Source organism: Anoplophora glabripennis, unplaced genomic scaffold (assembly GCF_000390285.2).
Source record: "Anoplophora glabripennis isolate ALB-LARVAE unplaced genomic scaffold, Agla_2.0 scaffold757, whole genome shotgun sequence".
In the NCBI taxonomy this organism is placed as follows: domain Eukaryota; kingdom Metazoa; phylum Arthropoda; class Insecta; order Coleoptera; family Cerambycidae; genus Anoplophora; species Anoplophora glabripennis.
This window is the reverse complement of record NW_019416851.1, coordinates 119,711-191,799: the sequence shown is the minus strand read 5'-3', so window position 1 is coordinate 191,799 and position 72,089 is coordinate 119,711. Positions and strand designations below refer to the sequence as shown.

Here is a 72,089-nt window from a genome sequence, read left to right as displayed (position 1 = left end):
CCCCTGAATTTACGGGAGGTCTTTCTGAAACACCCTGTATAAGGTTGTCATTGGAAATACAATATCAGTTTTCTTCTTGTAAGGCTATTTATTAATAACTTGTTTTTATCTAATTAAAACTAACGTGTTTAAGACATCCAGTTGCACTTACGTACTTGTTTACTACTATTTTATACCGAATACTTTTAGATAATTAAAATTTTATGTATTTGATAATAAAGTTATGGTACATAGTAGGTACATAAAATTTATTAAATTAAATCATTACATATCTAAATCAACGTATGCAAGGTTCTCCATCAATTTTTTATTTATAACACCAACAATACACGAATAACTAATGCATACGCTGAGATAAGATCTAAACATAAACTTATTTTTTTATATTTTTAACGATTATGTACTCCACATTCATGCACCCATTATGCTTTGTATGTTGCAATTTGTTAAAAATGTCTTAATATTTTGGAACACATGCCGTACCGAAAAAAAGTAACGAAAACGTACCAAAATGGCAAAATGTCATTTCACCAGACCTTGCTCCAAAATATGCACTGAAGCATTATTATACAATCACCATAACAATAAGAATATCTACTTAAAATGGCATTTAACTGTCTGAAATTAAGCAAGCGACCCAATTTGGCCAAATTTGTTTCACGACGAAAAAAATCATCAAAAATTGATGGACAAAACTGATAAGAACATTGTGAAGGTTGCATATAATTAGCTTCGCTTGCACAATAGGCATCTGAGCAGATCAACGGAAATCAGTGACCTGAAACGAAAATGCTGAAAGTGTAACAAGTAAACAATCGTAAATGAAATATTTTTGAACGCCGGCAAGGTGGTACGTAATAATTACTTTCATTTAAGATATTTAATGGCAACGAACTAGATAAACATTTGGCTGGAAACTGCACAGTTCAAATTAATAAGTGGTAGCAACAGGAAATATCAAGTTTAATATTAATTGTTGTCAGATACCACAATCAATGCTAATTGTTTCATAAAGACAGATAATAATAAAGTTTCATTACACTTTGAGACAAATGTACATAAGTGACTATTCTTATGAATAATCCAAACAATAACACAAACGCACAAAAAAAGAAAAACGATCTGTTCCAAAGACTAGAATGAGGCCCAAAATTGCGCCATTTATCCACCCACCATTTTTTTTAATAATCGCGAAAAACCGCTCTTAAATACAGAAAATATGGAAGATTCTATTTTTTTTCAAAACCAGAAGGAGTCCAACTTGATCTTTCACCCCTATCTCTTATATCTACGAGATTGTAGAAAGAATTATTATGAACACCAGGTATGGCCAAAAAGAACAAACTTCCATCCAGAGTTGAAAAACGTCGTCCGTAAACCCTTAGCTGATCAGCTGATCACAAACACACAAAAAAAGAAAAGTGGTCTGTTCCAAAGACTAGACCTGAGTATAAAGAAAATGTAAATTACTGTAGGACCATATCTATAGGTACATATTTTAACGTGCTGATACGTAATCCGTAGTAATAATCACTCTGCTACCTTCCAGTATTTGTATACAGTGCAAAATAACCCTAAAGTCTGAAAAATTCCTAACCAAAAATATATATAACTTCAGTCATTTGCTGTCCACAGAGATATGAGGGCATTCGAATTTGTGAACATCGTTTCCAGATAAGAAATGACGTTCCTTTTACTCTTTTCTCCTTTTGTAACAAACTCTGTTATCTTCAAAGGACCTATGCATTTTAAGCATCTGCCATCATCTTAACATCCCACATTCCTTGCTACCGACGCTCCATTTCCTCGATATCTTCGTGAAACCGTCCACTCTGTTATTTACTGTAGTCTCCAAGGTTCCCTGGAATGCAATCAAGATGAGAGTCTAGGAAATGCAATTTCAAGTTCATCAGGCAACCCAACTGTTTCAATTCCTCAACTAAATTCTGGTAATCCTCACTTTTCTAGTTCCCCAAGAAATTTAGAGTGACTTTCTTAAAACTCATATTGCTCTTTAAGTATCATTCATTTTTGTGATAAATTTTTCGTCTCTTAACACGATACGGATTTGAGGACTTCTTTCAGTTAAGCATCACATATTTCCGGAAACAGTCACCATCCTTGTCAAAAGCTTTAACGAACTGTTTTATGAAACCAAGTTTGATATGGAGAGGTAGAAGCAGAATATTGTCTCTACAATTCCATAGATATGAAAAATAGGGGTGAAAGATGAAGTTAGACTCCCTCTAGTTTTGAAAAATAGAATTTTCCATATTTAAAGGCGGTTCTTCGCGATTTAAAAAAAAATAGTGGGTGATGGAGCAATTTTACCATACTTTTTATTCCAGTGTAGGTCTAGTCTTTGAAACAGACCACTTTTCTTTTATTGTGGGTCTGTGTAATTACTTTTCTCTGACTACATACTACAACTTTTGGAAAACTACAAAGCCCTTATTTAAAATATATATTTCTTGTTTATTTATACATGACAGATTCATGTTTTAGACATTCAAATAATTATTTATTTCTTAACTATTGATGGTCTCATTGAATCAAAAATGCGAACTATTGTTATAATTCTCTATTACGGCATTATGTAACTGATTAGTTAGAAACGATTTGGAATATAGTTGCCTTTATCAAGCCTCCCATATTATACTTAAATAATATAAACTGGTTGTTTCCGTAGTAAATGAAATGGGCAAGTAACAGCTGCTTAAACAGCCAAATTAATGTTTTCAACTTCAAGTATCTATTATAACGAAATGTGTAAGAAATAGAATTCATAGCATTATAGAAAAATACCTATATGTATTTATATCGAAGACGGTTTATTTTATCGAAAGCAAGCATACCTTTTTTACGTAGAAAAATCTGAAAATCTTAAAAACCGCGATAAAAATTAAAAAGTAACTCAATGATTTTGTTGACTTGACACCGTTTTGATGACTTGACACTAATTTTGTTGACTTGACACTGCAAGTACTCTGATTTCATTAAACAAAAAACCGAAATATAACAAAACCTATACATTCAAAAAATGTGATGACAATTTAGATTGGTAAAATATGTACAGTTTCACACCGAAAATGATCAGCCGGGAAACTTTTTTAGTTTTGACTGAAATTACATAGTCTTTCAAGACTTAAAAAATTCATTTTTAGAAAAAAAAAAACAGTTATTGAATGTCGTATGTTTGTCGACCTCTAAACATGTGATTATGTATTTTTTAATGAAACACCCTCTTTTTTTAATTGTATTGAAGTTTTTCTGAAATCAAAAATATGAAAATAAGTTATATGCCTTCTAAGAACACTTTTTAGTTCATATCGACTCAGAAAATTTTTATCTGCAGTAGTAAAAATTTCTTAATTAGGAACTAATAATATAATTAGGCTTACCGCCATAAAATAAAGAAACGATAAAGGTGTTACAACCTTGAATGAAACATTCTATACCTAAAATAATTTTTTAACATATTTTCTTGAATTTAACTATTATCTTTATTATCTGACTTTTATTGCTATTTAGTTCAACATTTATAACGAGATGTCAAAAAAAACTACTGGAACAAACATACTTCATTATCGTCTTTTCGTACTTAAAAAACTTACAGATTTAAAAAATTATAAAAATATAGGGTGTTCTATTAAAAAATAAATATAACATAGATCTACAAATCGCGTATACGACGTTTAATTATTTTTTCTAGAAATAAATGGTTGAAGTCCTGGAACAAACATACAAATTTCATAGAATGATTCATTTTTCTCTGCTGTCAAAAATAATAAAGTTTACACAATTTCTACGCCGCTGACGCCAAGGAAGTATTTGGCACAGCATGAGCAAAATTTTGGCCACTGCGAAGGTCGGCCGCGAGCTCGAATCCGTCTGTCAAACGGGCAGAGCCGACTCGTCCCTTTCTGAACGCCCATGATTTCGAAGTAAGCCATGGTCCGTCGGCCTTGATATTTCGATCTGTGCGACTGCCCGCTTAGAATGTGACATAACTGAAATTCATCACCGCAAACGCCGCCGTGCGGTGCCGCTAGGTCAGAACGGGAAACCAGAAATCACGTTACCGTGCACATAATTTGCGCGATACAAGTAGAGCATATCTGCGAAAGTAAAAGTATCTCGCGGGATATAAACAATGCTTGCTGGGGCTGGTGCAACCGCGGCATTGGATCCGACGAAGGTACAGAGTGAAGCGTTTTGATATCAGTTACACCAAATGATCAATGAATAACTTTGTAATATCATTGCAACAACACATTGCGATGTCGTGGAAACAACAAGTCTCTTTTAAATCAAGTATTTCAATCAGCAGCAAATCTAAACGCTAAAAATATTCCAAAAAGTAAGAGAAAAACTTCATATCAACTTGTGTCTGGAAACACTTCATTTCCGAGACGTATGGTGTTAAAATTTTTGTAGATAAAGGGTGTCCCGTGACTCGATAGTCATAGCTTAAGGTCGTATTCCTTGAACAATTTCGAGGTCGAAGTCAAAAGTGCCTTTTACACTTTGTCCAAAACTCAATAGTTAAGGAGTTACGGGCAATATTAAATTAAACAGTAAATAAATCAGGTAGGTCAAGTAATTGATCTGTCATATTGTTATGGTGACATTGTTTATTCTTTGACGTTGTAATTTTAACAATAATTTGACATTGCTATGTTTTCAAATCAATCCGATATCGGAGGTTTCCTCATTGAGGAATACCTAATAAGCAAGTGTTCATAAATATGCATCGTCAGTTGACAGAAACAGGTATATTTCCTAAAGCAACTGCAGAACGTCCCGTGTAGGAAAAACTTGCCGAAGAAAAAGTTATCCTTAACATGACCGAAAAAGAATATCTAATCGTGTTCATGTTAGTCGAATGAAAGTCTCACATACAATCTGTTCAACATTTACAACCAGCAGACTATGCAGCGCGTGTTGACTTTTGTCCTTGGTTTTATTGCATACCCACAGCTTTGTGGACAAATTATGTTTACAGATGAAGCCACGTCTAATAGAGATGGAATTACGAATACCAGAAATTCACATTCATAGGTATACGACCTTAAGCTATGACCATCGAGTCACGGGACACCCTGTATATTTTTTTTGTATCTCCTAAATGGATGAACAAATCAATTCAAATTTGGTATGGAGTACTAATAAGTTTGTACCATTTATATATGGACATGATCACTGAGACCTCATTGTATCGTATCGTCATTTGTCGACCAATACTCCTACGCCACTGAAATTTTTTCAAAAGTAGTAGCATTCTGTAAAAAGTGAGGTAAATTACATAGAAAATATACTTTTGTCTCTTAAAACTCTTCCTGACTGTATACAGCACAAACTGTCAATAAATTATTATTTTTGAATGTTGTTCACGTCGAGGTGGAGAAGTTCCTACGAATTCATTTCATACAGAGGTTTAACATTCTTCATGAAAAAAACATTGTTAGAGAAAGAGTACAAACTGTCTTCCTTGCATGTCAACGTAGGCTTTACATCTTTCTAAAAATTAATTATCAAATAGCCGAGATTGGGATCTAACTGCATACTCCAAACTTTTAAAATAACTCAAAATATTCCAAAATAACTCGTATTCAAGGTTGGCGATCTAGATGGCCATTAAACCAACCCATCACATCAAATTCATTCGTAAGTTTCATTCCCGTATTTACGAAAGGTGAGAAGGAGCGCCATCGTGTAACACCACAAACCACGCCCATTTAGTGGGACGTCTTCACGGAGTATTAAGAAAATTAGAAATTTCGTCCCTCGTATACTCCATCCGTGAAAAGAAAGAAAACCATTAAATTAAAATTGTTAGTATGTTCTCTCAGAACCCATCTATAAAATATTAATATGGCATCACAGTCTGGTGGATCAAGTGTTTGTACACGTTGCATGGGAAAGAGATAGAGTTAGTAGCTGTTCCCTATGGGTTCTCAAACAAGATGGTAACCAATAACTACTTCAGTCGCAATCTGCTTAATGGTAGTTCCTAGATATTCTCCTACTTCCTTCAAAACTTCCTCTTCTACTCTAAGTCTTTCAGCGTTTTACCAAATTGTCTGCTGTCCCGGAGTAGTTGATGAAGTCTGCTAAATATTCGTGCAGAAGGAACTGGAAGATTAGGATAAGCCTCAGTGTACAGATGATAAGTCTTAAGTCCATTACCACTAACGCATCCATACACAAAACGCATGACTGCCATATCTGCATTGGCATACAATAGCATCATTTATGTATATGGATTATTATACATGATGATTCAGTCATAATATCATTAATTTTAACCACGTATTCGGAAGGCCTAATAAAGAGAGAAAATCGGACAAAAATTTTCTCGACCTTTTATTAAAAAATAAGCAAATTACCCCTTAACTCCTGTTAACTCGACGCTCCACTTCTTAATAGAGAACGCGCCGCGCAGGTCGGCGGAGTACACAGCGATCGAACGTTGAAGCGAAACAGCTGATTTCCTAGTCATCGTCTCGTCCAGTTTCGCAATTGCTTTCAAAATCAAAGTACAATGGAACTCAACTTTATTAAGACTTTATGGACGAAAGAGTGAGTGTTTTTTAGCCGTATATGTCATTTTAAATAAGTAGGTACCACACAACTCTGGAAAGTAATAAGTCACACAATAAGGATACAAACTGAATAATTGCTTAACATATGTAATACTAAAAACTGACCAAACAGTACGGTAGGTTAAGATTTACTCTCGATGTAGGTCAACGATCAGGAACGGTCTGAAGAGAGGTTTAAATAATGATTTGAAAATATATTATTTTACCGTAAATATGTATTTTAAAATTTTAATCGCGTATTCGTATTCTACTCAAGAAACAATAAAATTCAAAATGCACTTATAATTTAACACTAATAGTACATTTACTTGAACAAGAAAACAGTATTTTTGTTCATAAAAACATTGTTTGTTAAGATTACAATGAAGAATTTATTCTCGTATTTCTGTAAAATTTAAAGAATAAAATTACTTTTCCAGATCCTAATAAACCACCAATTTTTTTATGTCATGTGCAATATGCGTACCCCCAAAAGAGGTTTTAGAATCAAATTTTGTAACTTCCTCGAAAATAGCGTGTTCATTTGAAAAAATTTACCTTACTCCTTCAGAAAATGCTACTTTACCTACTGCTAAAAAAGATGACGATACCCCTAAATCTTTGACCGTAATTATCTCATTTATGTTATCATCTTCAAATTATTCAAACTTATTAGATAATGTCCTGTACCAAATTTGATTTGATTTGGTCAACCCGTAAACTTTAATACTCTGTACTTCGCCAACGAAGTGTTTCCAGGTAATATGTTCCATGAACTTTTTTCTTATTTTTCGAATACTCTTTTCCTGCACTTTTTCAACAGCCTGTATAGCATTTCCACCAAAAACAGCTTCCTCTTTTGTTTTAGAAGAAGAGGAAAGTAATAAATATAAGTTCAACTGAGCCTCAAAAAAAAAAATACCAAGCCTTCAACTAAATACATAAACATACCTAATGGATTATTAGAAAAAAGATGACTAAATAGTAGAAGTCGTTGTTGCCATTGAAGGACAACTTTCAATTTTATTCTCTATACAGGATGTAAAAGCGACGTTGCGGCAAATTCTCTGGACCAAGAGTAACGATTTTTTCTGAAACAAATCTTCAAAGATTAGATGTGGAACACAGTTTTTAATCAGTGGTCAGAACTATTGAAGATACCCTAAAGACTTCAAATGCAATACAATATAGTTCCCAATATGTAGTATCTTATTAGTAACTAATAAGTGGCATCTGAGTTAAAAGTCTATGCCGAAATCAGAATTAATTATAAAATTTTTCTCAAAATTTGAACAAGTGTCCTATACGTTTGTCGCAGCATCGCTGTTACACCCTTTATAGAATAAAACTGAAATAATTATTGCATATTATAAGCCAAAAATTTAAAAACGTCAACTCATCGGTCACTTCTCACAGCGGCAATATTACCAATTAGGCTGATTACGAAATATACCTATACTGCTTTATATAAAAAATCAATTCTTATTTTTTTTAACTGGAAGAAATGTTATCATAAGAACATTAAAAAGTCTAACGGAGTAAAATTGGTTAAATGAATACGTTCTTTTACTATTTAAAAGTATTTATTTAAGAAACTTAAATAGTTTTTCCTTTCCTTTGGTATTTTGAAACATTGTAAATTAAAAGGTGTAAATAATTAGTAAATAAGCCCTGGCACCAGAGTGAAAGCTTGCCTTTTATAAACCTATTTTGGTAGCAACTGTTAATGTTTTTATTGGTTATTGCACATATAACAAAATATTTATTTTTTAGTATTTCGAAAATATTAACTAATCGTAGGTATTAGAACTCAACCACAGAAATAGAAATTTGTTGGTACCCATGACAGAGAATAAATGTATAGTTTAATTTTAATTTACATGTATTGACTATTGACTTGATTTTATAAGTTTTTATATTTTAGCTAACTAGCTTAACTAGCTAACTTGGCAGACGTTGTTCTGTCCAAATTTCAATAAATTTGTGTGATTTTTGTATTTTTTCCGAATAAAACAAAAAAGATTTTCGCATATCCATGGCGAGTTATGGTCTTGAGTTCATACATAAATTCCATAGAAAAAAACACTTTCAGTTTTTCCCGATTTTTCCAATTTTCTAGTCAACTTTTCCAATTTTTCTTTCCCTAAAAACCTGATTCGGACTATTACGAACATTTTGGAAAAAAATTAGACATATCGGTCCAGCGGTTCTCATGTGATGCGCTTACCAAGGAACAGCTTTTTATTATCATTTATATATATAGATTATTATCATTGTGTATTCACATAATTTACTTTTAAAAGCCAAAATAATGATGTTTTAATATTTTGACATTTGAAGTCATTCTAGCTATTCTATTCGAATAACATTTAATGTGGAATATCAATAATTACGTCGATCCCTATTAAAACACATAGCCGTGGATTTTTCTTCCTTCTTACAGTCAAAGCATGCCATCATTATATAAAAAATAAAATTTCATATTAACTTTTTTCTATGTAACTAAACTTTGTGTATATTTATTAATTTTGTCAGAGTTTTTAGTTCAAAAAAGATTGATTTGCGTAAAATGAATCGAAATTTGCAAAATAAGTAGGTACTTCATAATCACCCATAAAAATATGGAATATAATAACTTCATATTTATATGGAATGTCTAAACTTGGTCAAAATACCCAAAATTTCGATAACTTTTTCTAAAAAATTTACCCCGTTCGTAATTTACTTTTGGATGATATAAAAGATGCTCTACTTTCTTTTAACAAAAATTAGATAGGTACTTTGTATCTTTGTAACCAAGGACTTGAAAACCCATCTTAAAATGAACTTTTCATCTTATTCCTACGAGAAAATCACTCTATATATTTACATTTCTACATGTGGAAGAAAATAATTTTAATTCTAATTCGTTCCGATTGAACCATAGTGTACGAGTCGACCATGTCGATTAAATTGTATCACTTTATTAATGGACCAGTTTAGTCGACTTACATCAATATCCTTTTAATTGACTACTCCTATCTATAAATCACTATAATCGAATGCGAGAGATAAATTTTAAACGAACACCCATAGGTTTAGCTTTAGCACAGGCACCTACCTACTCGTACTGCTTAATTATCATTTTATGGTTTGATAGCTCTCTAGAATCCCTTCAACTATTTTAGGTGATAAATCATACTTAACGATTTGTTATTCCACACACGTCGTAGTTGTTGTTTAATAAATACTACCGAAAGAAAATAAGATTATTGTATATTAAACAATACTTGGTGGTGAATAGGACTTACTTTACTATTGTACAGGGTGTTTCTGAAATAAACGCGTTCCTTGAAAAGGCACGAAAATGAGCAACTTTTATTAAGCAACTGATGGTCTAAAATATTACGATTTAAATTGAAAATAAATGTTTCACTTGAAGGTTTAAACAAATTTCGCCCCAGTGCGAAAGCGCTGATGGCGTTTTTGACGGTTTAAATTTTGTGTTCGAAATTATTGAAATTTATTCAAATCTCGCTTAAAAGTAACACAAAAATTAAACGAATAATCGAATTATTTATAAATGGTTCAAAGTTGTTTCCATGTGCTAATAAACGTGCTTTCAAACGACGGTCAAAATTAGTCCGCATACGCGAAAATACACCCGGCATTTGTCGAATTTCATTAGCTGTAGCAAAAATACGCTGTTGAAGATCTGCTGCATCGATATTAGGCGTTCGGTATACATTTTGTTTCATACACTGGCAAACAAAAAAGTCCATAGGTTTCATATAGGGACCTTGTGCTGGCCAACATACAGTGCCATTTCGTCCTATCCACCTTACCGAAGACTGACAACCTGCACGAGAAACATGGAGAGGGGCACCTTCATCAAAGCGCGAATTTATAAAGGGACGTCTTCCAACAAATCCGGTAAGACGTTTGTCAAAAACTCTAAATAAGCAACACCATTTAAACGTGCAGGTAAGACTATCAAGCCGAGTAATTTGTCACCAAAAACACCACAATCACTAAAAACCGCTGTTCGAACCGAAATCTCTGTACAACGTGAGGATTTGCATCACGCAAATAGTGATTGTTGTAAAAATTTAGCAAGCCGTCTCTAGTAAAATAACGTCATCCGTAAACAGTTCCTTGCTTGTAAAATCTGGATCTTGTGCTATTTGTTGTCGAAACCACTGGCAAAATTCCACAAGGGGCTGAAAATCATTGTTATTTAATGCCTGAACCCGTTGTCCATGATAGGGGTGTAATAATAACTGCGCCTCCGATCTGCCTCAACGAGGTTTATTATGGTTTCTTCGTAGTCGAAAACATGTTGCCGTCCACGACCTTCACATGTCAGGTGGACATTTCCGGTATCCCGGTTCACACATATAGCGAGTCCGAAGCATTCTGGCTACGCACGTGCACAAGATGCACAGGGTCCGCTTACATTTTATTGTTAATTTCTTAATTAATTATCTCGAAAACAGAAGCATTTAGACCATCATTTGTTTAATAAAGGTTACTCATTTTCATGCCCTCCATCACCCTTTTCAAGGAACGCACTTATTTCAGAAACACCCTGTATATCGTTTGTGGTTTTATTTGCGCCACATTTTTAGTTATTTCTTAATTAAATAAGCCCAAACCCTTGCTCCAAAGGAATCAGTCAATTGTTTTATCGAACTACTTTTACCTATAACAAGAATTTTGTACTGAAACATTAGAATTATTGTAAAGACAAAGGGATTTAAAATTTGTGGGAAATAATTTCTTCTTTTAATGATATTTTAAAAAGCGTAAAACTGAAACGAATTTCGCTGTGTGCTGGACTATGTGCTTCCTCCATATAGTATATGCTCTAAGTTAACAATGGTGCTTGTTTGTTTTCCACATATTCAAAATAAGGTCTCATTCCTTGGCTAACTTATTTTCAAAATTTGGCAGGATCTTTTATTATTTCATCTAGTTTTTCACAAAATTACAATAAACATAAAACAAAAAATAGTGTAATATTGTATATCAAATTTTCTTCCACGAAAGAAAAACACAATTCGATAATTTCTAGGAAATAATAAACCATTGATTTAATTTCAGGAGTTTTAAAAAATTATTATTAACGACCTAATGACCATTATAGCAATATTAAATTCAGTAATGATGCTTATACAAATATTGTTTTATTATATAGGTTAGCAGATGTTAATTAACATTTCTGGGAGGAGAGTTGACAGTAAAATATGTTTATAGTTAAAATAATATATATTACTATAAAATTAATAGAATTATTAATGTCAATGTGTTGTTGATATAGTTATTATAAACGATGTTGATATGTAGTGTACCTACGCCTCGTTACAAATTTAGATCTTAATTTTAACTTTATTTTAAGTAAATGTTAAGTACATGCAAGGTTATAAAGGGCTGCACAATATAAAAAGTGTGTCTTTTAATCTGCATAAAACTATAATAACATATTTTCCACATGTAGCAGCCAAAATTTATAAAAACAAATCATTCCACTAAAAATATCGTATATAAAATAAATAATAATTTTATTAAACTTAGTAGCGAAAAGTTAATAATACTTATTTCTTGGCTTTATTTAAATCTAGAAGTAAGTATTTAGGCAAGCAATAAGTTCGATTTTATTTCCTCTATAAGAACTTGAAATGTATTTTAAACAAACAAGAACTGACAAGTATCAATTAACTATAATTAGACGAAGAGAAATATAGCGATCATCAGAAATAGATTAATCATTTGGAGTTATACATTCCAGTTTTATTTCGATCCAGTTAGATTTTTTTTCTATGTGCAATTCGAGAAGTTGAATAAAATTTTGTATAAAAAGAAGACGTATGTACCTACCTCATGTTTCTATAATGTTTGAGTCTAAAATTACATGGTTTTCTTCATTGATTATTATTGAATACTTTCATATCTCAAAATTTAAGAGCAATATTCTGCTGTCCGATCAAAACAAAGCATTAACCTCAATGCAATACATCCATCCTTAAAAATATACTGTACTTCAGACATTTTTTAAATTTTTTACGTGACCTTTTAAAATATTTAATTAAAATTTGGCATAAGAAAGTTTTTGGGATAGTCAAACATGAATAAGCTTATTTTTGCCTAAAGTATAGAGGTCACTAAGAACGTCTTATACAATCTTTTGTTTTTTGCTACACCTTTTTTTTTGTTGGAAAATATTTTTTGAAAATAGATAGGTATATTTATTGCATATCGCTAAAATACACAATTCGTGGAAAAAAATGAATTTGAATTTTTTACTACAGTTATCAGCACAGTTAAGTAGTTCTGAATATTTTAGTTTAACTAAACTTAACCTTTTGTCACATTTCTTATAAGTTAAGAAATTTCATTAAGTAACTAACTTATCATCCCCATTCAAAAGTCCGACACATTCGTTTCGAATGACGTTTTCTAATGAAGAGATGACCGACATAGTCAAAGTCTTAGGGTTTTGCGAAGACAACTTGACACTCCCAGTACGCGTCCAACCAACGTCAAAAGTTTGACAATTCGTTTATTATAAAACGACATCATGGCTTACTACGATAGTAGTGATTGTAGTGGGTAGTTGTTGTACTTGGATAGTAGTGATAATGATTGTCCGTTTCACTCGATCAGGTCTAGTTTAAGTTCAGTGCAAGGTCAAATGTAGAGAATCAATTGCCAACAAAGTAAATCTACATATCTATAAGTTTTTGGAGTCGCCGAATCCGAATCTGATGTCTGTTTGACTCAATCAGATCTGGGTTGAGGTCAGTTCAAGGTCAAATGTGGAGAATCAATTGAAAACAAAGTAAACTTACATATCTATACGTTTTGGGGGTCGTTGAATCTGAATCTGATGTTCGTTTGAAGCAATAAGGTCTATTAAATACTTTCTAATAGAAAAAGATCAATCAACATACGAAAGATACTTATACAAATATTTTGGTTTTAAACCTAAGTGAAAAATTTAATTGGGCTTGAGCAGAGAGAAAGGTTTCACCAAGATATTAAAGAAGGGAGAAATTTGGGAATAAAATGAAACTATCACTGATATTGCTAGTGATACTAGTGATGACAAATATATTCCATACCACGTTGTGAAAAAGACAGGAACAATATAATAAAAAAAAGTAAATTATGTTCGAGGTTTGGGCCTGGCAGAGAATGGAGCAGAGTTCCTAATATCATGTTTAAAAAAAATACTAAGCAAGCCGGAAAAGTGAAGGCTTTTTACTATCAGTACAGAAATAAGGAATATTTTTCTAACGATGAAGAATTTTCCTTAGGTTTCTACAATGATATCATTGGATGAATCCCTTCAAACATGGATGTTATAAACCTAACGCACATTGAAACAAGAGTGCCATAATTTGAGGATAGTCATAGGATCAAATACAAACAATATAATTGGCTTTACATTTGACCTTGAACTGAACTTAAAGCAGATCTGATCGTTTCAAACGGACACCGGATTCGGATTCGGCGACCCCAAAAACGTATAGATACATAGGTTTAATTTGTTGACAATTGATTTTCTACATTTGACCTTGAACTGACCTTAAACCAGAGCTAATCGCGTCAAAAGGACACCGGATTCGGATTCAGCGACCCCAATATGGATACCATGGTCTTGTCTTTCGGACCTGCCACTTTTTTTTTGTGGGGCTATGTAATTCTTGTAGCAAGACACTCAAGAATTTACCACCTTGCCCAAGGCGGTTGCTTCATCAAAACATAAATCTTACTTAGGAACAAGTCCACAGCAAGTTTCATTATAATCCATTGTAACATTCTCCAGATATTACCAAAAACATATTTTTTTTCAAGAACTTTGACAATTAATAGCAGATGAGCCAGACATTTTTTCTTAATGCAAGTTAGGTCAGATCATCTTCTTTTGAGCTAAAGAATGTCGCAGTACCTTTTTGATCATGTGCTTATGGGACACCTGTAGTAATGCGTATTTTTTACTTATTTACTATTTTCCGTGTGCGATAGTTTAATAAAAATAACCCTTAACTGATTCTTTTGGCTCAAAGGTTCCTTTAATTATTTTTTATTTCACAGGTGGAAAAATATGAATAAATATGGAAAGAACTTATGCTACACTACAAAACTTCAGACAACAGCTAGTAGCGCATAGAACCGTGAGGTCGATTTTATCCAATGGTGTGTCTTCACAAATGTTCTGGGAACGGCTTATCGTAGTAAGTATTCTGTTCTACAGCACCAATGTCTCGCAATACGAAGAAAAATACCTAGAGCAAAGTTGAACTAAACGCCTTACAGGCCAATGCTGTAGTTGCTCAAGCGATATACTAGGAAATTATCTACTCTCTAGGGACCTATTCATGGGTGCATTAGTTTTTAGAACACGATTCGCAATTTTAAACCTTTAAACTTACGATTACACCTTTCTCTTGGTAATAGTTAATCGTTCTCTCGAGAGGATACGCCCGTCTTTCGATCGCTATACAGAATGCATAGCCAGTCTTCCTCGATATTTGCATGAACGAATGTTCATTTAAATTGAAGTTACAAAATTAGGTTACATTTTTTTTTTAGCTTACGTAGTATTAAGTAATGACTGAACAACAAATAATTTTTAAATAATTAATAATAATAACATTAGATTTTGCTAGATTTTGTAAGAAATGCATTAGAAAATTTCAAACATTCACAGATTTTTAGATTAGAATAACTTAATAAGTTGAAAATAAAACATTTTTATTCGCTTTCACAGGATGTTTCCTAAGTCCACGTCATAACTTCAGGAAATTGTTCTTGGGATAATTTTAAATGAAAAAATAATCTTAATGAACCGAAGATCTAAAACCAATGGTATTTCGAATATAGGTAAAAAAAAATTTGACATTTAATCAAAAAGCTCTGAAGATATTAATGGAATCTGGACTAATAATTTACCTAATAATAAACAAAAATTTGATTCTACCAATTTACTAAACCTTCGACTTGAAAATATGTGATATCTTCAGGATTTGAATAAGTTTTACAAAGGAAAAACATTTAGCAAATATTTACAAATTCTTTATTTAACTTATACAGGGTGTTTGGAAAAGTTGGTACAAAATTTAAGGAGGTGAAAGTAGAGCCAAAAATAGTAAAAAAAAGTTCCTATAAACATTAGTCCTCCGGAGCACCGTTACTGACATATAACCCTCCAAAGGGGTCTCATCATTTGAATAGTTTTTGCAATAACTTTCTTTCTGATTAAGATAATGGAATGAAAATTGTAGGTAATAATCATACCATAAGGGTCTTTAACTATCATAAGTTTCATCAAAATCGGTTTCAAATAAGAATAGTTTTCTAACAGAAATGTTTCAAATTTTTTTTATTCGTTTGAATTGTCAAGCAAATAATATTATTTTTTAATAAATTAGAATTTTTTGAAGAAAATATGTCACCACTTTTCTTTCGAATTCTGTGTAGTTTATTCAGAAATAATTATTTTGTAAATAATATATGGCTCAGAACAGTAACTTTCTTTTAACATTTTCATATAGTAGACATCTTTCATGGTGACAGTTTCATTATAATGATACAAATGATTGTCACTTTCGCGTGCTATCGTTTAAATTCTTACGTTTCTTTATCTTCTTACTATTAGTTGTGATCTTTGTGCTTGACTTTGCATTTCATTCGATTTTTTTACAACTATGAACCATCATGAGCAGACGCTCTTACACTTCGTCTAATCATGGCTACGCCTCCTTGGACGACCAAATTCACGGTATCTTGGCACCTGATTCCATCATTCTGGCATGAATTTTCCCAAATAATCTTGCAGAAGGTTGCCTCCTATCAGAGAAACGTTACCGATACTTTTTGAGCCGCCAGACTATTTCCGTTACAGAAACTATAAATAAAATGCATATCGGCATATTCACGGTCAGTAAAAGCATGATGGTTCATGGTTGTAAAAAAATCGAATGAAATGCAAAGTCAAGCACAAAGAACACAACTAAGAAACGTAAGAATTTAAATGATATCACAAGTGACAATCATTAGTATCATTACAACGAAACTGTCACCACGAAAGATGCCTACTACGTGAAAATGTTAAAACAAAAGTTACTGTTCTGAGCCACACATTATTTACAAAATATTTATTTCTGACTAAACTACGCAGAATTCGAAAAAGAAGTAGACATTTTTTCTTCCAAAAAGTCTAAATCATTGAAAAATAATATTTGCTTGAAAATTCAAAGAAATAAAAAAAAAGTCGAAAAATTTCTGTAAAGGGTAGTTAGAAAATTATCCTTATTAATAACCGATTTTGATTAAACTTATGATAGTTAAAGACCCTTATGGTATGATTATTACCTACAATTTTCATTCCATTATCTTAATTAGAAAGAAAGTTATTTTAAAAAACATCCAAATGATGAGACCCCTTTGGAGGGTCATATATCAGTAACGGTGCTCCGGAGGACCAATGTTTATAGCAACTTTTTTTACTATTTTTGGCTCTACTTTCACCATAAATTTTGTACCAACTTTTCCAGACACCCTGTATAATAATAATAATAATATCTCCACCCCCTCAGTATGATAAATTCTTCAGATATTTATCTTTCCTCTGAATAATTATCTTGTACTACTTTTCAAAATATTCATATATGCTTCGAACATAATAAATTTCTATCTACATCTATCACTCGCATTTTAATAGCTCGGAATGCCTTTTTATCCTTCCTAGACATTAATTTGCTGCGGAAGGAGTGTTATCTCGTCCTTGATACGATAATCTGATTATTAAAACGTCGACGAAGAATGTAAATTTCCTTAAGTATTCACCACTAATTGATCAGAAAATGCAAACTTGACATTTGCCTTTGATTTCAATACAAGCTGATTAATCAAACCCACATGCCTGTGAAAAGAAATGAAGCTGCTCTACAATTGAACCGTAGAATTGTTGTTCATTTTCCAAATACGAATTTGAATATGACACAAGCCATAAGAAAAATACCTAACTTCAACAACATTAGGAAGTTTATCGAAAATTAATTATTCCTGATCTTTGTCGAGCGCGATGTTTAAGTACGTGTTCCGTTAGATAATTTTAAAGAAAATAGTTCATATGAAGTTATACTCTATGCAGCCTAGTTAGATATAGAATGTTAAAGATTTTGTCGTGTTCCATGGCCCAAGTGACTTCCAAAATTCACTCCACTTTCCAATTGGGACACCAAGCCACCAAAAACCGCTCCATCCAACAGAAGCCCTAAATCACCGCATCCGCAACAGACGAACCGCCGGAGGACGCTGTTGGCAGACCAGTTGCTAACGACGCACTGTTAAGACAGAAAAACCTTCCAAGTTTGGATTTCGGGGACAGAGACTTTCTCGAATTCTACGAAATCCGAACTGGGACGAAACAAATATGCAAAAATTCCTATGGAAACACTTTCAGAGCTATGGTTAGTTCCGGGAAGCCAGAAACGAAAGAAAGGCGAAATCCAGAAACGGGTATGATGCCCGATCTAGGGCAAATTTCTCACCAGGACAGCCTGCGGAGCTATCATAACCTGCGAACGAACGTCCACTCAACCAGCCTGAGGTTCACTAACCGACATTAGGAACTTTCCCAGAGTTTGTACTCGATCCACATTATTTCCATCTTTGAATTGTATAGAGCCTTGCAATCAATAATCCAATACATTTATTGTTATCAATTCCAATATTAATCAATACATCACAATATTTATATTTTCAAATTTCATAAATTTACACGAGCTCAAAGTTACAAAGCTCCTAAAGTTCCCCACCCACATTACAAGAACAGTTGCTTCTCGTTTCTCCTGAAGTCAGATACATGTTCATCAGAAATTAGCACCATTTTTTGCAATTTCCACCTATTTGTTGAGTTTACAAAAAAAATTCCTGACCTGACGGCTGAAGCCTCATGTCAAATTTGTATTCAGAGGATACATATGAGGGTGGGGAAGGTCTGATATATTGAACATAAAACTTATTTATTTTTTATTTAACTTATATGTGCATCTATAATTAGGCACGGATTTATAAGGCAAATTTACAACATTTGTTATGTTCTATCTCTGTCTATTTTTTTACACACACTGTGAGTTACCCTGTATATCAAATTCTTAACAATTAATTTGAGATTGAGAGATTTTAAAGTAGCTATAAACCACAGAATGCAAAGACATCAATCTAGATACCTATATTTTTCAATTAGCCTTCGAATTGTCGAGCAGCTTAATGATCCTTTGACCAAACAGAGAGGATTACTTATTCCTCAACATTCTTCGTTTTATTACACCCTGACGTTCTTGAGATGAAGGCGGAGAATGTAGAGCCCAGCCTTAAACTCATTTTTAAATAAATTGTTCCATTTTATCTGACCGCTGTTACTCGGAAAGGTTAATGTTGCAATTGTTGTATTTTTGTACGATTTATGATGATTAGCGTAACCGCCCAAATATAACTTATGAATAACGTTTATGTTTAATAATATTTAAACCGTTCGAATGGACCAGAAAACATTTTCTCCTGGAATTCTTTGATTTTCCTAGGTTTTCCACGATGATTTTAAGATAGCTTTTTAATTATGAAGAGAGATAGGAAAGTTCAAATTACAAAAAACTGTGATTTAGACTGGTTTTAATTTTATTTGTAAGTATGCCATATTGATATGTGTGAAATTGAGTAAAAAAATATATCTAACTACACAGGGTATTTACAGGTTTACAGAGGATTCTTGAAGAGTAAATAAATCGAGAAGCGAAAACTCGAGTGGCAAAAATAGTTTTTGAAAAAGAATATTTTTTTAATACAACTGAAACTACAATGATACGAGAAACATTTTTGGAACCACTGGTTCTATCGATAGCTCGGCCAGCTCTATTTATAGATGTTACCATTCATTGTTACTGTTTTGCTGAGCAATTTTAGTATGTTTGTTCGCACTGCCTCAGACAAATTTTCTTTTTACAAAAAGAAAACACAGTTAAAACAAAAGTACATGATAAAACTGACTACTTAAATGTATGTTCACTGATTCGCTTGAAACTTAAACAATAAAAGACACACGTTTCCGTAATGTACTAAAGTAGAGCTGATAACCTAAAACTGTACTAGCAATTATTGTTCTGTTTACTGCTATCTACAAGTGTTAACAATTTTACCATTTAGTAAATAAATAAAAAAAAAACAAAAATAAAAGTTATGTTTAACGGTGTTGCGAATTAAATTAGAAATAATTTTCAAATAAGAAAAAGTATAGTTTCTTTAAGAAAAATTTGTAATCTGAGCTCTTTGCATAAAATTTTTCTTAATTAATATAACGAACCGCATTGTTACTTTATTAATACATATGATTAAAATTATTGGAAGGATGACGAGGTCAGTGTAGAAATTTTTATTACACGCTATCAATATAATTTTAAGAGTGGGCGCAGTCACAAAAAAAACTATTGATAACGTATGTAATTCCAACTGACGTATGAAAAAATTCCGAAGACAGTGCAGCAAGGTCGAAATTATTCAGAGTTTCCTTGTCGTTTATTTGCAGTGCATAAATAATTACTTTTACTTTGTGGCATCTATACATGAAAATGCGGGTACATGTAAAAAATGGACGTACACGAAAAGAAACAGTCCATATAATTTTGAGAAAACGTACATAATATTAAATTGAATAACATTCCAGAATTTATACATTTGATTTTGGAAAACAGATTATATTTCAGAAAGTGAAAGTATACAGGTATTAATTCATTGATCTCCAAATGAATACTTTTTGTAATAGCATCGAGAGAAGGTATTATATGATACAGTGTATCCCCAGATGGGGTAGGTACTGCACTCGTGTAACTTTTCTTATTGTTGATTTTTCGAGAGAAAGTTATTCTTGATAAAAAATTTTGCTTATCTTGGGGAGCCATGGACAGTAATCAATTATGTAATAAAACATACAGAGCGTCCAAAAAATTTCAAAATGTGAAATTTTCCTTAAGTAAAGTGGCTTTAATTTTTGCTTTCGTTAACTGTATTTAACAAAGTTGTACGAGAACTCAAAAAATGCTTAAATACAGGGTTTGATCAAAAAAGAAGAATGAACACATTTAAGAAGACGCGATTTTTAACTATATTACTTAAACCAGTCAGAAATTGTAAAAAAATAAGTAAACATTTATTTTAAGTTTAATAATAATATAAAAATAGCTTGGTAGAACAATTTCCAGGTTAGATGCCACGTCGTCGGTTTAGGTTTCTTGACGTTTCGAGAGACATATCGCTCTCTTCCTCTGAAGTAACCTTGAAAGTTTTCGAGTTTTTGAAAGAAACCAAAATCGATGACGTGGCAACTGGGGACACACTATATAATCCAAAAATATTTTATATAACTCAATTGAAAAACTACATACATTTTTTGTTAGGGTAGTATAGGAATTTAAATAAAAAAATACCTAACACCATATTTATTGAAAAAAATTACAGATTTATGCTTGAATATTTTACAATGACAGAAAAGTATCAAAAGACATAGAAATCTCGTGTCGAACCTTCTTAATAATAGTAGCAGTAGTCACTCAACGTAGCTGTCTCAATGTCCTTGAAACAGTATTTCCATTGTCCTAATATCCTGATTGAACCTTTCTCCTTGTTCGCCCCTATCTATAGCTAAGTTTTCGGGAAAAACCACAAATATGAAAGCAAAAAATGTGTTTTTATAGATATATGACATTGGCAATTATATGGTATCGGCAACTTTTGACCATTAGCAGAAGGCAAAGTATATTCAATTTTATCCCTTTGCTTCTTGAGTAACGCTTGGTAATGAAGAGGTAAAAAATAACAGTGTTAAAGTGATTAGCATACTTTTTCCACACTATACGAACAGCAAACGGCATATACATATGTTTTTTTTCTTGCCCTTGATCCATGAAGTAGATTTACTTTACAACTTACGCAGCATACGTAAGGGGTGCAACTTTTGTCTTTCAATGTGACAGATACACACACACACACACTCTCTCTCTCTCTCTCTTTCATGTGCTAGGGAATTAATATATTTGTAACCAGAGAGTTGAAATACTTCAGCAAGACAGATTCTTTGAGGAATCACCCCTTTCCCTAAAGCCAAAGTTGTAATTATTTTTTAAATTAATTTATAAATTTTGTATTTGTGGACCCTCATAACAATAATGCATCCATCGCGTTACACCATAATACATGGTTGTTAAAAATTGCCGACATAGTTAACTAATAATGTTCCCTCTAAACTAATAACAAATATCCTTTGTTTGCTTTCGTTCAAATTATCTCATTAAAAGTCAACATCCAACACCCAAGATCATGATCTACATATTTATTTATATAGCTAGCTGGTATCTCCATATAACTGATGTGTTCAAATCAAAGTAACGGCCTTTTGAAGGTCACTATTCGCAAGGGTGTGTTCGACATGTACGTTTACATCTAGCCATAAAAACTTACTTGTACGGCAAAAGTGTGAATCAGGTCTATTTTAATACCTTGGGAAATTCCATTCAGCAACAATTAAGAACAGACGAAAGTGTATCGTAAGTCGATTGTTTAATGTATAACATAGAGGTTACAACGCTAACTTGATTTTGACTACGACTACATAGTACGTAGACTACGATAGTACTACTATGCAACAGAGGTTACTGCAATTTTATTCTGGTTTACGTAGTGATTTTATTATGCACTGATTTAAAATTCGTATTAAAAATACAATTTTTCTAGTGTAGTTTCTACTTACTATATGTATATACTATATACTTTTAATAATCTAACATTTGTACGTCATAAATTGTTTAAGAAAAATGTAACTTAGAACATTATAAGATTTAAAATAGGAAAATGCGAATGTATACAGTGTGGTCCACTAAGAAAACAAGGACATGACTGTAATTTTTTTAACTCACGATATGAATCAAATGAATTTTTTGATATACTGTATTTTTAACCCCCATTAACTTTTTTGTTTTTAGAGTTATAAAAAATTGTAAAATACAAAAGTTGCACGATTTTCTATGAAGTTTTCAAAAATGATAATAGAAAAACAAATGAAGTCCAAACAAAATGGCCGTGGATATTAACTTTGTTAATTAAAATCGAACGCCCTGTATATTTTTACACATTTGAATAGAACGTTCTCTGTCGAGCATAGTCATATAGGATTTGTTGGGTCCATCTCTAACAATAAGTGAGGTACTATTAAAAAACGAAAAATAAGATATCTTGCAATTGTTAGACCCCTTTCAGGCATTTCAATATTTTTTTCTAATTATGTAAGGATTTATAGATTTAGTTGTAGTATGTATATTTTGTCATATCGGACAAATAGGTCAATACAGTCCAAAATGCGTTAGGTATTTTAACTAAATCTTACTAATTAGGCCGTGTGAGGCCTAATTACTCATGAACAATGTTATATGGTAGGCCGTGACAGTGACAGGTAATGCCATGACAACATCGTTATTGTTTGAAATTTCATATTGTTATTTCATAAAAATGAGTAACACAGAAGTAGAAAATCGAAATATTATAGGAATTAAAATAGAGTAAAGTTCTTCTCCATACTCTAATTCCTATAATAATATTTCAATTTTCTGCTTCTGTGTAAACCATTTTTACTAAATAATAATACAAACTGTCAGTCAATAACAATGTTGTCTTGACATTACTAACTGTCACTGTCACGGCCTACCATATTCATGAGTAATTAGGCCTCTTACGGCGTAATTAGTGAAATTTATTTAAAATACCTATATGCGTTTTGGATCGTATCAATGTCCCATATATGTCAAAATATATTACAACTAAATCTGTAAATCTTTACGTAATTGGAAAAAAGGCAGAAATGTCTGAAAGAGATCTAACAATTACAAGATATTTTATTTTCTTAATAAAAAACATTATTTTCGTTTTTTAATAGTATCTCATTTATTGTTAGAGATGGACCCAACAAACCCTATACAACTATGCTAGACAGGGAAGTAGGTAAAAATATACAGTGTATTCCATTTAAATTAATAAGTTAACATCCGCCCATTTTGTTTGGACTTCATTTGTCTTTCTATCATTGTCGAAAACTTCATAATAAAATGTGCAACTTTTGTATTTCACATTTTTTTATAACTATAAAAGACAAAAAAGTTAATGGGGAGGGTCAAAATATATTGAGTCACCATGTACAATAGATTCATTTCAAATGGAAACACCCCTATAAAAATAGCATTTATTCACCGATTTAACCCGGGTTTTCCTTCTGAAAAATAGAGCTTAAAAAATTCTATTACATCACATAACATTATAATTTATTATTATTAGAATTCGACAAATATGGGTTGGTTTATTTATGAATCCATAGGTTGCTTACTCCGTTGAATAACAAAAGAAATAGTAAAATATCTTTCTAATCAGCAGTGAGTATATATATTTTTTAAAATTTGATATAAACCATATTGAAACAATAGAAATCAGTGACGTAATCAGGTTTTAAATAAAAATCTCGCTAACAATTTTTTGTTAAATTTGACACCAAAAAAAAATATAAAAAAATAGGCTTTGATAAATGAATATTTTATGCTTTACAAAAATTAAGTTAGCAATGCTTTTCTAAAAGCATTTTTTGGAAAAATCACGTTAGAAACTTTCATTAAAAATTTGGTACATAAGCTTACTCAGTATCACTTAAAGCACCTACGAGTATATCTCAAATTTCATCAATTTATAATGTAGAATATCTATGTACAGACTTGAAATCTCAACTTATTTGTTTACTTCAGTTTAAAAATTTAGAAGGCATTGGAAATGCCTGAAGATGAAAATTAAGCCAATTACTGACGCGTGTTTACAACTGGAAAATGCTAGTCTGCTTATGAGTATTGTACGTCCCCAAAAAAAATAGGTTCTTAGTGAGCCACACTGAATTTAGATTTTTTATATATTTTCATTAATACATATACCTATTCATAATATTTCATTAATATATATATAATAGTATCTACTATCCATACACAATTATTTTTATCTGTAGGAACAAAGTAAGTTAAAGAAGTACTAAAAATGTAGGATTGATTCATGTATTCATAGTTTACATCTATATGTAAAGGCTAAAAAATTTTTTTATACCTAATTACTATAAGGCTTATTGTAGACCATTTAAAAAAATGGCGAAGTCGCTGGGATAGCTAATTATAGTATAGTAAAGTACAAGTAAGTATTTAAAGATATCGTCCGTGTTGCTGCAGAATATATTCTATTTTATTATATTCTGTAACATATTATTCCAAGCTGGTTTCACTTCAATATTGCCATCGGCATGTCCTGAGTGCATGATCTCATTCATATTGTCAAGGTAATAATAAGTAACAGTTAATATGGTTTCAGAACTACATTATGGGAGTATTTCAAAAATCTAAAAATGCTTTTTCTATTTCAAATTTTAAAGCAGAAAATAATAAATCTGACGCTAATATAAATATGCGGTTCCTACAATGTTATTACATACTTTCGTCCGCTTTTTTTGGAGACAAAATATAAGAATTACAATTGACTGCGTGAATTTACGTCAATTAAACTATAACTAAACATTTTTTATAGCACAATGTCTCGAGACAGGCAGTATTGTGCAGACAATAGATTGATTATAGTATTAGTCATGGTAAAAAAAATTAATACCTAACTTTTCATTAAAAAAAAAAAATTCTCTAAAGCCGGATTTTATTAAGCACGCGTATACTTGTATACCTAAAACTATAAGATATAAAGGTGCGAATAAATATTCAACCGACACAAAGCTTACCATATTCGAATATTAATTAAATTCGTTATCATTTTATATCAGAGCAAATTGGAATTAAATAAAAAACAAGTAAATATAAAATACATACAAAACGAGCTCTTATTTCACTGCTTGTTCTACAAATTCTCATCAATTGTTGTCTTTTAGATCCTGGATATGTACTCTCGTTCTAAACTCACAGCGTGAATGACATTAACTAATAGCGACCTTAAACATAGATGCTAATATGCGAACATTTACATATGTACATATGTAATTGCTCTTATCGGTTGGTATAAATTTCACAGTGTGTCAAAATTAAAAACAACTTTTTTGATTTATCTAGGATACAAGGAGGAGATCGGAACCAAAAATTAAAAAGCTTGTCTATATTTGTATAATGTTAATGAAATTACCACATTTATGTATATAAATTTTGATACGGAAAAAATAGTGGCAAAAAAATAAAAGTAAAACAGGTAAAAAATTGATATACTTACTTTAACTATGTGAGATTTGTTCTTGGACTTGTTTTTTTATTGATACATCTGTGTGAATGACGTGTAATAAAAAATTATACTTTTTGTGTTAATAATATTCTTCAGAAGACTCCAGACTGATAAATTTTGAAATATTCATTACATAGTGTAATGTATATGTGTTGCAATTGATTTTTGGTTCTTTAGGTGATTAAAAAGGTTATTACCTTATTTGGATAGCGGTACCAATAATATATATAATTCCAAATTTTTTTGTATTGAGATTTCGAAAAGGTAGAAATGGTTATGTTTTAGACCATTCCATTAACACTTAATGAGACTCGTAAATCGACTCCAGCTGTTTGATATTTTGAAAAAAAAAAGAAAATTTATTTACTATTTCTAATTTTTGAAAGCATATTTTGTTTCAACGTTTTGGTTCCAAATAAACCAGCATCATGGTTTCTAAAATGATTAAAGATTTGAAAGATTCATGAAATAAAAAATAAGATTTTTTTCTCAAAAACGAGCAGCTAAAACCGATCTAAAGGTTCCTCCATACTATCTCAATAAATACTATATGTATATGATCACAACTTATCCAAAAAAAAATGGAAATAGATGCGACATGAAAAATGGAGTCAATATCGTAAAAACAAATTTGTAAAATCCTCATAGTTTCCGAGAAAAAAATTATTGAAGTTGTAGTACTTTCACCCACTACATAGCTGGACAACTGTAGTCTGTAGCGTCATTCGCAATACGCGTGGAGAGCCACGTGGCCTCAGCGATTCCGAATACTGAAATCCGATTTTACAATCGTCATTGCGATAGTGTTTACAATAGTTTTTTAGTAGTTAGTGTAAAAAATGGTTTGCGCAACTCGGATTTGATGGATATCATTTTAATTTATGGTGAAGCAAGACAACATTTGTGTTAGTTCGTAGAAACTGAGTAAGACGGACCCAAATGTGTTCACACGTCGGTGAACATAATTTTGAACAGTTGTTGTTACATCAGTTATGCCAAATTATTTTATTANTAATGAGACTCGTAAATCGACTCCAGCTGTTTGATATTTTGAAAAAAAAAGAAAATTTATTTACTATTTCTAATTTTTGAAAGCATATTTTGTTTCAACGTTTTGGTTCCAAATAAACCAGCATCATGGTTTCTAAAATGATTAAAGATTTGAAAGATTCTTGAAATAAAAAATAATTGTTTTTCTCAAAAACGATCAGCTAAAACCGATCTAAAGCTTCCTCCATACTATCTCAATAAATACTATATGTATATGATCACAACTTATCCAAAAAAAATTGGAAATAGATGCGACAAGAAAAATGGAGTCAATATCGTAAAAAAAATTTGTAAAATCCTCATAGTTTCCGAGAAAAAAATTATTGAAGTTGCAGTACTTTCACCCACTACATAGCTGGACAACTGTAGTCTGTAACGTCATTCGCAATACGCGTGGAGAGCCACGTGGCCTCAGCGACTCCGAATACTAAAATCCGATTTTACAATCGTCGTTGCGATAGTGTTTACAATAGTTTTTTAGTAGTTAGTGTAAAAAATGGTTTGCGCAACTCGAATTTGATGGATATCATTTTAATTTATGATGAATCAAGACAAGACAACATTTGTGTTAGTTCGTAGAAACTGAGTAAGACGGACCCAAATGTGTTTACACGTCGGTGAACATAATTTTGAACAGTTGTTACATCAGTTATGCCAAATTATTTTATTATTTAAAACCACAAATTAATTTTATTAATTAATAATAACAATAATGGCAAAAGCAGTTGAATTTGCTGATAAGACGGACCCAAATGTGTTCACACGTCGGTGAACATAATTTTGAACAGTTGTTGTTACATCAGTTATGCCAAATTATTTTATTATTTAAAACCACAAATTAATTTTATTAATTAATAATAACAATAATGGCAAAAGCAGTTGAACTTGCTGATATAAAATAGGTGCTATTAAATTCTGTTTATTTCTTTCCTTGTGAAATTCTTTCAAGTTTTTGTCCGTTTTTATCACATTTTGCCGCCATATCGGTCGCATTGTGCGAGGTCAGGTTTTATAGTGGACCAGTTTCCAGTGCCATGCAGAAGTATATTTTTAAATTATTTTCGAACTGCCCCTAATTTTTTTTTTTTTGGATAAGTTCTGGAACACCCTGTATAATATGTTAAAACTCAAAATTAATGAGTAAAATATAAACTAAGGTCGGTGACCATCCGACAAGTTAACAATTAGGTATAGAGTTTTTACAGAATCAAAAAAAAATATTTGTTCAATAAAGTAATTTGTAAAGTAAAAGAATTGAATTGTAGTATCCAGTATTTTAGTGTAAGAATAGTTCAGTTTCGGTTTTTATAACAATGTAATTTTTGCTATCAAAACCTTAATAAAAATTTCGACAGTAGATAATTGTACAACCGTATTTGGCATTTGAAACTGTCGTTCAGGTACAATTTGTTGTTAAAGTAAACGGAAATGATGTTCGATTAATACCTTTTTAACTAATGGCACTGCGGGAAAAAACTACTCTGCTGACGATATGCCCCGTCCAGCATTGAATTACATTTCCAGTACCTATAAATAGATAGCTCATATCTATCATTCAGCAAAAATCACCAAACAGACGAGTAATTATTCCTCATCTTTAGTAAAAAAATATATATATTTCGCCTAGTGCGACACTAATCATGCTTTCATAATACCTATAGTTCGGTAGGTCGCTCTGTGCCAGTTTATACAAAGCGCTGCTTTGTGCTAGTAGGCATTGAGTAACAATGACGTTTAAGTAATGGACATATACTTTGTAGGTTATATTTTATCCAAGCCATATTGCAAAAGATATGCATAGAGAACAGGGAATAAAATATGTTATGTTCGAAGGGTGGTATTTGGTGGTAGTACCTACTTGCAACTACTTATTTTTTATGATTATTGAATGTGTGTCTAAAATTTAAATAAGCAACTTACATTTACCTACAGCTCTTGGAAGAGATCGGTTTTTATCATTCTCATCTATATTTATATTTCAAAGTGCTATTCCTTTCACCGTGACTTTCAGTCACTATTTTCTCTAATACATATACAATTAAAAAAATAAAATAGTATCTGACAAACTTACACCTAATATTTTCGCCAGATTGGTAAAAAAAAAATTCAGTTAGGTTGACTAAAATTTGCATTATCATATATGATAGTATGCACTTATAGCCTCGCTAGTGTTGGCCTGAAAACTGAGGAAATGTCTAAACAATTACATCAGGTTCAACTCGTGCTTCATGAATACAAAATTATTACATCAAAATCAGAAAAAAATCACATCTATAGTTTCGCAATCGACTTTCTCTTCCATCGAACCTTTGTGCACACAATACAACATTTCCCGAGCGGTATTGCCCAACTTCAACATACCGATCTAAAGGTAAGCCGATATGGCCGATTCAGTTCCGTGAACGTACTCGTGAATCAGATTTTCCAAAAACTTTCAGCGGTTAGATGACACAGACGTAACTAGTAGGCGGTAACGAAACGGCAGTTTCGAAGGAAAAGGACGATATGTGTGAAGTCCGCGGGATCGCCCTCGATCTCCTCCGCGTTTGCTTCCTATGCCGCCGTGGCCCATTCCACCATGGAAATACGGCATATTTCGTAGAAGTTCACGGCTATATGGGGCGTGGTGTGCATATAAATGTGGCACAATTTTGGCGGACCGTCAATGTGAACTTGAACAGCAAAATAACAACATGTTTGTAAAACTGGTAAGTACGTTGAGGGTGCATATTTTTGAAAAAGTGTCATCAGTGCAAGTGAACCATTGAATTGTTCGAGGAGGTACCGCTGTGATCAAACTTAAATTATTTAATATATTTTGTGGCATCTTCAAAGTGTAATCTACCGTCGTTAAAGCATTTAGAGCATTATATTTTCATAAATTAATAAAAAAAAATTTTTAGTTAAGAGCTAAAAATACAAAATCAGATCATTTATTATGCTAGTGCTACCTAGATTTAATAAAAATTATTTGACGTAACAAACTACATCTACGTTTAAAATTGCATTAACAAACTTATACGATCTTGTTCAATGAAAACAATACTTATTTTTTACTAATTTTTAGAAACATTTTTCAATAAACAAAAATTAAATCATTATTGGAAATCATTATTACAAAAACAGTTTGAATAGATGACTGCAACTGATTTTTCTTATATTTTTAATAGAACTTAATTATTAGATGTGTTGGTATAATATATTATGTCGTTTTTATTTTCATTACACATGAAAAGTATGTAACAGAAATTTGTTGTTATGGCAATTCATTCTTTTGTTATTATACAGTGAGCGGCAAAAGTATGGAATATATTTATTTAAAAATCAGATGTTCGTTCGAATTATATTTTTAGTTGCGCATTTTCTGAAGCAATTTTCATTTATACAGGGTGGCCCAAAAAAAAGTTATGAAATCAAGGCCAACTTTTTTAAATGGAAATCCCACTTTTTTGTATTTTTTATTTTTTTGTATTCTCCTTGGAATTCTGATCATTTTTTATGTAACATAATCTATACCTATCTTTAACCGTTTTCGAGATAATGGCATGTGAATATAGAATATGGAAAGTTTTCAAAAATTACCCTGCTGGTTTTAAAATAAAACCAGTTTAATTTTCCATCTTAGATTTGTATGGTTCACAAAAAGTTGCTTCAAATCAGAAAAAATCCATAAGAAATAAGTGGTTCAGCGATTTATTTTGATCATTAGGACACAATGACTTGAATGTAAAAAATATAAGTGAGGTATTTAGGTATAATTTAATTAAAAATGCATAATTTTATTGTATAAAATATAATTCTGTTAAATGTCACTATTTAAATTACGAGCCAGGTTATTTTGCAAATTTTTAGCACCGTTTCATGTTTTTTTGTAAACACAAAATACAAAAACACAAAATGTTTGTAGCAGAAAGTACACCCGTTTCCACTGACTTTGACGTTACAGTCCTTACGTATCGAGAGTAATTTTTAAAAATTTTCCATATTCTATATTCAGACGCCATTATCTCGAAAACGGTAAAAGATAGGTATAGGTTACTTTAAATAAAAAATGATCAGAATTCCATGGAGAACTGAATAAAAATATCAAAAAGTGGGGTTTCCATTTAAAAAAGTTGGCCTTGATTTCATAACTTTTTTTTGGACCACATAAATGAAAATTGCTTCAGAAAATTCGCAACTAAAAATATAATTCGGCGGGTCCGAGAGATTTTTCAAATAACCAACATCTGATTTTTAAATAAATATATTCCATACTTTTGCCGCTCACTGTATAAATACACTCACCAAATTTTGTGTCACAATAATTTCAAGAAAATGCTCTAAGATGCTCCATAATAATATATAAAAATATACAGGACACAAGAAAAAACAATGCTGATATTTTAATATTAATAGAATACGACGCTCCACAATGTTTTTTTAAGAAATGTATTCTTTGTGAAAAATTTATGAACAACTTACATGTACGTATTCTTTTTTTATCTGTAAATTTATCTCGACATTGGGCTTTGTACAATGATATTTTATCATTATTAGTAGAAAAATAAATAAATAATCTTTTCCAATAACTTTAAAGATTAAGAGGTTACAGTTGAATTTAACTTGAAAACTCTACTCTTTCGTATGTGTGCACGTTTCAAACAGCACCATTGGATTCTCCGTTATCTCGAGAGCTGCAAGGTCAGACAAATTAACGCAAAGTTACGTAATTCGATGACGAATAAATTGCTGGTCAAAGCATACCCCGCTCTTGTTAAATATCATATCCATTTCAATTTTTTTTTTATTTTTAATCCTCGATATTGAGATTTAATCAAATAAAAAATAAATAAAGATTACACTTTCGATTATATCAGGAAAACTAAAAACTCAAAAAAAAAAAATTCTTAAAAAAGCTACAGCCTCTCATAATATTATATGCAAGAAAATGACATGCCACTATGATATATATACGATAAATATGTAAAAATTGTATAGACATTTACCGTCAAATTATTTCGTATGTTTTTAAATAAATTCAGCAATTCTTAAGTATATAACAGTCTGTGCATATAAAAAAATTCAGCTTCATATCTAGTAGTTTCAAACTTTCGTTCGATTGTGCGATAACACACTTAGCAACATTGTAAAAAATTGATAAATAATATAAAAATGATATTGGTAAGGTTTAAAGGTCGCTAAACACGCCAATGTTATTAGATTTTGACTATCTGCTAGAGATCAGTAGGTACGACTTTTTCTAATGACATTTGATAACAACTTTCTGAGTTAATTTTTAAAAATTTATTTTCTGTATTAATATACAAGTAAAATTTCATTTTACGTAACAAGGACAGTCTTGTGGCATTCGCTGAAAATGCTTTTCAGAAAAACGCAATTAACTGTCCCAAAGTTATCAAGCTTCTACTCCTTTCTACTCCGTAATATACGAATGAATCGATTCAGATCAAATAACCTTAATTCAATTTTGCTTCCTTAAAAATTTATGTTGTTAAGTATTAGTTAACAAGGGATATTTTTTTGAAGATAGATAATGTTTTAAGGAAGTAAAATTATACTGGGTTAACTTAATCTAAACCTGTTTATATTCAATCACCCTTTGCACAGTCTATATATTAAAGATTAGAAGAATAATAGTGTTTTCCCAAAAACGATCGATTTCAACAAGGTTTTTTTTTGGTAAAATGTAATTTTATAATATAATATATGACATATATTTTAAAAAACTTAACATCAATAAAATAATAATATGTTATAAAATGACACAGGATAAGGTCAAATCCAGCAACTTCTAGCAGATGATCAAAAACTAACAATTATTGGCCAAATATATTTGGCACGCTCAAAACCTTACCTTTACCAAATTTCAATGCATTCCATTATTTTTTGGAAAAGATATAACCAAATTTGGAATTAAAAAATCATTTTTGACCCTCTGTACCTGAAAACAAAAGACGATAGGCCCATAGTGCATAAGAAAAAACCTTTTTATTTTTTGATTTTCTGAATGTATGGTATTTTTCCAATACACTCTGTATGTGGCATTCAATAGCTCCTATTTGCATTTTATTTCTTTAAATAATTATAATTCTTGCACTGTACAATTTCGTTAACATCTGATCTGATATTTCAGGCAGTAATCGCTTGCACCCTGGCTTTTGCCTCCGCCGCCTACAACGGCCCCCTTGCCGGCGGCCAACCCGCCTCCCTCTACCCCGCCGGCGTTGATCCCAAGGCCTGTCCCAACTACCCCAACTGCGCCAACCCTGCTGTAGCCGTTAACCAGATAGCAGAGACCTACCAAGCTAGGCAATACCAACCCGCCCCACAGTACCAGTCCGCCCCTCAATACCAACCCGCCCCACAGTACCAACCCCAACAGTACACCGCCCCCGTCAACCAGTACAACCCCGCCTATCCCCAACAGTACGCTCCTGCTACCCAGCAGCAGTACAGCTCTGATATCCAGGGCCGTTTGGACAGAGGCGAGTATATTGGAGATGGTGACTATCGCGGCGAGGGTCTCGCTGAAGCTCTAGCCCCGGGATACGCAGGTAATTATTACAAAATAAATGGCCCTTAACTTTATTTTAGAGAATGGTTATACAGTGTGACCCATTTAAAATGGAAACACCCTTATTGACCAATGTAATTCGTTTTTTTTTTAAGATAAAGCTTAAAAAAAGTAGGTATATTACATAACATAGTACCTGAATTATTTTCTGTTATTAAAGCTTGATTTTAATTTTTTTTTTTATGTCAAGTTTCAAGTGTCACAAATTGGTTAGCAAATGTTTTGTCTAAAATTTGACTCCGCCACTGAATTCTATTATAAATACTTTGTTGAAATATTCTAAATATTAATCGCTTATTGTAAAATTAATATAAAAGTTTTATCATTTACGTTCTCCTTAAATGCAATGTTAGCAACCTATGGGTTCACAAATAAATTAAATACCTAAACAAATAAAATGTTCACTGATATGTTTTCCTTAAATGTACATACAGTTGAAACATTTTTTAATTTTAATGGATGAACTAATTATAATTATGAATATCAAAAAATATCAAAAAACATGACATTGATACATAAATAACATTGATTGGAAACATAAACAATATTGATACAAGCTATGAACACATTGAGAAAAATTGAGCCATAATCGACAAATTTTAAATTAAAAAAATTACCTTTTTATAGAAGGATGTTCCTATTTCAAAACTTTATCAACACCTGAAAACTGAAAATTATATTTTTTTGGAGAAATGTTTACTGAACAATTGAAATTATCACTAACATATACCTAAGTTTATTGGAAGTTGTAGAGATTTAGAATAACAATTTATTTATTTAGAACTGAAGAGTTTTGGCTCAAATACTACAAATATATGAGTAATCTGCATTCAAAGCGTCTCATGTACATAATATATTTAATAAATAATTAGTCTCCAATAGACGTGAAATCGTTACGTTTAATGGAAAATGTCCAGATACGGAAATACAGCGCACGGATGCTGTATCTAGTGTGTCAAGCACACGCACATGACCACAACATACTCTTATACGCAACTTGCAGATCTATAGGACACTGCTGACTAAATTTTAATAATTTGTATATCTGAGAACTCGATTTGTTAGATCTTTTACACTTACTTTTGCTTTACTTTAGATATAAATGATGCTAATGTATTTAAATATTAAAGGACAATAAGTTATACTTTTAAGTCTTAATTCAGAATATTGATAATACTTGATTTATATTTGTATAACAATAAAATATCTACTACGTTTTGATATAATACAACAGCTGTTTTGCTAAAAGATACACACTTAAAAAATTATTGCAAATGTCGGATTTTATGAAATTTTTCATATATTTTAATGATAAGTTTGTCACATTTAAAACCGAAAATGAGAAATATTATTATATTATCATTATTAAGCGAGATGTAAGAATGCTACATACATCTATGAATGCTCCGTGATACTCAATATATAAAATTTTAATATGGCCAAACTGCTATTCTGCAGGTACTATGAAAGTAAGACTTGCGTGTCGCCACTATAGTAGGATCATATTCGACGCAAAGTAATAAATCATTGCCTGTCAAGGGATCCAATGCAGTACTCCTTTAAGGGTTTTAGAAATTGAATAATTTCTTTATACATTATGAAGGGACGAGGGAATTAGTTCACGTCTGGCACCCTTGTTCCTACAAAAATTCCTTTATTCTCATAAACTATTTATTTTAAATGTAATTTATTATAAATCCAATTTGTTTTTTAAATTCCACATATGTACTACATTTTACCTCTGTACGCGCCACTTTTGTTTACTTGTTTTTTGGAGGCGCTCTCTAATTTACGGCAAAGCTCGCCAGATTAGTATTTGACGTATAACCGACCACTTCGTACACTCGATGCACCTGGGCTACTACAGCTACTACCAGAACACAGTGTGTATGCAGCGGTATTTCAGGTTTTACATTCAATTTCATTTTAAATTTGAAATGGTTCATCTTCGCCTCCTAAAAATGATGACACGATTTTACGTTGATAAAAAACCGACAACTTTTTGCTCTACTTTGCATCGAATACGATCCTACTATAGGCTAAACAATGTTGAACCTACTACTAGATGAATCGGACATAATTCAATGCTGTCGGGATATTAGTCGGCAGAGTAGTTATTTCTGGCAATATCATCAATTTATAAATAAGCTACTAAATGTTTAAAATATTTTCTCGTTGGGGAAAACGCACATCATGAGAATGGCTCTCTTAAAAAGTCATGCAATTAAAAGATTTCAGTAACACTTAACAACCATGTAAATATTACATTTCTTCTTTCTAGGCCAACAAGCTTACGCTTCCCCAGCCTACAATCAGGTGTCGCAATACAACGCGGCTGCATACACCCCGGCGGCGCCCCAATACGCCCCCCAACAGCCCGCCCAATTACCCGCAGGACTCGCCCCCGGGGCATGCCCCAACTACCCCTTCTGTCACTAAAATGCGACAAAACCAAAAATGCGAGAAAAGAAATCGTAAAGCCAGACTGCCAGCTGACAACATGTTGTCCGATTATTATTGTTGTTGTAAATTTGTCCTATAATTTTGTAGATAATTTTTGTATATTTATTTTATGCGAATTTATTTAAATAAAAAAATTATTTAGTCGTTTTTTTCGCATGAATTCCACGATCTAATCAGTATTTGGTTATCAAAGAATAGATACTTTAGGATGTTCTGTTTTCTGACAGTAATAATACGGTATTTGTATATGTACATACAACAAAATTGATAGATAGTCATATCAATATTTATAGTCCTCTAAAGATTTGTTCCATCCAATTGATGCCTAATAAGAAAGACCAGGAAACTAAAACAAAAGTTATTACAATACATGTATACTTCTATAGTGAAACCTAGGTTTTTGTGGTAAGATGTTCTGGTAGCTTAAGGTCAAACAAACTACTGCAAGGAAAAACTAAATACATCTTAGGTCCCTAAGGTCTAGCCTGCATCAATATAACATTAGTTATAGCGTCGACTCCAACAATTGCCTTGGAAAAATGTGATAAATTTGTGACCATTTCATATCGTGATACAAAGAAAAGGTTCAGGAACAAATGGAATATCGCGCCTCGTGACAATGAATACTTCAAGATCATGAATGCGATATATACTATTTTGGATATCTGACCATAAACATTTCAAGATTAGAATAAAGAATCAAAGAGAATGGGAGGATATAAAATTCACATGAAATACGAAACTAGTATGATTTAAGAATGGTTCCAAAACAGATAGAAGTACAAGAGCTGTAGTAGTAGAATTAGCTGGCAAAGAAATTACAGCCTACAGCATTCCAAGCTGAAGCCTTCCATATAAATGAATGCTAGTAGGAAGCGGTAAAGGGAATAAAAAAGTAGATCCACTTACAGAAATGGAATCTCAAATAGTTTTCCTAAGACCAGGACGTAAAAGTATTATAGAAATTGAGAAATCAGATCAACTTACAAAAATGAGATCTGAAGAAGCTTTCCTAGGACCAGAGCCAGCATTTGACATTTATTGCAGTGCTCTAGACTTTGGGGAGATGAGCTCCATAAAACACATAAGACAAGTTGTGAACAGACACAATACCAGAACAAACTCATGTCAAAGAAATATTGGATGTTTCCTCGAGGAAGAAAATAAATAATACGTATGAGTTAGTTCAATGAAATCGCAATGCTTTCAATAAGAACCATAATTGAGGAAGCATCTTTACAACATGAAATTAGTAAACAATTAAATTTACCGAGGTTGCAGTTGAGAAGATGAGTCCGCATGCGTAATCACTGGATAAATGATTTGTACGTCTGAGATTCAGTTGATTGGGAAGCCTTTCTTATAATTCGGTGGAACGAACGAAAGTATCGGCTATATTGGGCTTTGTAGATCCTATATACTTTTACATATTCTGTCATAATTCTGATTTCAAGACCAAAAGAATCTAAGATTTAGAGGATCATATAACTAATGTTAAGGGTGATATGGCTATAAGAACATGCAAAAGCGAGATGTGTTAGACCGCTGTTCTTGGTTGTGAAAATTCGAAATATTTAGAATTATCCAAATTTCGTGGCTGAAAACGTACATAAGTATTGTATTTTTGAAACCGAGAGAGTTGCACGAAACTAAATTTGTACAGGACATAGCTAAAACAATGCGAAACATCGCCTTAATGTTAAAAATGTTGTCACCGCCGTTCTTGGTTGTGAAATATTTGAAATTATTCAAATTTCGTGGCTGAAAACGTACATAAGTATTGTATTTTTGAAACCGAGAGAGTTGCAGAAACTAAATTTGTACAGGACATAGCTAAAACAATGCGAAACATCGCCTTAATGTTAAAAATGTTGTCACCGCGCGCCGTTCTTAGATGTGAAAATTCGAAATATTTGGAATTGTTAGTTGCTAAACAACGAGCAAAAACAGTCTAATATTTGTTTAAAATCTTTACGTTTATGGACCTATTACACCTTATATGTCAGCGGGTAAAGTTGAAATAGATAAAATTTTGTATTTTTCATTTAATGGAATTTTCCGACATTTAATACGTACAAGGTTGAAAAATGATTTTGTATCATTAAATACATATATGCAATTTCAATATTTTCATTTCTCAAAAAATATGTAGGACTTATCGCGAGTTGTGCCTTTTTCATCAAAATATAAAATATTTATTTTTATTAAAAATTTAGATAATCGGCTAATTATGATTAGTATGATTTGATGAATAATTGATTTGTAAAATCATAATCTATTGCCACCGAATTTGGACATCGGCATTTTAATTTTTCTCAAATATAATTTTTCCCGATCTCTCACAAAAAAAAAAAATCGTATTAGCTAAAACCAAAAATAAGTAAAATATTGTTCAGGATTGTCATCATTTTTAACATCCTTAAGTTATGATGGCACGGTGTTTATTAACAGAACTGTAACAAGAATTTACAGTTTCTAATGGCTGATTGATTATTATTTAACATGTTACATTAAGTTCATTCAGATTCAATTAACAAATTAAAGCCATTAATTGAATTCCAGGAAAACTATTATAATTAGCTTAACTTCTGAGAAATATCCTGTATGTAATCATAGTGGCATGACTTTAAGGAAAAAATATCTGCACATAAACGGTTACAAATCCATGTAAATGAAACCACGTAGTGTCCTATTTTGCGAAATATTCGCTTGTCGGTAAATCAGGTTGATTTTTATTGGCGGAGGTTAGAGCGCCTGCTAAAAACGCAGGGCACCTACACGTCGACGGCGGGTTTCCAGTGGAGTGGATGACCTTCCGCGTGAATTAATTGCACGTCGAAATAGAAATTTCTGCAGTACGCATTGATAATAATGCAATCGCTAGAAATAAATTACAACTTGTCAGTTCCTTGTTTAATAAAATCATGAGATCATGGACCGAAGAACAAAAAGATCATAGAATAGGCGTTTCTCTTTTTAAAAATCATATGTTCCGTTATTATCTCTCATATTTTTTCTCTTTTGTAAAGGTATTAAGATAATTCAAACAAATTCAAAACTTCCTTCTTGTTTGGATTAGTTTAATACATATACAATGAGTAAAGAAAAGGTGATGATACTCTAAAGTGCATTTGTCTCGCTTCTTATAAGAACCAAGAGTTACTGGTTTTTGAACTGAATGACAATGTAACCATTTTGGAAATATTTAAGTCTTGAGGTAAGGTAGGAGTTGTAAGAAATTCGTCATCTAATTTGTACATTTCTGGTCTGTAGTGTCAATATGATATGCCAAAGACATACCGAAGATTTATTACTTTATACTTTTATTTTTATTTATGTTGCAAGTCCAAACATATTTGTAGTGATATTTACAAAATATACGTTTCAGAAATTTATGAATAATGCCTAGTCCAGATCTACAAATAACGTTCACATACAAATATCTTCAAGCAAATGACATTGAAAATGAATAATTTTCCTGGATTCCAAAATTCTTTGAGAACGACTATCATTGATTTCAAAACTTTTATTGAAAAGATTGGCCCATCTAAGGGCAGATAAACAAAATTTAAATTGCAATATTCTGCTTCTGAACAAACATGTCTTCACTAGTTGTTTGTGGGCATATTTTTGTGTTAAAACTTTTATTGCTCATCTTTAAATGCCTTTATGCGATATGCCCAAAAAAGTGTTATTGCCTATACCAACTACTTAATACTTAATAGTTAATGCATAGGTATGTCCATTCTTTAAACTGCATCTCCCCTACTGTAAAGCTCCCAGATAATCACACATAAACGTGTGAAATATTTGCAGATTATTTAGCCAAACTTTTTTACGAATGTAGAAAAAATACAAATTCCAGACTGTTGAAATTAATCCTATTGATGTACTCGTAACTGCAGTACAGTACAATTTTATTGGTGTGCCGTTTGTATATATTTGGAAAATAAATGTTGACAAATGTCAAATGTATCGATATGCATCATCCACACGATACGGTATTTGTTTACGTTTTGATAAGTATGTGTATTGCAGCAAAGATTTACCGAAATAGGTATGCACATATGTCGGAATACACATGTGAATAGATTACACATGTTGGTATTCTCGACCATTCAGTCGCTCACACCATAACGCATTTGTTTTCATTTGGCAAGTGATCGCATCGTATGCAGACGACTTAAGACATGAGCCTATCAAACTTTATATCACTGAAATTATAGGAGAGTGATCTCTCCAAATTTGTAAAATTATATCCTACTTTATCTACAAAAATAACAGCTGTTGATGGGGGTGTAATATATAGGGTAGCACACTATATAGTTTACAACACATATCAATATAAAAAACAAGGACGCAGAGGAGGGGTCCGGGGGACTGTAGAGATAAAGTTAAATGTTTATTTAAAAAAAAGGACAGAACAAACTTTGTAAATAACTAGTCATTTTTTGTGTAAAAAAAAATAAATAAAAGCCTAATAACGCATTTTACTTGACAAAAAAATGCCTTAATACGTTCTTTTTTCTAACTAAACAAAATATCGATAAAAAATTACGTTCATACACATATCTAAACATAACAACCACAACTTATAAGTGGTAGCAACAACTATCATGAGCCAAATACCTAACAAATTGTGAATGAAAACCAGAACCTTTAATTTATTCACACAGCGCTTTAAGTATCTGTAAGGCTATGATTCTCTTAGCTTAATTATTATTTCAGGTGTTCATAGAAAAATAACTTGAACTTCCACCTCCACTATATGAACAATACAGGAATTACTTAATTTAATGATAACGATCGGTGCACTTAGTTGTCCGCCATGCGCTACATAAATTCAAATATATGCTGTAAACAACTAACATTTTTGTATATCAAGTGAACTGTGAAGCAAACAGATAACTGCTTTCATTAATTGCAGGTATGCCTATGTATGTAACAGGAGCGTGAATAAAACTTACTTTATATGTATTATGAAATTAATTTCATAACTAATTTTATTTGTATATATAAATATCTGACAGACTAGAGTTAAATATGAAAAAATGTTAATTTATTGTGATAAGTAGGTAGCTTTCTGGAAGAGTATAAAGAGTAATAAATAATCGAGAGTCACAGAGACAATATAACTCATACTGATTACAACATTCTACTATTGTACTAATATAAATATCCGCTGTTTTACAGTTCTGCACATGTCGACAGCTTTATGTGTAAATTTAAATAGTTTAAAGGTGTTACTATTGTGCTGCAATAGAACAATATAATCGCGACACAATCTGAGATAAGTTTTTAAAATGTCCTTATCTATTTAAATCGAAATTGTGGAGGAATTGGCCTCCAAAAAAATATCTGACATCATGAAGTAAAAGGTATGGTTGATTACGTTCAGAAATGATAATCCAGGGAAAAATTTTCGCTTGAATTATTTTGAGGACTGCAGATTACTAAGCAGTCTGCTTGATTTTGCTCTAAGTTCCACACTCAGTATTTACCGCAACAGATTAATAGTGGATATAACGAAATTTTAGATTAGGTTTTTTTAATAAAGAATAGTGAAAGAACTATTTACAAAAGGATAAGTTTTATTAATGAAGTAATTCATTGAAAATACCTGCCTACATTTATCAACATTATTACAGTTTAAACTACTAACCTGATTTACGATAATTGCGAGTTATTATTCTTCTAACTTGTAAAATTTTATTATATTAAAAAGTAATAACAAAGTGTCAGAGCCCGTTTATATTAAAATGGCCTCTACTTTGAATGCAGTGAAATTACAATCTGAAATATGTTGATATGTGTAAGAAATAAACCGTATTATTATATTTATTTTATGATGGGCGTAACTTTCTACACTGAGTTTATGCCTTGTGTTTGCCTTGAAATTTTAATGATCCCACTTATTTCGATGGAAATGTGAGTAAAATTCTAAATGAGTTATACTGCAAAAATGCAAACCTCATTTAATTGTAAGTAGATAAAAGGGTAAATGTAAAAGATTTCGTCTTTTAGTAAATCACTGGGAAATGTCGAAAACATCTCTTATTCAAATTTCTTTATTGCCCTCTTTGAAATTTATTTTACTATACATTTATTTACTACTTTGCCATCCTAACATTTTATGTTTTTTTTTACATATTTAGGTACAATGTTATTTGATTTTAGTAAGTTAAGACCTAAAAATTGTGCGTAACCAGATCAAATATGTTTATAGCTCCTGTTTTGTACAAAATGTTATAACAATTGTAATATTTTCGTGTAATTCCACAAAAAAGTAATACTTTTATTGCAATGAAATTTAATAATATTGTGTTTATAGTAGAAAGCAGTATCCATTACGAAAATATCTACTAAAATATATTTTACAACAATGTTGGGTTTTTATTTAAAATTGAGGTAGATGACCTTGACGCGCAAGGCAAGATTTATTTGTTGCAAATTTTATGCCATTACTATTTCAGACTAGTTAGTTTTAGTTCTGTCACCTATCTGTCACTTGTTAAATGTATGTTGTTCTTGGTAACCATATTAGTTGTGAATAATTGTAGAAAACAAATTTAATTAATATAATCACTGTTTAATTAAGATGTATATAAGAAATGATTTGTGGTATATATTTCCATCAGCAACTCGATACAATTTTTATAAAATTGAGAATTAGAAATGGCAAATATTTTGAGATTTTTTTTAAATAGAAAGTGAACATATTTAAGCATAGATATTTTCTACAAAATTGTAGCCAACGGTGCTACAATTATTTAAATTTAGAAAAAATAAACAATGACTTGTACATCTAATTATTTGTTGTAGACAAAAATTCATTAAACTTTATTGTAACCAAAATTTTAATGAAGAAAATGCGAAGCGAAACTGTTTTTATCACAAAATCAGTTGATATGGAAACTAATTTATATTCACTAGACAAAATTTGACAAAATCATTGACCAGGTTCGTAAATCAGACAGGACAGGGCAATATACTTTTTACACTAAACTTCATTATAGTTTCATTTAGGAATGTTTTGAATTAAAAAAAAACTTTAATATAACCATCATAATATCATGCCCCTTTAATACGGATTCAGTAAAATTAAATAATGATCGGCAGGATAACGAAACGGAACCATAACACGAGCCATAACATATTGACATGTTTGCAAGTTGATACTGCAGTCACGTTTATTTTCTCCGTCGTCAGGAACATATACAATTCTAGAATAAAAGCAAGATAGAATTAATGGATACAAAAATTATATCCTGTTCGATGTTAAAGGCTGCCTCGTCATCATTTTATTAATGAATTAAACTGAGTGGGGTATTTTCAATTATAAAAATGCAGGAAGTAACACAGATAATATTTGTGATTTACACATCAAATTTAAAATTTAAACACGCACCAAAAATGTTTTTAAAACACTTCTCTGAGCTATATTATTAAAAACATATTTATTCATAATATTTTTAAAAGATTATGAAGGAAATTATGAGCAAAAAAATAATTACTTTTAAAAATAATGGTATAAGTTCCAATGACACTTTTTTTATTATAATTTAGTTTATGTATTTTTATTATAATTTACCATTTGTGCACCCACAGTAATTAGGAAGTTCCGACGCCTATGATATTGGATAATCTTGCATAGATAATTTGATTTCTTTCTATAGCACTTGTCCGTCTCGAATATCCGCGAAAGTCGCCAAAGAGAACTATCAAAAAAAGTAATTCAACGTTGGATTTAAAGTACTTTTAGTATCACATGAAAAGTTTCTTGAAATTAAATTTAAAAAGCAGTTTTGACTGAAGGCTTTCATATTTTTCGAGAAGTTGGTTTCTCTGAAACTCATTTTACATTTATCGGTTTTTGATTCAATAAAATGATCGAGAAATTGGCACGTGTTATATATACAATAACTGATAATATATTTTCATTAAGTTACAAAGAAATTGAAGACAATAGAACTACACTTTTAATTAATTTTTTGGAGAGGAAAACTAATGTAACGATATTTTCGAACGAGATTTCGAATTTCTATAATTAGCCTGATGCTCCAACGACAGTATAAAATTTCGAAAAAAAAAAAATTTTTCCTTATCTCCAAAGCTCAGCAAAAAAAACTAACTTTGGAAATGAATTTATGAGGATGAAATATTCTAGGAGGATTAATTTAGGACAATCTTTTTAGACTTTCCTTAGATAAAAAAAAATCAAATATTGTTTTATAAAAAATTTCCAAGAAAAACCTTCAATTATGAGTGTTCGAAATCTAGATAAAAATTTACAGAAAATTCGGATTTCTGTTTGGAATATTTGGATCCGACTTTGGAACGGACAGCTTTCGGGCAACGAGAAAAAAATTTTGAAAACACATGTAAAACTAGATTATACAAATGTACAAACTTTATAGTTGTGCTCGTCACAAATTTTCAAATACACGAAAGAGATATTTTATAAAAATCAACTCCAAATACATGGTATTACAAAAAAGTAGGTCAAATTATTAACTACAGACTCTGGATAAAAATGATGAGACTTACTTTATGCCATTTTTCATCTAGGATCTTCCTTTTCAAGTTAAGGTACTTAACTTGAAAAGTTAAGTACTTTCTATAATAAATAAAGTACTTCTATAATAAACCACTTGAAGAAAAAAAAAATTTGATAAACACATTGACACAGCACATCACCAAAAAAAAATACTTATTAGAACTAGAAAATGCCAAGATTAAGCAAAAGAATTAGAAAATAAGCTAATGATGGCAGCAATGACATATCAACAAGATCTCACCTTTAGACGTATGAGGCTATTCTTTCCGAGTATGAGCATTAGGAATAACACGGCTAATGTTAAATTTTTACTTTATTTAAATTTAGGAATATTCTTTTATTAAGCACATTCGTGAATGTATTTTACGAAACATATGTTGGTTGTTCTTAAATACTTCTAAATCTTTGTAAAAATAAATTAATTTAAAGTTGTTCATTTTTATAGCATCTATGTAAATAGTACTCAAAGGTCACATTCGGTCTGTACAATTTCAACTATGACAATTTGTTGCGATTTGCATAAATATGTGACGTCTCACTAAAAGAGTATGTTGAGAATGTTTCACCTTATACTACCTACATATCTGTGGTACGATTTTGAAAAAAAAAAGGACTAATGGAGAACCCCTTAGTTCTCCCCCCTCCACGCTTCTGATTTATGAATATCGATTTTTTAGATCAAATATTTCATTCATTTATTTGGTTTACGAGATACTCTCATTTCTTTGGATAGGTATATTTTTAGTGACAATTTCTATTTGACTTAGAACACGTTTGGGGCTTGTTATTTTAGTATAAACATATTTTCATCCAGGAAAATGATTTTAAATGGCAGAAATAACTTACGTGTCACGTTGCTAATCCCCTAAAGCTATAATGATAATTACAGATCGAACACTAGAATTACCATTTTAAATAATAAATACGAGCGACAAACCCAAAATCATAAAAACATTGAAAATTCCGATGCAAACAAGGAAAACAAAAATTATAATTTTAAAATGGAGTTACGTAAATCAGTCAATGTTTAAAGCATCAATTCAAGAATGTTGAAAGTTCCGAATCATGTATCTGTGTTTCAATTTACAAATAGAAGCAACAAAGATCTCCCATACATCTAATTAGGTAGAATTTGGTATAATATAAAAATAGAGCAAATACACGAAAAATATCAATAAACTACGTACACTTTTACAGGGTGGGCCAACATTTTATTATACTCATTCCGACAAGCCACTTTATTGTTTTGTGTACCTGTGTAATTAAAGTCATAATTTTATATTTAGAATATAAAAGTATTTTTTTCTTTAAATTTTTTCTCTTAATGCAAAATATTATTTAACAGTGTAAATTAAACAATCTACAGATGGAAAACAAGTTTGTTACCACTGTTAAGGAATGTTTCAAATTGTAATTTTTACCTCTCTCTTTATAATTAACTTTATACCATTTGTTAATAACCTTTTAACTAGCACATAAAATTATTTGCAGCAATTAAGTGAAAATGGTATTGAATTGCAAATACACCATGCACTATTTTTTTTATTTTTCGTTAGCAAATAAACTTCACACTATTCAGTGCACACATAATTGACACAGACACAGGACCGTAATTTGTCAAATTATACACAAAACATATTTCTACTACTGTTTATGAAGTGGAAGATATTAATTATTGTCAGTTTCTCTTGAAACCTTTAATTTTTGATTAAATTTTTGAATCCGCTTTGTTATGTTGTTTAATAATTCGCAATATTAGCACATTCGCATATTAACAATATTTCGTTAAAGAATTATCACAAGTATTTTAAAATCAAGGACGTACCTAAAATAATCTGTTCAGTTTTGACAACACTGTTAATAAATTCGTTTAATTTATCATACTATTTTTTGATACGAACAAATCTACTAATCAAAAATAAACGCAACAATGAATTCGGACAAGTGGTCAAAATAGACGACAACATTTATCATAAACATTATTTTCCTTCCAGAAAACACATGAAATCCTGCACTATTTATTTGAAATTTTATTGAAATTTTAATTTTGAAGTGAATGCGATAGTGTCAGTAAGCAGTTATTAAGTTACAGATTTGAACTCATTGTCAGTATGGAAATCTGTCCATCGGGAACTCCTAAGAAAGAGATAGTGTGGAGTGGTGGTAGATGTAGGAGTTGTAGGTAGATGATGAAAAGAGATTCATGATGACCAAAGATGACGATCTTTCTCCTTACCTCTCCAATCTCTGGTTATTGCTGTAACCTCCATCGTGGATCTCTTCTTCACTATCGCCCTCTGATCATTGCGGACAGCACCATTCCTTCGGGCATTTCTTCAGCTATTATCCTTTACATCTACGAGCACCATCTCTATTTGTTTGGAGTTTCTAACGGGTAGGTTATCACAGTGAATTCAAATCTCTGCAACTAACTACTTTAATAGAAACAGTTTCTCTTTTCGTCCCTCTTAAATTTATCAACAGAACAGAAAAATCTTATTAAATCAAACTTGACTGATATGTTAACTACGGTAATGATAAATTTTACTAAATTTATTTTATTTAATTTACTAAATTTTACTATATAAAAAAACTTCGGTGGACATACCCAATACCAATTGATTTGTTAATGTCAAAGCTACGAACCATCAAAGTGAAAATAATACCAGCACATTTTAACAACCACATACATACCTACGTATGTAATAATTTCCAGTCAAGGATTATTTTCATTGTCACAAAATAATTACAAGTATGATTAAAGACTGAATTATGAGATAAACAGAGGAATGTTTACGCCGGTCGTTATAATAAGAGTACCACAAAGTATATTAGGTTTTTTGTATCATATTTCGAAACGAAGGGAAATGGGTTCTGTGACATAACCGTAGAAGGTCTTTCGTTACCTAGTCCGTGCCAAAGTTAAACGCGTTCAATTCTCGCATTGACGCGTGTCCGTGGCTACCAACGAATTTCTCATATAAAAAGAAAATTTAGATTGGCTGGCTTTTATTCGTTATTTTACAAGCAAATTAACCATGTTTAAGAGAGTGGTAAGTGCAACTATAATTAGATATCTAACTGAAGTGTAAAAAAAGTGATTTCGCAATTTTTTTCAATGGTGAGGTGAGATCAAATGTATGCAGCTGATGAGACCGACAGGTTTTTTTTAATGTTTGGCTATAAACGTCACAATGTCACCAAAGTTACTTCCGGAGGAAGTGGCATTATTTTGTACTATTGAACGGGTCACCCTGTATGTAAACAAAGAATTAACAAAATCAAGATAATTCATCCATTTAATTCGAATAACTTTAATACTTCCGATGAAAATTATGTTTGTTTAAAACAGCATATTATATCCGAGAGATTAAAAACCATTCTAGCCCTGAGCTACCGGGTGTATGGTAAAAAACGTAGAAATTTGTAACTTCGTCATGTCTGGTGCGAAAAACAAATTGGCATGTATATTTTTTTCAAGGTCTACTTTAATGATAGATGATCGTGAATTGTTTTTTTTTATGAAACGGTATTATTATTGTACTTAATATAATAAAGATTTTTCTCTTGAATCCAACTACATATTATAACTTGACTTGCCATTGCACTGAATAATAATATTGTTTTTATTAATATACCTACTAAATTTAATGTAGAAGCTTCAAGGCAGAAATATACAAATATTGTCATGTATGATAATACATGTTTCTACCTTAAGCGACATTTATCTCTATAATTATTTGATTTTTTATGGCACATCTGACAATTTAATAGCACTCAAATTAATGTTAATAAGTATTTCATATAGGTACCTACTTTTTTCGTATATTTTGGCAAAAGTTGAGGCAAATATTAAGTTGTCCTATATCAGAGTCACCTGTCATTAAATAGACATTATAAAAGTGATAATTAACGTTAATCTTTTGTTTTTTAAAATCGGACAAAAAATGGTGGAATTAGGAGCTTGTGACGTTTATTACGAAATACCCAGTACATATATTCGATATTTTTTGCACGAGTGCCCGAGTCAACCAAAGTTAATCGTTAATTTAAATAAAATGCTGATTTGACATCACTGTTAGATTAAATTAGCAACCATTTATTTGAATTGCTTTATAAAAGTTCGTTTATTATTGTAAAATACGACCTTTTTGAAATGTTTATTAAAAAATTAAGAGAATTTTGCACGTATACATGGTCTTGTAATAACGTTTCTATATTTTTCCTTTGTTTACATCTACAAATCTTCTTTTGCATGTCAACTGACAGTGATTTGTATCAAAGTTTACCTAGTTTAAAAGTTGTTGATATAGCATCCTAATCAAAGGACAATTTGTTGACGTTTATAAAAAGAAGAACATTCTTCAAATTGACTGACAGACAAATACAATATTTTCTGCCATTCTATTTTGGTATATCAACAAATTTAATACCCAGCACTGGTACACAGTTATTTTATAAGATTTAATTTCGTTTTATGCTAACCATCTATTTTGCAGATGTCGTACTAAATATTTTAACACAAGCATATTTCTGATTTCCTGATTTCAACTAAACTATGTAATGTGTTTCGAAAGATATATCTACAGTTCTATACATTTTAAGTATCATTAAGTACATTATTAAGTATCAGTAAATACTTTCAATTGTATTGTGTAAAATTTCATAAAAAACTGTACCTATAAGAAAACGTATAGCAATATTAGAAAGTACTAATTTAAAAAAGTGAACATAATTTATCAAATCAAATCTTGCATATATTGAAAGTCGAGTAATTATTACTAATAATGGCCATATACTCCACGTTTGATATAAAGAAAATCGTTTGAGTTTGAAAGTAAATTTGAATATAGTCGTCAAATTCCAAAAGTTACATTATGTGTTTGTGTAGACTATATTCGTCAAGTTCTTTTGATGATATGAAAACAAAACGAAAACAGCTCCGTCGCTATCTCTGAGACTTTTTACTTTTTGGATAATGTTTATGGAATTTCTTCCCTAATTTGATTGATCACATTCATTTTTAATGTATGGTTTCCGTGTATTTTTTCCACAGTTCCTATTCCTTTAATAACGATTTCATAAACAGCTTTCTCATCACTTTTATAGATATAATTCTATAAGTACTTCAACCTTATAAGCGATTTGTCATACATTTTCTAAATTTTCATCTTGATATGTATTTAAAGCGAAACTCCGCCACAGAATGAGCAAATAGGAATCTTCAAGTGGAAATTTTGTCATGATTTGAGTATTTGACATAAAATTATAAATTAATAAGGTTTGTGACGTCACAATTTCACAAATATTTATTACATCAAAAAATCTTTTTTTTCGATATCACTTTCCGTTCAAAAGTTATGATGAATGATGTATAGAAGAAAACAATGGCCCGATCAAATTTATTCACTAATTTTATTAACGTTGCCACAGAAAAAAAGATAATCGTAATATCTTTTGAATGAGAAAAGTTTTGGAGAAACAAAAATTTTTTATGAAAATATATTTATGAATTTGCAAAAATAAGTTTAATGATGTCACACCCCAGGCGGCGATAAACTTACAAAGATGGAATATTAACCACCCATAACATTTTGCCATAAAAATCCGCGTTTGCGATTTCCTATTTGCTCTTTGCATTTTCCTGTAATGGCGGCCAACCATCAGTTCTGGGTCACCCTGTAATATACACTTGGTGTTTTAGAAGAAGATACCAAGATAGAACATCGAAAAGTAAGACGATTTCGTTCTGTCACCTTCTCTATTTGAGATAGATTCTAGATCAAGTACGATTTTCTTTTAGTTAACTTTTAGCCTTATTGTTTCAGGAAATAATATATATGTTGAAATTTGGTACACATGAGTTTTTTTAATGTGCTACGGGTCACTCGTACCACCTTACTTAGTGACATTTTATACTCTGTAATATGAAGAGAGAGAAAGTAAAAATAAATATGCCACAAAATAAACTAATTTAGATCAAGTCACCTATTGTTAGTACAATTTTACAAACTTGAAAATTTATGTTGTTATGAAGTAGCACATACCTACTTATAATTTATATTACATACGACGTGTGTTCAATTGAAATACATCTTTGATCTACAAAAGTTTATTCACAAATATAATCACAATAATTACCATCAAAATTGAGACACCCATCCCATTGTTCCGCCAGCCAATGAATTATTGCGGTTGCTGATTGAAAAATGACAGCATTTTGTACTTCTGCGCCTTTTCAGTGATTCAACAATATGGAATATACAAGGCAGCAGGTTTGAGCTACAGGGTAAATGCTCTAAAATCCTCCATTCCTTTTGTTGAATATTTTATATTACAAATTCAATCACTATAGTGAAGGAGAAGCCTGCACAAGAATCTGCTTTAAACTTCTTTGGAATGAACAACAACTTAGATGGTTCAAAATAATAACACCATCATTGATTAGCAGGAGAGAGTCATTACCATTTTCTCTGTACTCCACGATCACAATCATTTTTGGACCTCAGACAAATACGGGGATCCCATGGCAGCAAACTTAGCTGTAATGAAATTTGTGTACAATTCTAAAGACGCATCCTGCACTCTCATTTTCTGAAACTGCTCTAATTGCCGATTTTCTGTAATGATGCACACGTCATATTGATATCTGTAGACGCAATGCACAGTTCATCTTTGGTCCCCTCTTTTCTATCCTTAAATTTTCAGCACCATTACATACCCGCTCTTCCATACACTGTTTGCATGAATTTGCAGTGGTTGCAAACCGTCAGCGTACAAAAACCGTTTGACACCACGCTGATCAAACTTGGATGGATTTTGGACAACAAATGCCATTCCCAAGTCACAATGTCCCAGATCACTATCAAATATACGGACAGCAACTGATCAATGTGGCAGTTATAGACTCTACTAATGTTATAAAGCGTCAGTTGAACGATTACAAAATTAGCATTGGTTTTAATAAAGATAAATCTTTATACTTTTTTGATGTTCCATAATTCCTTAAACCTGTGTACCTTTTCTAAACCACCCTGTCTAAGATATCTAGTTTTATCTCCATATACATATATAACATATCACTACTTTTACAGACCCTAACGGCTTGCCTCTTGTCTTTAACCAATGGAGCGTACCAAGAACCCTCAGTAGGAGGCAAGTCCGCCGCCCGTTACCCAGCCGGACTGGACCCCAAGAGTTGTCCCAACTTCCCCGTATGCACCAACTACGGCGTGTCTTCCGTTAAAGGCTTCGAGGAGCGACGTCGACTTCAAACATCTTCCTCATATCAAGAAACACAAACTTTTCAACCTAAACAACCAATTTATCAACTCAGATACACGGCAACCCCCATTGTCCAACAGCAAAAATACTCCCAACCCGAGTACGAGTACGTGCCAAGTTCTGCCCGGACTCAACAGTACAACCCACCTGCTCCATCTAAACAACAATATGTAGCAGCACAACAGGATAGCGATCGTCCACAGTACGCTCCTCCTCAACGGTACAACTCTCGTCAACAGTATGCCTCTCCTCAACCATTTACCCCTTCCCAACAGTTTGCCCCTCGTCAACAGCACGCTGCTCCTCAAAAATATGCTCCTCCTCAACAAAGTGCCAAGTCTTCCAGAGAGGACCAGTACACACCTGAGCAGAGAAGAGCCTTGGACAGAGGAGAATACATCGGGGATGGTGATTACCACGGCGAAGGTCTAGATGAAGCTGAATATCACCCAGGTAAATTCGTTTGTTTAAAATATCAGATAAATAACAATTGTACACTTTTAACGTTTTTAGCTGATTTCTTATTGTAAAGTTTATTCCATTCCATTTCAATTCAAATTGCTAAGGAATGCGGTTATAGTTTAAAACAATAAAAAAGGTACATTTTAAACACTATTTAAACACCAATTATTTCATTAAACTGTTACATACAGGGTGCCCAAATGAAAATGAAACAGAGCCATTTTCAGGAACTGCGTCAAGATTGTAGAAAAACGCTCAGACGCTCAGACCCGTCGATTTTAGATTAAAGGGGGACATTCTTTGCTGGTATTTTTGACTCCGCCACTTTCACCCCCCAAGCAAGGGTAAGCATCACCCCAAAATATTTAAATGGCATTGGGCGTTGAGTAATATTTCTTTTAAAAGCTCTTACAATTCTCTTTACAGCAGACTTTAAATTTTATAATTCTTCCCAATACTTATTAAGAATTTTGATTTTAAAATTGAAACTTATGTACAAACAATTAGTAACGGTAAAAATGTCAGTCATTCGAGTTAAGTACGCCAATGGTATAAATTTAGTATTTCTTGCGTTACGTCGGTTTTTGACGATTTGTTATCACTTTCGTAAAAAAAACAGAAATGAATGCTATACACACACAATGAACGTAAAATTAGTGGATTCCAAATTATTTTCTAGTATTATTTGGAAGCGTTGGTTGGTAGTTTATTTAATTGTGTTTTTGAAAATTAAACACTATGGTTTATTCCATTGCGGAAAGGGTAGATATCATTTCGCTTTACTTTATGAACAATAAATGTGCGAATAGAACAGCTCAGCTATTTAATGAACAACATCAAGATCGACATGTCAGGAGGAAGTATGTTCTAGAGTTAGTAAAAAAATTTCAAGAGACAGGGAACGTAGCCAATAAAAAACGAGAAATTGAAAAACCTATAGTTAATGAAGCTAGTGAAGTTGCAGTTTTGGGACAAGTTCATCTTGATCCTACATTAAGTACGAGGCAGCTGGCATCTGTGTCTGGGATCAATCGAACTAGCATACAAACCATTTTGAAGAAGAATAAATTCCATCCATACAAAATACATTTAGTCCAGGAACTTCATGAGGATGATTATGACCGCCGTTTGCAATTTTGCGAAATAATGAGTGAGCGAGCAGGGAACGATCCACAGTTCCTTTTTAACATCTGTTTTTCTGATGAATGCAGTTTTTTCTTGAACGGGACGGTAAATCGTCACAATTGCCGCTATTGGTCCGATTCAAACCCAAGAGTTTTTCACGAGGTGCATACACAGCAACCGGAAAAATTAAATGTATGGGCTGGAATTTTCGGTGACCGGCTGGTGGGTCCTTTTTTTCTACCTGGTAATTTGACTGGCCAAATGTATTTGCAATTACTGGAAGACGCTATTTACCCTGCCTTGACTGATATTATTGAAAATGTTCCAGAGTATGATGAAGACCATTTGATTTTTCAACAGGACGGTGCTCCTCCGCATTATGCCTTATTGTCCGTCAGTATTTGGACCAACGTTTTCTACAGAATTGGATTGAGAGAAGAGGCAGCATTGAGTGACGATCACCGGATTTATCGCCTCTTGATTTCTTTTTGTGGGGATAACTAAAAAGTAAATCTATAAAACACAGCCAGCGTCGCTGGAAGATTTGCGTCAAAGAATCGTCGACGACTGCCGTCGAATCACTCCGAAAATGCTTCGGAATGTGCGCGAACGTTCGAACAAAATCTTTATTCTTGTATGTATACGGGCGGTCATCAGTTTGAACATTTAATCAACTAAGTAGTAAGTAATTAACTAAACATAATTTAAATTTTAAAATGTAAAATTTTTTCAAAGTATTGGGCGGAATTATAAAATTTAAAGTCTGTTGTAAAGAGAATTGTAAGAGCTTTCAAAAGAAATATTACTCAACCCCCAATGCCATTTAAATATTTTGGGGTGATGCTTACCCTTATTTGGGGGTGAAAGTGGCGGAGTTAAAAATACCAGCAAAGAATGTCCCCCTTTAATCTAAAATCGACGGGTCTGAGCGTTTTTCTACAATGTTGACGCAGTTCCTCAAAATGGCTCTGTTTCGTTTTCATTTGGCCACCCTGTATAAATTTAGTTCACATGAATAGTAATGACGTTCGACCAACTAAGTTTATACTAACATATTAAATTCGAATATAGTTATTACTATCAAATATACTTATTACCATCAAATACACAGGGTCACCACGCAAAAATATAATACTATAATTGTAATTTCGTTGTCCTTGATGATATTGGAAAAGCAAAATATGATTTTTCTACGACGGATTCATTTATTTCATAAAAAAAATAAATAGAATTGAGAATAGCACAAATTGCACAATATATTTTTTGTATGGTTACACTTTTTGTCCACAGAAATTGCTATTTACCGTTTAAAATATTTTTTTTAAGTAGAATTTTTTTTCTCTATTTTGGAGTACGGTATTTTCCAAATAATCATCACTTAACAAATAATTGTGTAAGTATTTTTTTACTGGAGTATTTTTAATATGAGAATAACTGTTAATTTAACATAAACAGACATTTGTTTGAGTCGTGAAACATAAGTTGAACTGTGCAGAAGAAATTTTTTCGTCATATTCATGTCACTGTGGTAGAATTATGTAACTTTTTTTCGTGTTTTAAGTCTCATGAGAAATTATCTAATTTACGCGCAGTAAGTGGTGAGGAAATTCGTGTTTTGAACAGCAGCTGTAGAAAAAAATAATTTTCAAACATTTATTTAACCGCATCAATGGTGTACGGGGGGATATGTGACTCTTGTTGAAAATATTTTTTTTGCCTTAAATATTATTCGTGGGATAGACACGAATTTTGTTATTTGCCTGAATAGATCCACAAACGGAGAAAATACACACACCCCCGTACGCGCCACTTATGCAGGAAATGAGATGTTTGAAGAATATTTTTATTGCTTCATTTATGTATATAACATGCACCAAATTTGAATCGAATACCTTACATATGTACTGAAGTATTGACTTTAACTTTAACTTTCAAATTATCCAAGATTAAAGTAAGTTGTCTTAAATTCAATTGTTTTTAACGGAACTGTTGTTTCTGTATGACTACCGTTTTCTGAGACATCCTGTATATCATTAGAATGCGATGGTAAACTGTTCTTTTTTATAAAACAAATGAATTAATCGTGAAAAATTAGTGAATAAAGATATCTTCAAGAACAAGGAAGTGACAGTCAAATACACCACATTCTCGTGTTAACATCATTGAATAAGCTAGTTCCACTTATATAACACATTTGGATGCTAAAAGAATTAAATGTTTTCCACATTGTCATGTCATATTAATTAATTCAGGATTCCCAAGAATAATATACGTGTATATACCCACCAACATCAGATTTATTAAGAAAGAGAGAAATGATCACAGTAAAGGGGTTGGCACTATTAAAGAAGAAAAAGAACATCACAGTACAGCGGTAGATACTGTTAACATCGAGAAAGAAAACGAAATAAATAACAATAACTTAAAAACCGAACCCAGAAACCAAACAGAAGAAGTTCAAACTAGGATTGAGACAGCAAAAAATGACCTAATGAAAATGAGACCCCTCCTGTGCAACAAAAACGTCAGCATTGAATTAAGAACACGTATGGTGAAATATTACGTCTCCACTACGCTTTTCCACGGGATGGAAAATCGAACGTTGACAAAAGACGACATGCACGAGCTTGAAGCATTTGAGGAATGGATATACAAGAAAATTTTTAACATTTCTTGGACTGAAAAGATACATAACGTCGAAATATTTGATAGTATGGGAGAAGGACTAGAAGTAACGAAAACAGTAAAAACCATAGAAACCCGTTGCCAATGTTACGTCTATCATCGCATAGGTACCAAACATTTCATGGTAGACATTGCCATGAACGATAAGATGCAGGGCCGAGTGAGAATTGCGGGCAAGAGGAAAACATCCTGGTTACGAAACTTGAGGGAAATGTTCGGGTGTACATCGATAGAATTGTATATGGAAGATGAAACGTCAAAAACTGACTAAAGTGAAAATGTATTGTACCATACTAAATGAAAATAAACAATCTAGTAACATGACCACTATTTATCCGATTATTTCTTTTAATCGTATGTACATAAATGACTGATATCGACATTTTTATAGTTTCTCAATTTACTGACAATGAGAAAACAGACAAGAGGTAGCTAAGATACGTGGGATTCGATTTTCGAGAAAAAATGAATAATGAATACCTACCACATATTTATATTTTAATTTGTTTAAGGGGAAATCACATTTTCACTTTTGAGCGTTTTTTGTACTACTTTTTTATTTGGGAACTTTTATTTCTTTTTTTGTAAAAATTTTTATTATTCAGTTCTTTGCATAGAATCCAAAGGGATTCGCCGTAATTTTCTATTCTTTCACTTCCAATTATTGAGATACAAATCAAATTTATTTTTCTTTAAGGAAAAAAGTGGCATAGACGTATTTCGTGTGTGAATGATAAAATTCCAATTTTCCTCGAAAACAGAGCTCGAGACATCTCAACTACCTTACGTTTATCTCTTCCAGAAATATGAAAAATCTCTCGAAATTGTCGATATTAGCGCAGACTGTATATACAGTAGGTCATCGGACGATATAATGGCCTTGGAACAAATTTGGAACATATGTTTGGAAAAATAGTATCTACTTAATACATTTTTATATCAATGTCTAAGTAACATATTGAACTGACTTGTTAGGTTGTCATATATGAAGGTTGTGACCTTTAGTTAATACGAACATGCTTTTTTAATTATTAACTTTAATTGAAATTAAATGGAAAAAGCATGCCGCAGGAGAGATAAATTATAATTATTATTCATTTCTTAAGGACATATAACGTAAAGTCAAATCAAAATTGTTAGATGAAAAAATATTATGAATATCAATTCGTCTCTCAGTCTCGTTTGAGGTTATTGAGTATTTTTAAAATACATATAAAATTCACGGTAGAAACTTTTCGCAATTCACTACAAATTGTTTAAAATAATACGATTTTCGAAACTTTCGTTTTAGTTCTTTAAAAAAAAAACTTAATGTTAAAGCATTTCATTAAAAAAAAAGCTATATGTGGACTGACAATATTGTTACTGATTTAATTCACCTAAACTTATTATTATACCGGAAATACAAATGTACCTATATAAAATTTGAAAATAAAACTTGCGGTAAGATTACTCTACATGTGCCTAATCTTTGAAATACTTTCACGTATTTTGGACGAATATTTATATAAGAAATATTATTCAAGGTCACTTAAATATACTGTAATCTAAAGCGTCAAATAATCTTTGAGTTGTAGTGTGAGGACCACCTTAGGCTGAAAAATCGTGAAACGGAAGTAGTGAAGAAAACCAGTGAGAAGCTGAATAATTTAGAACTGAAAATTATGGGCATTTACATTTCCAGACATTATAGAAAAATAGGAAAAGTCAAAATTCCCGCGCAAGCTTGTTTTTTTTAATATTTACTGCTTTTTATTCCATTTGTACACAAAAACTACTTGCTTGATTTATTATATGAAATAATTCATTCATATTTATTCTAATATTTATACAGGACGTTTTAGAATTAACTGTCCAAACAAAAATTGTCGAAATAGTTTAATTTTCAAGAAATGGGGTCTTAAAATAAAAAAAGTTTCTAAAACATTTCTGAAGATGATTGACGGAAAATAATAAAACTTAGGCGAATGATTCATCTAATAAAAGGTAAAAATATGTTGAATTTGTAGATAAATATATCAACGAGATACTGAAAGCTAAGAATCCCATAAATTCAACGACATTTGATATTTTTTTTAATACTTCACCATTATTAAGTACTTCAATAGATCTAAATTAATTCTAGAAATATTCGTTTTACAAAATAGTTGTTAGAACTTTATTACTAAAACGTGGATCAATTACATTACATTTGCTGCACAATGTACATACACATCGAAAGAAAAAAATATTACCGGGCAATTTTTAAATTTTTTTTCAATGCTATGCTCCTGCTACCTCCAACAAATAGTAAAATTTATATGCCAATGATTTCTAAAGCCAAAACTATAAATAGTTCTCCCCTTATTTTAGATGCAATAAAATGCCTAATAATGAATTGATATAAATTAAAAAGATGTCGAAACTGAAATAAGATCCGTTTTTTTTTTTTTTCGTAGAAGAATAAAACTTTTTAGTAGTGACGTCACATACGCCAAATAATAGCAACCCCATAGTGCACATTGTCATGAAGAATTTCTCAATATTTTTATTAGATCGATTTTCGACCTTGTGTATTTTGGATATAAATTTCAAAAGTATGTCTTCTTTGTCATAACCTTAAATATCGCGATATTCTGGTAATATTAGAAATATTTAAGTTTCAAACCCCAAATAACAAACTAAAAGAATTATAGAATTTATACAGGGTGATTCAGAACTTATCCAAAAAAAAAATCTGTATGTACAGGGGATCCTTACAAATACAATTTTAAAAATAAAAAATCAAAAAGGGCAGTTCTAAAATTATTTAAAAAATACATTTCTGCACGGAACTGGAAACAGGTCCACTGTAAAACCTGAACTAGCACAATGCGACCGGCATGGCGGTGTGATAAAAACGGACAAAAACTTTCGCGAGGAAAGAAATAAATAGATTTTATAGCACCTATTTTGTATCGGCAAATTCAACTGCTTTTGCCTTTATTAATTAGTAAAATTAATTTGTGCTTTTAAATAATGAAATCATTTGACATACCCGATGTTACAACAACAATTGTTCAAAATTTTATCCACCAACGTGTAAACACATTTGGGTCCATCTTACTCAGTTTCTACGAACTAACACAAATGTTGTCTTGCTTCACCATAACACAAATGCTTCACCATAAATTAAAATGATATCTATCAACTCCAACTTGCTATACACGCAAACCATTTTTGACACTAGCTGCTAAAACACTATTGTAAACGCCACAGATAACAGGTAAACACAAGCGCAACGACGATTGCAAAATCGGATTTCAGTATTCGGAATCGCTGAGGCCACGTGGCTCTCCACGCGTATTGCGAATGACTCTAGAGACTACAGTTGTCCAGCTATGTAGTGGTTGAATGTACTATAACTTCAATAATTTTTTTCTCGAAAACTATAAGGATTTTACAAAAATTTTTTTTACGATATTAACTCCATTTCTCATGCCGCCATTTTTTGGATAAGTTGTGAATCACCCTGTATATTTAAATTTATAGAACAATATTGACTTTAATAGAAGTTAATAATTAAAAATAATTTCATGTAAGCGAAGTAGCCTCGCAACAGGATATCATTCAGGAAATGTTTGGTTATGGCTAAGAGTACGTCTATAATAAACCACTTGAAGAAAAAACACTCGATAAACACTCTATCACAGCACAACACCAAGAAAAATAATAAAAATATTTAGCAGAACTAGAAACTGCCAAGACTAAACGAAAAGAAGAAAAAATAAGCGATGACATATCAACAAGATCTCACCTGCGTATGAGGCTATTCTTTCCAAGCATGCGCATTAGGAATAACACGGCTAATGTTAAAATTTTACTTTATTTAAATACGAATATTCTTTTATATCGTTTCTTGTAAGTTTTAAGCACATTAGTGTATCTATTTTAAGAAACACGTGTTGGTTGTTCTTAAATACTTCTAAATCCTTGTAAAAATAGCTTAATTTAAAGTTGTTCATTTTTATAGTACACAAGGGTCAGATTCGGTCTGTAATTTTAACTACGACAATTTGTTGCGGGTTGCCTAAATATGCGACGTCACACTAAAAGGGTCTATTAAAAGCCATGAACACATTTTCAAAACATTCATTGGCATGGAATTTTCGGGGTTCTTACTAATAATGACTGGCTGTACTTCCACCACTGGTTGACATATTTATGAATTCAGCGATTTTTAGCTTTATAGATATATTCTTAGTCGAAGTTTCTCATCAGATTACGTCAAGCGTAGAAATATTTTAGAAAACCTGACTTTTTTAGAGCTCCACACCCTGCGTATCTTGATAATGAAGACTCCAGACTTTCCTTCATGGGACTCTTGCTTATATTGACAATTTAAACTCAAATTATAAATTAAATTCATTCTGAAACACGCTGCACATGTAAAATCTTGTGCGCACTATAAAACAAATGAACGATTATATTTCATAAACATTTAACTTTTCAATTATAAATATTTTCAAATATTTCAGAAGCTCCAAAAGTATCTGATGATAAATTACATACCTAATATTATTTATTTATTTTATATCCATTGAAACAAAGACATACGTAAATGATATATTTATTCTAGGTCAACAACAATCCTACCGGACTGCTGCTGCTACTCCAAGTGTCCAATATGACACTCCCGCTTATCAGAAGGTCTCCGCGTTTCTTGCACAATCCCAGAACGTCCGCCAAACACCTACGAACGATTGCCGGAACCACGCCTATTGCTAAAATCTAAATCGCACTGAACTCAACGAACCTGTAAATATTGTTATATATTTTATATATATATTTTGTTACAAAATAAAAAATGACCTATTCGAAATAGTTTCCTTAATCCCTAAAGCTTGTTGTCAGTACATAGGTATTCGTGGAATATAAGTACTCAATGCATTTTTCACCAAATTTATAATTTCCAGAAGAACAAATAATTTCTAATGAACTCAAAATCTTCACCCACACCACCGTATTGTTTTAAATTATCTATATGTTTTAATTGATGCTTTATTTATTTATTTATTTATTTACAATTGAAGAATAAGAATATCCACGAATATGACAACAAATGATCATATTATATAAACTAACAAATGGATAACTGCATGTGATAGAAATTAAACAATACAAACATTAGAAAAAAATAAGTAATTTAAAAGAAACGAAGAAAATAATACAAACGTTTACTTTGTTACACATCTGGATTCAACTATTTTTATGTTTTCGCCAATTTTTTCACTGCTGTTTTGAATTATAATAATAAATATAAATATTCCACATTCACTTGTAATTTTCTGTTAACATTGCACAAAAAGTTGTTGCTCTGCCCAAAAAATTATTTCCCTTTAAAATTAAAATAGGTATATTTGTTTCTAATCATTATGAATTTTGAGTTCACTTCTGGAGAATTGCAAAAAAAATTCAGTATTACAATAATATTTAATGATTTGAAATAATTCATGTGTAGCTGTAAATATCCTGTATAAAAGGTACCAATATTTTGCGGAAAATAAAAAACATCGCACAAAAAAGTTGAAGGTCGCAAAGTCCAACAAATACGAAACAAATTTACCGGATCTTAGACTCAACTAAGGAATATGGCAGTAACAATAGTGTTAATATGTACAATGCGTTAATATACTTAAGCAGAGAATGTATAGTAAAAGAAAATTGTAATATAAAAACTGTATATAATAAAGCTACCTATATTTAACGGAAATTGTGATATGTTTAAAAAGCTAGAACTTGGATTATAATCAGATAATAGATTTAATGATATATCGTGCTAACGATATGCAAAACTTCATTGCTTTAATGCTCACGTATTGCTCTAAAGTATAATTTGCCCACTTATTTCTCTTTGTTTTTTAAATTATTAAACAATAAATTAGTAATTTTGCACGTGAAACCGAGAATTATCATTTATACGAAAAACCATGCAATGTACATGGAAATACCCAACCATAGTTTTTGTTTCCACAAATTATTAAGATTTTTTTTAATCCTCAGTCAGTTGCCCTGTTCTATTATATTTAATGTCATTTAATGATATTATTGCATTATTATATACTATACAGAGTGAGTCAGATTTAACAGCAAATCGTTGAGTGCGAGATAGAACATTTAAAAATAAACAGTATGTTTCATAGATACAGGATGTCAAAGTCAAGAAAAAATATAGGTTAAAAATATAGATTTATCATATTTTCTGAATAGACGGAGCTATTGAAAAGAAATTTAGTATAAAGAGTGGCCGCAGTAACATATAGCAATATCAAGTCTCCTATGCAGCCAGTGACGAGATATGAGTTCAATTAATTTAAAAAAGGGAAAAAAATAACATTTCAAAGATTTTTTTACTCTATTGAAATTTTTTCATATCTGTCACAGTTTCATGACAAATTGGATTTATTTCTCATTAAATTTAAAGGATTTATTACTGTCCTGCATTTATTGGCATTTAGTTAGGTATTTTCATTTAATTTTAAAAAATAAAACAAAAAAGGAAACTGTTCTGTCATTTAAACATTCTTCAATGTGCAAATTAATTTGGTTGTGAATCTTTCACAATCGGTATATATTAGGAGGCTTTATCAGATACGAAAACAGTACATACATACCATTAGTCAATCAATGAATAAACAGAATTAAAGCTGTTTTTGTAAGGTTGTCTAATTTATTGCATTTAGAACACTATATATTTACTATTAAAATCATTGTCGGTTGCTCTGAGTAATAACAATTTATAATATAAACATTAGACTGAGTCAAAAAAATCGACTATTTTTTTTTGAAAGATGTATCAAGAATATCATTCAGAATGAGGAACAAAAATATTGTGAGGTTTGAGCCCTTAATATTAGTTTTAAGAGATCATCATTAAGAGATCATCGCTAGTTTCGATTTTTTATTCCTGATCCCATTTTTGCGTCAAAACTGCTAAACCATAGAGGTAAAAAAATTTATCTGCATAAATTTTTTAAGGAAATTAAATGCCCTACAAAAAAGGTCTGATTGAAAAATTTCTACAGACGAGCTTTTTCCATGTAATCAAGCCTTGAAAATTGATATGTTTTTTCGATTTGACTTTTTAAATTTGGAATTTTATAAATAACGAAAAATTAATATCTGAGAAAGAACAATACAGATTTTCAAAAGAAATTTAATGCCCTAGAAAAAAGGTCTCTTAACATTTTTGCGTAAATCTACACCTCCAAAAGTTATTCACGATTGAAGCTGAAGTAAAAATTAAATTTTTGTTTTTTTTGGTTTTGGACCCAATTTTTTTCACTCAATGGAACAAATTGATATTATACATTATCGACAATTATTATTCTATCACCAAAAATATCCAAAATTCATAATATATTCAAATTCATTTTCGCTCAATAGCTATTTTTTCTACAAGAAAGTAGTTTTTCTATTTCAAAATAATTTTAAGAATAACAATCATGAATCAACTGAAGTATATTTATCTATAATATTATATTCATTAATATATACGAATTCGGGTCCATCAACTTTCCTCCCATTCCCTCTCTATTTGTTTTGCTTTTTCTCAACTTATTAAGCGTTATGACGAGTGAAAATACTCCCCCTTTTCCTTAATAACCGCATCATCTATTGCGAACGCCAACTGAGTGAAAATGACCTTGAATTGCTATAAAAAGTCGTTAATGTGATAAATTTTAATCTAATTAATAGTTAATTATAATGTTTTAATTGTAAAAGATATATGATTTCTTATGAAATATAAGCTATACAGAATAAAGATACAATGATTTTTTTCTGTATTTCATTGATACTACTATTTTATGAGCCATAATCTGATTTTTCATATGATATTGTATACATATTGAACGAGAATAAATTTGAATATATTATGAATTTTGGATATTTTTGGTGATTATATTTATAGAATAATAATTGTCGTTGATGTATAATATCAATTTGTTGAGTGAAAAAAACAATATCGTGAATAACTTTTGAAGGGGTAAATTTATGCAAAAATCTTAAGAGACCTTTTTTGTAAACCATTAAATTTCCTTTGAAAATATGTACTGTACTTTTTCAGATATTAATTTGTTCGTTATTTACAAAATTCGAAATATAAAAAGTCAAATTGTAAAAACATATCAATTTTCAAGGCTTGATTACATGAAAACGGCTCGTCTGCCAAAAAATTTCAATCAGACCATTTTTTGTAGGGCATTCAATTTCCTTTACAAATATAAGTAGATAAATTTTTTTAAATCGATGGTTTGGCAGTTTTGACGCTAAAATGGTATCAGGAATAAAAAATCGAAACTTGGGATGATAGACCTCTTAAAACTAATATTAAGGGCTCAAACTCTCACTATATATTTTTTTCGTCATTCTGAATGATATTCTCGATATATCTTTCAAAAAAAAATAGTCGATTTTTTTGGCGCAGTCTAATAAACATATCCTTTTAGAAAAATTTTGGAAACTATTGACGATATTCTCTAGTTTGTATAAAATGATAGATGGCATAAGAAAAACATTTTTTGCGATTTTCTCAAAAGAATTATATCATTTAGATTGCTCTAAGTTAGACCAGCAGGATAATCAAAACCTAATAAAGAAAATATCTACCTATGACTATTGTAGCTGATCCATCTGACACAGCAGTTTATTTATAAATATTTCGAACCTTCTCTTTCTGTCTTACCCATGCACCACCACCCTTTATAGTAATTTAATTATGACATTAGCTGCAAGTTTTACCACTGCACCCATAAATTGCAACAATTACTCCTAACCACAAACTTAATTACAATTCAGAACTCCACATTGTGCACAGATAGTCTTTTGATTAAAAATGTAAGACTCATTCCTCAAAAAAATAAAATAAACAAGCACAATGCTGTAATGTAAACAAACAAGCAAATAAAGCAATCCACCCAAACAACGTGTACGAACCCTTTACATGCTTTAGCCAATGCATTGGTCTTGTCGAGCACCACATTCTATACTAAATTAAAAGTTTTAAAATTCATGTCCTTGCCGGGCAAATTCTAAGGCAACGAAAAGGTCCCCTCGGAAACAATCAGATTGCGTCATAACTGGGCCGAAAAGCGGACAGATAAAAAAATTGCTTGCGTACGTAGGCAACTTCCTGCTCCCGTGCGTTTGAAAGCTTTCAGTGTTGATGTTCAAATTAGGATCACTTACCACTCGAAGAGTGTAAGTGTATCAAGACAGAATCGCCGAAACGTATAATTAGTGATTAAAGCGTAATGGAGCGTTCTGAAGGAGGCGTATCATTCGCCCTTGAATAAATCAGAAGTAATGTCTGTCTTAAGCTTACCGGCAAGCTTGAACGCTCCAAATACATTATGTAAAACGAGGTCGTATCAAATCAATTATGAAATTAGCCATATGAAGCTAGTACACGATAAAATTACCAAAATAACGCACATTCAAGGAAGAGAAGAATAGTATATTACATAACGAGCGTCGAAAGTTGCATTTAACATACGGGTGGGTGTGATATTTCACGCACGACGGATTAGTCGAATGCGTAAATCACGCAATTTTTTCCCATAACCCTCAACGTACGAAAAAAGAAAAACATTACTAAATATTTTACTTTTCTAAACACAAATTAATAACAATTTTTAATAAGAAGCTGTATAGAAATTATTATACATAATATTATATCGGGTTTTCAAAAAGTTTGAAACCCCCCCCTCTATCTCGGAAAATACTGCTCAATAAAAAAATGATTAGGACAAAAGGTGCAGGGTTTTGAGTGAGCAATCCAACGGTGACCTTGACCATGACCTTGAAGGTCATTTAGAGGTTAAATTAAACATTTTAAAAGAAACCATATGCTTTTGACCCCGGAAATGGAAAAAATGAAAATTTTTACGTTCGGATATGACCTTGAAGGTCATTTAGAGGTCAAGTTGAAAATTTTAAATGGAACCGTAAATTTTCAACATGACCTCTAAATAACCTTGAAGGTCATGGTCAAGGTCATATCCGAACGTAAAAATTTCCATTTTTTCTATTTCCGGTGTTAAAAGTATACGGTTCCTTTTAAAATGTTCAACTTGACCTCTAAATGACCTTCAAAGTCATGGTCAAGGTCACCGTTGGATTGCTCACTCAAAACCCTGCAACTTCTGTCCTAATCATTTTTTGTTTGAACAGTATTTTCTGAAATAGAGGGGGGGGGGGGTCCAAACTTTTTGAAAACCCGGTAGACGCTGAGACATTTTATTTAGGCTTTTCGTCATTAAAAATATGTTGTTACAATTAGAAAAACGTATAGGATGAGACAATGTAAGTGTGTTTAACGTGTGGAATAACGATTGTTCTGGCACAAACTGTACAGTATCTGCTTCACTTCACGGTCCTGTTTTTGAACTGTCGGAATTTGATGGTGCATTTATCGCATTCAAAACTTGAAAGATCCATTTTATTTGCTATAGATTCTGACACAGCGGTTGATTTCTTAAGTGTCGTTATGTCACCACCTGCGTCCACAAGAAGTCGATGATCTACGAAAGCAATGGCCCGTAAATTCAGGATCAAGTAAATTTAAATAACTGTCTATTACTTTTGGTATATTTCAGTAGAAGATCGTGATTGAGAATAGGTGAAGCATATTCATTGATTTACTAAAACAAAAAATTTTCAAAATTTCAATGTCAAACAGCTTTAATTGAATTTGGAAATTTTGAGTTATTTATATATTTATATATTTGAGTTTTGAATATTACCGAAAAACTGACGTTCGCGAGAAGGATTTCCATTTAGATTTTATAAAAAATAGAAACAATTAAACACGGCATACAGAAAAGTTTTTTTAAAATAAACACTTCCACACAACTACTTATACTCCGAATACCATTTATCTCCGAATGTACACTTTGCCTTTTGACTTCCTCCTTTTTTCCACATCAAGAGAAGGCACAGGTCTCTCGCAATTTAAAAAATCCGTGTTGTCCTCAATTTTCCATCTGGAAAATGGCGTTTCCAATAAAATACGTACTGGATCATACATAGGAAACATTTCTAAAATTATTATTATACAAAACAAATATTAAATAAGAACCGTTATAATCGTTGCCATGACAACCGCCGTAAACAACGCTACGAAGTGAAGCGATATACAAACTGATTTCGATCCGCGTCACTTGCTTGTGCTATACGTTGTATAGTACGAGGTTGATGTTCGCGCTCAACGAAGGCAATGTTTTTTATAAGGCGTTCACCCCGTAGCTATTATGTTTATTGCTGCGTATAAAACAAACAAACACAATACATTTTCAATAGAGAATTATACCTAAATTATAAAATTTATACAAAATCAAAAATAATTTTAAATTGCACAACCAAACGGAATCTTTAGGTGAAGCGGTGCGTCACTTACACCTGGCGAGACGTCACTGGTATATTCCCAAATTTGTTGACACCTACCGGTTGCTTGGTGTACCTATTTTCCTCTCTGATAGTCCAAAAAAAATCGGGATATCAGTTGGTCCAAGATTAGCAACTTTCTTAAAAATTTCGTGTAATGCTCTTGGTTGTTTTGTTTTAGTATCCGGTATTTTAACAAGAGTCGCCGATCCTAGGGTTTATATATTTTATGCTTTAAATTGACATGCTTGCTTCCTACAAGCTTCCGAAATATCAACAATTAAAGCCACTTTAGTAAACAAATACTGAGCGTCAGGAGCTTCACGAAGAAATTTGTTAACTTGGTCGGAGGTCAAAGTTTTTAACTTTTTTAGTATGTAGCCATCAGACTTGCGTTTCAGCGGTGCTTTCAATTTGAAATATTTGGTTATATCGACGTCATGATAAGTGCTAAGAGTATTTAGTAGTATAGAATATTGGGTCCATAAGCTGTTTGGTTTAATTTTTTCAGATAACTAACCTACATAAGCCATTAAAACATTTTCAGGAAAAGAAAAAATATCCCCCTGTCCGCTCTCTGTTTCTTAAAATTCTTGTAACATGTTTTGAATCTTGCATGGGATTTTTCGGGTAACAATTGTAATGATAAATTTTTAGCTGATTGTACTACTATAAGCGGGTTTTCATCTTATGAACTTTTGTTTCCACTTATTTTTGATAGTTTAAATTTATTATTAATTACTTCATCTTTTAGGATTTGTCAAAAATAGTTAAAAATGAAGTCATTGTAAATTCATTGTTCAGTTCATGTGTATTTTGTATCCGTCTGCTTTTTCAATATGATAATTTTAGTTATACTCGACGGCCGAAAATATAGATAGTGATTCATACTTAATATAGAAACACTATTACCGTAAAGTGTACAAAACTTAAAATGATTTTTATAACGGTTCAATATTATTTGCTTATGTTAAATGATGTGCCGCTCTCTTTGCACATCGATAGGATCTATAACAGTCATAGACTGAGTTACACTGAACGCGATTTATTTCCTATCTCTGTCTATCGCACTTATTACAGATAGGGAAATGCTCTTTTTAGTGGGTGTAAACGGACGTACGTAGAATTCGAGTTAGCCGTAGTTAGAAACGTCAAACTATAAGCGCGCGCGAGGGTTTGCATATTCCGTGACTATAGTAAATTTATAAATTAAAAAAATACAATCGGGACGTTTTAAAACGTAGGAATAATAATTAAAATGGATCAAAGTGCCGGTTGTAGCAAACGGTCTGTTGCTCATAAACGCCCTAACCTATGCGATGCGGAATTAATAATGGTAAAAAACGTGTATAAAGGAATTCGGTCGCGAAATTCTAATACAAGTGTAAGTGAAGCTGTTGATATGTGTAGTTCGTTGACAAAAGTATCCGTTGCTACTGTTTATCGTGCCATAAAAAATAGTGTAGAAGTGAATCCAAAGAAGAAAAAAGTGGAAACACGAGGGAGGAAGAAAATAGAAGTCGACGTTGACGTGAAATACTCCATACGTAGGAAAATTCATGGATTTTTCTTTAGAAATGAAATACCAACGATAAAGAAAATTCAAGCTGCAATAGCTGAAGATGAGGATATTCCTAATTTCTCTGATAAGGTTCTTAGAAGAATAATGCGTGACATGAATTTTCGATATTTGAAACGGAATCGGAATAGTATGCTCGTTGAAAAAGACGAAATTGTGGTATGGCGAAGAGAATACTTAGAAAAAATAAGAGAACTTCGTGCATCTGGTAAGAAGATATATTACATGGATGAAACATGGGTAAACGAAGGTCATACTGTATCAAAAGTTTGGCAGGATGGTAATGTTAAGAGTAAGAGACAAGCATTTTTAGATGGATTTTCTACTGGATTAAAGGCACCTTCTGGAAAAGGACGAAGATTGATTATAACACATATTGGAAGCGATACGGGATTTTTAGAAAATGGTTTGCATGTATTTGAGTCACGAAAAACGGGAGATTATCATGAAGATATGAACAGCGACGTGTTTGAAAAATGGTTTGAATATGTTTTATCATATCTGGAGCCAGGAGCAGTTGTTGTGATGGATAACGCACCTTATCATAGTAGAAGAGTTGAAATGTTACCGACATCAGCATGGAGAAAAGGAAATATTATGGACTGGTTACAATCGAAAAATATTGAATATACAGAAACCATGCTAAAAGTACAATTATTAAAAATTGTCCAAAGAGAAAAAGGTCAATACATTAAGTATGTAGTGGATGAGATGGCCAAAGATCGAGGAATTCGTGTACTCCGTTTACCGCCATACCACTGTGAATTAAACCCAATTGAGTTGGTTTGGGCACAAATAAAGAATGAAATCGCACGAAAAAACACCACCTTTAAAATAAACGACGTGAAATTATTATTACAGGATGCTATTAATCACGTCACTGCTGAAACATGGTGTAAGTGTATTGGACATGCACAGAAAGAGGAACAACGTATGTGGGATCTTGATACAACGGTAGAAGTGTTCATAGAACCAGTCATTATTCATTTGGGTGAAGATGATTCTAGTGATAGTGATAGCAACAGTGATATGTGAAATATATAATGTGAATAATGTGATATGTAAGTATTGAAATATATTAATAGTGAAGTGGTTATGTGACAGTGAAGTGAAAGTGTGACAGTGATAATATTCGTGAGATAATTATTATAAAATATGTAAGTACCTACTTAGATAAATATATTAATAGTAAACATTACAATATTTTGCGGCGGCGTAAGCCGGGTGGTGGTGGGTTATCGATGCCCAAGAGGACATCGTTTTATAGAAAACACTTACAATTTAAAAACAAAATGTTACTAAAATATTTTTGAAGTTTTCTCGATAAAACCTCTAAAAATAATAGATGTTATGTTTTATTATATTTTTTCCATATTTTCTACATCTTGTTGCCTTTTACGTGTACACGCCTATGGATTTTCGATCCCCGCACGCCTCATCCTCCTTACTAGTCCAAGAGCTAGCGATGAATCACTATCTATAATTTCGGCCGTCGAGTATAAGCAAAACTATTTTCATAAATATATCTGTTGGCTGACCCTCTTGAGGCAAGGGTTTATTTGATTGATTTATTTTATTTTTTTCGCAGATGGCAAAATACAAAATACCCAATTAATAAAATAAAGGAAAACTATGCCATACATAAATAAATAATAATAATAAATAATAATAAAGTATATATTTTTAAATTAGGGCAGGTACTTTTAAACAAATTGAAATTAATTTTTATCTTCAATACAACGGTTTAGAAAACTGTAATATCAGTGCAGAGCATCTGAATTTTGCATTATCGTTATTATATCTTTCAAGCGATAGATTGTCTGCAACAAAATTCGGACACGCCGATTGACACGGGTGTATTGCAGAATTGCTCTAGATTTATCATCTAAAGTCAGGCATGTCGAGACAGTTAAAGGTTCCTAATCTGCATTTAGTGGTGAACATTTCTTTGGCATTGGTAAGATTTTATTTGTTATAAGTTCATGGTTAACGAGGGTGTGAGAGCGGTATATATTGAGCCAATTTTGGTAGTTTGGCACAGTGATCGAACAACGAGACAACAACATGTTTGTAAAACTGGTAAGTTCACATAAGAACTTCATTATTTATTAATGTATGTGCCGGAAGTGACCGCCCTTGGATCGGTATCGCGCGTCCATGTCGAAAAAATAGTGCTGAATTTTAAGTGAGATTTCAGATGTGCCGCGAATTTGAGGATTCTTGTATCGTAGTGCTGAAACTTTTATGTACACCCAGAAAAAATGAAAACTGATTTATTGTGAACACTATTTTATCAATTTTGGATTTTTAATTATTTCCTTAAAAAAGAACATCATTATTACGCAATAAGAAGCCTACCAAAACTTTTTACCTTCTTTTTTATATGTACGGACAGACAGTACAGACTTTATTCAAACTGGTAGTTTTTTATTTGCTATCAAATAGCTACGAAGATGCATAGTCTAATTTATAAAAAACAAAAATTATATTCGAGGAGCACATCAGTAATAAAAATTATATCACATAATACGAAATGTATTTAAAAATTTTGGAATAATTTTCAAGATGCAACAATTCATAATCCTTTTCAATTTAACAGACAAATATATTATTTACATTATAATGAAATAGAATAGAACAGCGAAACAGTTTATTACAAGGCTATTTCTACTAATTATAGTGAACTATTTTTCTCCTTGCCCGTAATTTTTATAAAATATTTTTTTATGTACCTGATAGTCACTGTACAAAATTGCGGTAGCCAAAAGTCGATCAATTACATTAATTTAAATTAGTATAGGTACACTATGCAACAATGTAACCATCAGCAGTAAGTAGTCACTCAGCTAAACGTTTTTAGAAATATCAACCTTGATATTTTCACTAGTTTCAAATGTTTCCTTAGTGTAAAGGTGCGCAGATTATATTTCTTAATTGAATAGAAAAATATATGTTCACACCTATTTGGAAATTTTTGCAAAACTTGTTGGTCAA

The 72,089-nt window shown here is 31.5% G+C and overlaps 2 protein-coding genes across 2 annotated transcripts in view; both read left to right on the top strand.

The window, feature by feature from the left end:
- Positions 1-29,561: 29,561 nt before the first annotated feature.
- On the top strand, positions 29,562-60,904 carry LOC108913025 (vacuolar protein sorting-associated protein 27-like). The gene is made up of 6 exons (XM_018718480.2): positions 29,562-29,668; positions 33,097-33,517; positions 35,819-35,968; positions 50,800-50,846; positions 51,652-52,294; positions 60,711-60,904. Exons 1-6 carry the CDS (start codon positions 29,654-29,656, stop codon positions 60,857-60,859), a joined length of 1,425 nt encoding a protein of 474 aa, XP_018573996.2. The 5' UTR covers positions 29,562-29,653; the 3' UTR covers positions 60,860-60,904.
- A 10,242-nt stretch (positions 60,905-71,146) lies between these two features.
- Positions 71,147-72,089, top strand: part of LOC108913019 (DNA translocase FtsK-like) — a 6,128-nt gene continuing 5,185 nt past the window's right edge. The window contains exon 1 of the mRNA XM_023455555.1: positions 71,147-71,174. Within this exon, the coding sequence (XP_023311323.1) occupies positions 71,160-71,174 (15 nt within the window). The 5' untranslated portion in view covers positions 71,147-71,159. The remainder of the gene's footprint in view (positions 71,175-72,089) is intronic.

Coding starts and splice junctions, on each gene's coding strand:
- LOC108913025 (XM_018718480.2), top strand. Junction 35,969..50,799: donor ATGCCCCAACTACCCCTTCT/GTCACTAAAATG, acceptor GCGCCTTTTCAG/TGATTCAACAATATGGAATA. Junction 50,847..51,651: donor CAGCAGGTTTGAGCTACAGG/GTAAATGCTCTA, acceptor CTACTTTTACAG/ACCCTAACGGCTTGCCTCTT.